The sequence below is a fragment of the Rhipicephalus sanguineus genome, chromosome 5, assembly GCF_013339695.2.
Source record: "Rhipicephalus sanguineus isolate Rsan-2018 chromosome 5, BIME_Rsan_1.4, whole genome shotgun sequence".
Lineage (NCBI taxonomy): Eukaryota > Metazoa > Arthropoda > Arachnida > Ixodida > Ixodidae > Rhipicephalus > Rhipicephalus sanguineus.
Window position 1 is genome coordinate 161962878 of NC_051180.1, and position 72089 is coordinate 162034966.

The window sequence follows — 72089 nt, forward strand, 5'->3', positions numbered from 1 at the left end:
TAACAAGCCATGACCAGCTGCTGGTGCTCACTGATCACGGTGATGATGCCCTTGTTCAAGAACTGTCAAGAATTTCTTGCACAAATGCACACGGGTTCGTGAAACGTGCGTGCGTTCTCGTGACACGTATAAGCACTACATATCAGCTTACCGCTTCTGGTGTTGGTAATACCCACGTTGCCATTGGCAGCGTTACTCAACCGTAAACAACTGGTTATATAACACATATGCGGCTCTTCGCTCCCGAGAACTCATGCAGCGTGACAATATGTATGTGTGCGTATAAAATTTATACAAACCTTGAGCGTCATCTTGTAACGTGTCGCTCAGTAAAAAAGTTACGTCACAGTCACCTACCCGCCGCATGCTTCGCATAACATTGACTCCCACGGTACGTGGGTTCTGCCGAATTTTTAATAAACGCGTTACTGTCTCAACGTTAAACGCATACCATCAAGGTCTTTAAAATTGCGTATCTATGTATTTTCTATTAAAGGAACACATCGCCCAATACTTACCTAATGATGTTACGCCTCAGATATGCGTAATATTTACTTTTTGATCGACAACATTCACAAGTATGAACAGCCGTACCAGTTCAAGATGGGTGGACGGTAAGCAAGTGGTTCAACTTTGGCCGGTTGGCTGAATCGGGTGACGTGCCGACAAACAGAAAGACAGACAGACAGAAAGACAGACCAAAATTTCTGCGTTTAAGTTCCCCAAGAAAGAGTATCGTCTTTAAAAACTTTAATCGAAGATAAATTATTCCCTTGGGGAAAGCTCTGTTGATCAGCCATTGTTGGTCACATGTTTCCATGTCACAGTGGGAAAGTCGCGCCTCCCAGTGCTCCGTCGTCTTTATCCCCTTCAGACACGACTTATGATGCACTGTCTGCAAATGCGTCAAATTCACGTGGCATGATTTCAAGACGCTCACTATTGAATTCCAAGAAAGAAAACGACGGAATGTGTTGTGTTGTGTGAGTTTCAGTAATTAATGTTATTTAGCGTGTAACTAATTATCTAATTATTCTGCCATCAGTCAGCTTCAATACTTGCGTAAAAAGAATCAACTATTAGGCCCGAAAAGCATGCACACTTGTTTTTTTTGGTTGTACTCGTGTCGAGCGGAGAAAAAAAAAATACTCTTGACGTTAGTCCTGGAACGCGGCACGTCGAACGATCGTCTAACATGGTAGTGTCTCCAGCAAAGTGATCATCTGCAGCAACACGCAGAACAATGAAGTAAAATGGCCGATAGTTGTCCAATCAAGAAGCGCGCACGAATATGCACACTGAGTTTCAGGCCATTTGAAGAAACACGCGGCGTCGGACGCGCCTCCGAAGTTCGCGTCCCCAAATGAGGACGCCGTGTCGCAAAGGGTTATGGCCGTGGACTGTATGTTTTTCTGGTGCCCGGGCTATGTCAAGTAGTCCCCGGTAATGTGGTAAACCGCATGGACTTCTTCCGGGGCAGGAGCCCCGGAAGTACATCACCAGCATGATGTGTAATCTTTTTAAATGCGAAGCATTTAATTCTTAGCGAACCACAGGCACTTGACCCTACCTACCTACCGACCTATCTACTACCCACCTACATACCTACCTACTACCTACCTACCTACCTACCTCTCCACCCACAAACCCACCGCCCCACCCGCCCACCCACCAACCCACCGGCTCCTATCTATCTATCTATCTACTATCTATCTATCTATCTATCTATCTATCTATCTATTCTATCTATCTATCTATCTATCTATCTATCTATCTATCTATCTATCTATCTATCTATCTATCTATCTATCTATCTATCTATCTATCTATCTATCTATCTATCTATCTATCTATCTATCTATCTATCTATATCTATCTATCTATCTATCTCGCCGCCTACGTAGTAGGGGGCTCTCCTGGTCGTCTTCTTAACTTTGGTGTGTACCAAAATGGACATACGAGGACGTCAATGTGTGATGAACACTATTCGCAGGTCATAACATTAATAACGTGACTGCCTTGTTGCGTACGTCATGACATCCTTTGAACCAGTCACGTGTGGCACATAGCCGCATATCGCTGCCCATGGTATGCAGGTGTGCGCCACCAAAACTGGAAATCTTAATGCGAAAGCCAAAAGGAGTCCGTGTCGCAGAAAATGCGGTGCTGACAGCTTTGTCGATTGGTGAAACATCCATAGAGAATTAAAGAACAAAAATTAAGGCTCAAGCCGGAATTGAACCCAAGCATTCTAAATTGCAGTCAAGTATTCCACCATAGAGCAACGCCAGTGCTTCAAATTGCTTGGAACAAATATCATGTGCAAGCTTCATTTCAGGAAAATGCCAACTGTGTTTGCAGTAGTAGTGGCTGTCTGCTTCTATATCAATGTAATAATTGCATTACATGTGTAGAGCTATGACTGCAAGGTATCAAACAAAGCTGCGCGAATACGCCTACGGCCGCTACTTATCGTATGAACATCATCATACCGTATCGTGCACGTCGTGGCGATTAAAACTGACCTCTATTCTCAAACGTGAGCGCCGACGTTACATTGGATCATGAGTTACCCTCATACCAGTGTTTTCGCCCTGCCTGAGAAGCGCACTATTGTGCACAAGTACTCAATCTGCACAAAAACGTCGATAGACCTCGTAACACTTGGCTCAAAGATGAAACTCTGCGTACGCTAGTACTCGCTGACTGCTTCGCATGAAGTTGATTGCCACAATGCGTGGGATATCTGCACATTTTTCATTGGGGATAGACCCGTGTTTGAAATTTTCTCCAAATTATGGCCTTATAAGCTGTTGGATTTTTGTTGGGAGGGTTGAAAAGTTTTCAAGTAAAATGCTGGTGGCGAGTGGGTCCCTTGCGATTGTAGTGGTGTTATTATTTTGACGAAGGATTGTGATTTTGAAGTCACCTAAGGTGGTCAGTATCGCTGCCCGGAAAGTTAGTGCGTGAGCGGTGTTGTCTGCCCTCTTGTTTTATTTCTTAATAGACAGAATACCTGCGTTGCCTCGAAGGCAGTATCGCAGCGGAGGCAGTTAAAGTACAACGCTTTATATTTATGCCGCAATAAGACAACATATGTATCAAGCTAAACAAGGTGAAACAGAGCATAGGTTAACATTCTCAAAGGTAACAGCAAGTTTAAACAAAGCTAGGACAATAATATGTTATCATAAACACAGCCGGGAAAGAAAATCAGCATTACTTCAATTCCTCGTTGTTAACTCTCTGTTAGTTAGTGAAAATTTTGTTGCACACATTAGGGCGTTTTAGAACAGCGTACGCAAAGGTACCATTCGTTGCGGTCACCGCTCACTTAACGGGGGCCCGCAAGAGGATAGCGTACGACGCATGCGTAGTGGCAAATAACGCTAAAGCAAAGCTTAGAATACGCTATTTTAAAACTGCCTGTTGTTTCAGTCCTACGCTTCGTCTGCAAGACAAAGTCATGCCCACCAGGGGCGTAGCCAGAAATTTTTTTCGGGGGGGGGGGTTCAACCATACTTTATCTATGTTCGTGCGTGCGTTTGTATGTGTGCGTGTATATATACGCAAGCAAAACTGAAAAAATTCGGGGGCGGGGGGGGGGGGGGTTGAAACCCCCCCCCCCTGGCTACGCGCCTGATGCCCACATTGAGCGTAACAGAGAGAACGAAACGAAACACCTTGTATTAGTTAGCCCTAGATTGTTGGCATTGCAATTGTCTGGGACTGACGCGCGTCTTCACTGATTCTCTCTTTGTAACTACGCGTACAAAAGCAACGTGACCTCGTTTGAAGCTGTAAAGTGCTTCTCTTTTATGTGCCATCAAATGCTTCCCACTTGACTACTTCTATGCCCTTTCGGTAGTTATTTACAGGCCGGTTTACTTCCACCGATGTTATAACAAAGCTTCTGCGCCTACTTGACCAAAGATACAGCGTACAGCGTACCGTTGCCTGTATTGCCTCAACATTGCGCTTAACGCTCGATTCGCAGCATGCTTGCGCTGCCTCACGGAGAAAGTCACGACTAGAAGCGCTTAAACGCCGACCTCGGAGATCTGTGTGCGCTGGACACCATGAGAGCCCCGTTCGATTGGCTTGATCCATCTGAGTTAGTTTGTTTCAGTGCTGCATCAATCGTCCAGCACCGGCGTATCAACTATTTTACAAGAAGGCAATATCATAAAAAGTACAATGCACTTTAAATAGCCTATTCTGCGGCATAAATTTCATGATGATGATGAAACAAACTTTTAATTTGCCGACACAGTGAACTGGAGAATTATGTTTGTGAATTGGGTAATAAACACACACTCACTGCCCCCCCCCCCCCCCCCAAAAAAAAAATAATATCCGAAAGTGAATACTAACCCGAACATGCTGTGCTAACTGCCTTTTTTTCCAGGAGTCTATTTCGTATATCGCTGAATGATATAACAACACTAACATGGAATATCTATTTACGCTGAATTGCGTTTGACAATGAACGTAGCATTTGTTTTCCGTATTTAGTTCGACCCTTTGTTAATTGACATTCTGCACACTGGCGCTGGTGTGTAATTAGTTTATCGTAAGTATAAACGCGGGTTGCAGTGAGAATGTTAATCAATGTAGGGCGATCACAAGCGACTTCGCACAGAATACAAATCGCTTGAGATAGATTATCGTATGGTCGACCTGGTCATTCAATATATCATTCGGCTTTATTATGGTGCCATCTATACTACGTCACTTACCTTAGCAGGCGTGATCTCAGCAGTGATGTTTCATCGTCGAAATAATACATTCATAGTCTTAATATCATTGATGTTTAAGCGGTTTTGATTAAGCCAATAAATTAGCCTAGACATTACGTGATTAGCCCCTTATTTTCATCAAGTCCCTACCCGAATTACACTAAAATGGACGTTGATGCGGATAGACCCTAGATTCAGACTTGCTATCAATGTTTGGGATGTCGCTAATGTAAACCATTAAGAAAAAATGTCGGTTCCATGTCGGGTGCCCCACTTGATCGTTTTTTTATGGATATGGGCATACACCCGCAGATATCGCAATCAGTTTTCGATGTTGCAATTACGACAAGTTTAAAGATATGTAATGCATCTGATGCCATGAAATTGGAACTCCCTTAAAAATTTGTGGTTCACAAGGTCAAAGGCTTTGAAGTAGTAAAAAATTCAGACGACCAGTATTTTCTGCTTTTCAGAGTTTTATATAAAAACATCAGCATGAACACCTACTTTATCGATTTTGTCTTTACGAAAACTACAGTGAACGGCATGAATAAATTGTAAGCATGAACGAATATATGTTCCTAACGTGATATATTGTTCATCTACATTTTTACAGGGAAGGGGGTGCTCGGTTGAGAGCAAGTGTCGTCATCCTCCTAAAAGTCCTACCCCTTCCCCACAACTTCTGGTAAGTACGCCTAGACAAGCGACACAATTCCATACTTGCTTTGACGGTGCGGACGGGTATAACATTCAACTGGTAACCTCTGTTTCCATTCCATACAAACCGAAAGGTGTTAGTGACTGGCAGAAAACTACTGGGTCGTTCCCACAGCGTTTCTGTGTAACTCACTGCAACGAAAGGTGTGAAAGCCTGCCGTCGTGTAATGACTCATGTTGTACGATTTCTTGGAGCATAAGATAAATTATTTCCGAAAGTACATGATTTTAGTTTCTGGCCCTTCGCTGTAGGTCAGAAATTTTCAGTCTGAGGTTAAATCGTCTGCCTGCCTCATGATGTCACAAAACCGCGAATATTCACGGAGTCAAAATGAGATGTACGCACGTACTAAACAGCACTTCACTAATGATGCGTCGAGTAACACCAAAACTATTTTCGGAATAGCCAGACAGCTGCCCGTTTCTCCCGATAAAAAAAAAAAGATCCCTCTGCGTTGAACAATTTGGCTGTGGCTACTGATAGCCGCTGCCAGAAGTGGACAGTTTTCAGTACAGGAAATTCATTTCGTGCAGTGGGAGAAGGCTGTCGGGCCGTTTTGGTGCTTATGTGTGTGAGAAAAAAAAAAAAAAAACGTTTATTAGAAACAAGTAGAAGTGCTTCCGCTTAGAGGAGGAACAGTATTCTTAGTAGAGGAAGCTGCAGATCATGGCCATCTCCATCGCCCAGACCATAAGGTTCCGGTGGTCTTCCCGGAACGAGCTCAGAAGTTGGGTTTCTGAATGTTTTAATGGCACTTTTAGCCTTTCTGTCTACGTATCTACGTATCTGCGTATCGTTAGTCGTTTTATGTTTTTGCGAGACACAAGAGACCCGTTTCTACGTGTAGTTATTCAGCTGAGGCTTGGAAGAGTTTTACCTTCACTCGTTGTCAGCTTGGACTATGTGCATGGGGCGCTTTATGCTTATCTAAAAGAAGTAGTTGGTGCATGCAATTTTTTATTGGCACGTTTCTCTAGCGAATATCTAGCGGGAGTAAAACGAAAAAGGTTGTATAGAGACCTTCTCGACATTATTTTACCGGTACCACTTTACAGGAGTTTGTACCCTGCTGGACGTGGCGAAAATGTACTGGCCCGAGTAAAAAAAAATGGCTGTCCCATCTAGTTCAAAATCATTTTTCTTTAAAGGGGTCATGAAGCACCCCTTGGGCTGATTGAAAAAACACATCCTGCGGAAAGCTGACACGGCTATGAACTGCTCTGCCAAATATTACAGTCGTGCGCGCCGCGTAATGGCCACAAGCGGAGCGCGAAGTTACCGTTTCCCCAGGCACCCTCTTTTCAAACAGAGGCCGGTTCTCACTCTCGTCGGTGGGCGGGGCGTCTGTCCGCTGTACGTCGCAAAGACATAGCATGCTTATTGGCCGATAGCCGACGTAAATCGAGAGCGGCGTTCGATCAGATGCGCTTCTTGCCGCGGAATGCCGCCACTTGCCGGCGCCGCACTCGCGCAAGCGAATCACAGCGGGAGAGCGATCGCGTTTCATGACGCGCGCTGGCGTAACTTCTTTCCCCCATGCCATCCCTCCCTGTCTAGCTTCCAGTGCGCTCGTCGGCACGAGAAAAGAGAGAAAGCGCTGGGAGCGTGCGCCAAACCCCCATAACTCCGCTGATTCTTGACGGATTCGAGAAATTTTTGCGGCAATCGATTCGGGAGGCAGTACACTCCGATACTGAGGCCATTAGATCATTACTTGGAAAAGTGGTTCATGACCCCTTTAAGCTCCATACAGGGACTCTAGAAGTTAAAACGTGGATGCATGAAAGGGGACTGTTTGTACCGTGGGGAACGCACTGTTTTCTCTGTTGTAAACCTGAAACCATCGAACATGTCTTTCTGGATTGTTGGGAAGGGGTGTTCTTCTGGGACATACTGCAGAGAACTATAAAAAAAGATTTACCGATTGATGCCTACGGGATCAGGTTTTTACCAGTTAATGAAGAAGGCGATGGAGCACCTTATGATACTGTTATGTTGCTCGGCCTTCACAGTATTTGGAAAAAGTACATGGCGGTCCGCCATGCCGACATCAATACACTGCCCATTCGTGAATATTTCCGCCAAATGATCACGAAGTTTATTGAAGAGTGTAAAACTAAAGACCCAATTCCAGAGTGGCTCGAACAACTTGAGCCACTTAACCGTATAAAGGAATTCTAGTCACTATGTAACCATTCCGGTCTTTACCTCTGTATGTACAGTTTATGCACTGTAATATTATTGTATGATGTGCAAAAGTAAGTAATAAAGAAAAAAAATCTGTCTAGCCGCCTACGTCTGGGTGCTCTCATGAACGCCTCCTTAACTTGGTGTAGACCAAAATTTGCATGGCAGGGTAAGAGGATTTGACAAATATGACTGCCGGGTCATGACATGAATAACGTTAAAATCTTGTCGCGTACGTCGTCAAACCCTTTCCACTAGACACGTGTGGCACATACCCGTTTACCACGGGCCGCGGTGTACGGGTACGCGCCACAGGTTGGTTGGTAACAACATTATTGATGGTCCGGTAGAGCTTTCGCCGACTGGGCTTAGGTCTCCCACGTGGGGACGTCGAGGCCTTGCCTCACCACCGCCTCGCGGGCCTGCTGGACAGTTTATATCTACCCAGGAACGGCGAGAACAGACATTGTTAACTTAAATGCTAGAGCGTTATGGAAAATCAACATCGGCAGCGTTGACGCAAGAAATGGAAAGAATGAAAATTAGCATCCCAGCAGGAATCGAACCCAAGCATTCTGCGTGGCAATCAGGTATTCTACCACTGAGCCACGCCAGGTCCATAAATTGGTTTGAAAAACAACCTACGCAGGCGTAATAACGGTGCAACGCCAGTTGTGGTTGTGGTGCTGGCTATCTAATTTTACAAGAAGGCAATAGCGCTACATGATACTCCTACGATGTCTACGCCTACGATACAGGCGTCATATCAGATTAACGTCTGTATTTCTAGTGTTAGCTCCGCTTTTATAGCAGTCTAATAAATATTACCTTTGTATTCGTATGATTCATAAGCTATATTTAAGCATTGCTAGACCCCGGAGGAATACATTATTGAACGTTACATATGATATCCACATCACCGCGCCGTAAAATACTTAGTCCGCCAGAACGAGGCCGTGTCCTCTTCATTTCTTACGAGGCTGGGCGATGGCCTCATGCTGACCGAGGATGATGCCAGATTGATTGACAGCCGCTTTGTAGACTAGGCTACGTAGGCCACATACGCCCAGGTAGTCTACAAATACGAGAAACACCATCGACTGACGTTGGTCTACGTAGCACTATCCAGGCCTACGAGCCTCGAAGGCCTATACCTCACCAACGCGAAGGGTGGCTTCAGGTTCAGACATGTCGCCGGCTCTGTCGACAGACAATTTGTCGACGGAATGACCGAGGCATCCACGAATTCCAACAGATCTACTATACCACATACTTCACTACACATGGACCCCTCGTCACCACGACCATCGGCGAAGCCTATATAAACATAATGGAAGAAATCTACAGCGGATGCACAGCCACTATAGTCCTCCATAAAGAAAGCGACAGAATCCCAATAAAGAAGGGCGTACGTCAGGGAGACACCATCTCTCCAATGCTATTCGCCGCGTGTTTACAGGAGGTTTTCAGGGCTCTAGATTGGGAAGAATTAGGGAGAAGAGTTAATGGAGAGTATCTCAGTAACCTGCGATTCGCTGATGACATTGCATTGATGAGTAACGCGGGAGACGAATTACAGCTCATGATTACTGAACTGGATACGGAAAGTAGAAGAGTAGGTCTGAAAATTAATATGCATAAAACTAAATTAATGTGGAACAATGTTGGCAACAATCATGGTGCCAGCTAACAACAGTTGACAGTTGGTACCAGTCCTCTCATTTAGTTTCCTCGTTTCGTTGTCCCTCCAAATTTTTCCCAAAGCGCTATCCTGGACAGTCGAGAAATATACTACAGAGCCACACCGATGCTGGAAACTTTCTCGCAAAAGGACCCTATACAGCCGTCAATGCGGGCGAGGAATCGCGTCAACCGATGTAATATTTCGTGACAGAAGAGCGAAATTACACGAGCCGTAACACAATGTGAACTGCGTAAACAGTGGGTGGTTTAAAGCTCCGCACACATTAAAAAGGGATCAGCCTCATTTCTTCATAATCATCAGCCACAGCGTCAACAAAGTGTGCTTCTACGTAGCTGCGCATATAGCCTTACAGACGCGTAGTCGGTACCTCGCTACTTCGAAAAATGAAGAATTATAGTGTAGTGGGTATCTCGCAACGGTACTTGCAGTATCTATAAAGGGCTCTAGAAATGACGCTCCTCAAGCTTACGTTGTGACTGTGCCACGTGTTCGCTCGGGACTGGCGTGTGTGTACAGCGAATCTCTCTGTGGCTAAGATCTGCAAAAATGTGTCCGAGATGTTGACAAAAACAAAGCATCCACGCTAAAGCCCCTGTATCTTTTAAATGTAGCGAAACGCTTTGATTCTTTTGCCGAGCCGTGCGATAGGTCGGTTGGCGACACGCGACCTTTTCTCCTTCGCACCCTGCCCGAAGTGTCCAGCAATTGATCGCTGTGCCAGCTGTACGTAAGGTTGTCTTGCGCTTTCACGCGTGGAGTTAGACAATTTGGTAAGCCAGAAAGTACTTAACGCTTCTCTGGTGCATTGTATTCGTAACCTCGAAATGCTGATTTGCGGTCGAAATGCGGTTGTGTTGCCTGTGTGGCATGTTATTTCTGATGTTTTAGTAAATTCACTATCTTCCTACTACGTCTCCTGACTTCTACGACGCCCGAAGACAACATATATGTTAAGAACTTCAGCTACCGCAATGGTTAAATCATGACCATGGGCGTTAGTCATCGGTACGGAGATATGCCATCAGGCGTCAACGCGAGTGCGTCCACATCAAGCGGTGCTATATGTGCCCAACAACAGAAGACATTGTACAAACTCTTATATACCAATGCACTGTAAACAGTAAACTACTTCACTGACGACAGCTTTCACTTTCGTGTTATACCGATTCCCATGACCGATGAATCAGCCATCTTCTTGTTACTTCGGAGGTGCCCTTTCTTTTATATGACACCTGATTTTACAACATTTCGTCATACAGATGCAGTTTTATTAACAGAACTAAATGCTGATATTGACTACGATTAATTATCAGGGCAAGCACATACGTACCTGTTTTTAATATATGTGTTTATCATGTGTAGAATAACAGTGTAGGCTGCACGGACAATTCAGTTATATGCTTTACAGGCATGTGTGTGCGGATGAATATGGGAGGCTCTTCCATGTTTTTAAGGTTGTATCTCATAATCGTGTGTACTGATGGTAATGTTCCTTCCTACAACACTTTGTCTGCCATAAAGTCTGCTGCACAATTTCCGTGACAAGATAACAACGAGAGGTCAGTTACATATTAAAGGCACACCAGATGCATGTGCAGTCAGATAGCAAAGGATGTTTTATGTTTTTTTTCGGTTACATTTCATAACTGTGTGCACTGTTGGCGATATTGCTTTCTACACAGCTTTGCACTCAGCTTTGCCTACAACAGAAGCTGCTTGAGAAAACGAAAGTGACGAGACAGCAATGACAAGTTAGTTACCGTTTAAGGGCATACATATATACTAATAGTGCTGTTACGTGTGCCCTACCATGGTTTTAACGTTTTCCACAGATCAGCTCATAGATGAAGCAGCCATATGATTTCAAAATAATGCCAAAGCAAAGGATGGAAGTGCATGAAATTTAATCAGTGCAGCGACGTTTAGAACACTGTAAGGTGAGGATTAGTCAGTTATTTCTGTCTGAAGTTTGTACAGCTGTGTCCCCAAACAAGATGGAGGCTGAAGTCAGCTCCTTGTCCGCTCGAGTGCACGAAAATATGTGTAAGTTTCTAGTAGTAATAAAAAATTTCGCTATTCTAGTACCACTATTTCACAGCTCGTTCAGCACGCAAGCTGAAGCGAAATAATTTTTAAGGTTTAACGTCCAAAAACCAAGATATGACCATGAGAGATGCCGTAGTGGAGGGCTCCGGAAATTTCGACGACCTGTGGTTCTTTAACGTGCACCTAAATCTAAGTACACGGGCCTCAAACATTTTTGCCTCCACTTTTGCTACTTCAGTTGCACACATTTGTTATATGCAGAGGTACGTCTCCTAACGTCCTTTTTTCTCCAGTGTCAGTTCCGCATGCAGTCTTGCTGAACTGGATCAGGCAACTGGAAGCCGTACTTCAATCCACCACGCGTAAGCTCAAGTTCGCACAGAAACAATGACACAAAACGCTTGATGTAAACTGTCGACATGTCGTTGGCTTAAAGAAGTACTAGAATGAAAACTAAGTAAGGTTTCTGCATAAAGTGAACATGAGAGGAACAAAGTGAAGCAGAGAGTCTGATACAGAGATTCAAAATGAAACTCCAGCGGTGCTTGAGGCTACGAAGTTTTTAAAAACTTGGCCAGCTTTTGCCTACGAAACGCACATTGCAACGTCACTAGCAAAGCTACAACTTTGAATCTAGGTTGCTCTATCCCATCATGGAATCTATTGGATTGAAGGTGCGTGTGAACGCATTTCAGTACATAGCATTTTGATGGCGCTCATCCATACAAGTGTAATAGCTTTCGTCAGCCTGCGTATAATATGTACTCCCTGCTGAAGCTCATGTTACCGGAGCAACACCATGCTACTTTAGTGGCGGACGAAATTCAGCTTACACCGGATCTTGCCTACGATACGTCATTCAGTACAGTGCTAGGAGCTCCAGCCATTCCTCTAGCAGATGGGACACCTCCTGCTCAGTGGTTGGCCACCCACGGGCTTGTGTTAGGTGGCGTAAGCACTCGTTGGAAACAAAAATATCGCATACCATTTGACTGTCGAATCATTTGATGCAAATACACTCAATGGTTGTATAATTTTGATTGTGAACGCATGTGCAGACGTGTTAAAAGCTTACGTTGTCGTCACTGACATTTGCAGCGGTTGCAGTGATGCATGGACGTTTTTGGAATAGTATGCAATAGACATAGCGGGCCGTAAACCTTGTCTCCTCACCCATGCGATGCATTTAGTAAGCGCTCCTTTTATCCCGATGTGCATCTTATTTTGAGGAATTTGCAGAACCAGATTACTAAAGGTCACAAAATATAACTTCTTGGTGCGGGATCGAATCCAGGCCGCGACGGCCGCGTTTTCGATGGAGGCGAAAATGTTGGAGGCCCGTGTGCTTAGATTAAGGTGCACCTCAAAGAACAACATGTGCTGGAAATTTTTACGGTTTTACCGATGATCTCCCCCTTTCGAGCTTCGCCCACTTATCACCATTCATTCCGTGGATATGGCGTGATTTTTTTGGACTTTAAACCCTAACAATTATTGTTATTATGATCATATTAGCGCAACTGTGAAAAATCACGGCCTTCCCTGCAGCGAGGTATATATGGAGCTTGTTAAAATGCTGATTAAACTTAACAGCAATGCGGAGCTTAAGCTCGCACCCCACCCAAAACCATCTTGCGTGGAACCTGGTTACTACGATGCGATAAAAGTAGGGCCGGCGTACAGCCTCCTTATGAATCACACGGGTGCTGCCCTTCGTATACTATTGGTAAATGGCACACTAGATAAATTGGCATTAACCACTGTGTGGTTTGTGGATACTATATTCAAGTGATTCAAGCTGATAACTTAACGACCACCAAACTGACCTTCAGCCACTTCGATGATGTGTAGCCTGATAATGCAGTTGCATTTCTAAACGATGTAATTGAGCTGTTCGAGAACATTTGCATTCGCAGTGCAATAAAACAGAACTGTACGGAAACCAGTCAAAATGGAGGTTATTCTCGCAACTGCAGGGGCCCTGGAACTTCTGGCACTCTTTCTCGAGTACTATCAGTTCATATTTACGCTGTTAAATCATTTCAGTCAAGACGCCTTGGAAAATCGGTTTTCAACCTTGAGAAGCCAGTCCCCTGGGTTCTTGAATTCAGATCTACTCTTCGCGTCCCTACAATAGTACAGTTCTTGCGCTCAAGCAGAGAGGGAAGCTTTGCCAAGGAGGGATGCTTGATTCTCACAAGAATGCAATAAGGAGCTGCAGACACATGACAAAAAGTAGCGGGTCCTGATGACTTCGGTTACATTGAGAACACTGAGCAAGAGTCGCTGGAATACTTGGCTCGCTATGTAGAAGCACAAGTGAAAACGACTAACCTATGTGAAGCCTGTCGAGAGGCAATTAGAAACAACTTGCAGGGGAGCAAGCTGACTGTTCTGAAAGCATACAACAAAAAGAAGCTAGCCTTAGCAGTTTCATCACCTGCCGTACTTCAGCTCGTAGAAACCGCCGAGAGCTACCTGGGCAGCAACCGGCAGATTCTACTTGATAACACGGTCTCCACAAAAGACCAGCAAGCTGAAATACAGGAACGGTGGTTTCTGGGGAGCTGCTTTCCAGCATGCCACAAAGCCAGCAGTGACGTCTTGGGAATTTTCTTGTGTGCGAGAGTCTGCATTCTTGTCAGAAGAGAAAACTGCGAGCTTGTACATCATGTTCAGGGCCCCCACAACTAGAAGTGCCGCCATGAGGAAAGCAGCGAAGATCATTAGGTAACATACAATGTTTGTCTTTGCAAGTATATTGATATGCAACGCTACTGAGCATAAATATAAATATATTTGTCTTCAGCATTGAATATTATAGCTGCTGCTTTTACCTTTCTTTGGACATGCTGTCTCAATTCGGATGTAGTGCTTCTTTCTTGTACCCTGAAGCTATATATTGGTTCTCTATCAATCAAGTGCGAGGTACTATTTTTCGTGATTGTGTAAGGGAGATTAAGATTTATTGTTAGTTTCATATATGCGGTCCTCATAATCAACTGTTCTCATTGAATGAGAGGTGCTTCGTGTTATTCATTGTATTAATGCCGTGATCTACTCTAGTCAAAATGAACATTTGCTGAACATTGAGCATGAAAACTGAACATGAACATTTTGGAGCTCAGGAAAAAATGAACACTGCGTCGAAGGAAGTCGGAAACCTCCGGGTTGAATAAGTTTCGCGCTATTGCTACCGCTGAGAGTAAGCTTGCGAACGATTAAGTGTTTATTTTTCACAGCACTGTGTTGCTCGTACAGATATGACCTCTTTATTGAACATTCACTCGCGTACTGTAAACTAAACATGGCAAGCCTCCAGAAAGTTCACTGGAATATGCTAATTGCAGCGTCATCCCACAATCACAGTTTTTCGTTCCTGGCTTACGAAGTAATTCTGTATGGTGCAGCATACTTAAAATATAAGGCAGGGATACAAGATATTTCGGCATTGACTGGATTTGTTCTTTAAAGATGTCAGTTTCTTTGTAACGCTTTGAGGGACGGAGCTTTGCAAATACATTTATGCACCGTCAGTGCAAGTCAACTGTTGCTCAGTGAGATCCTTGAGCGGTTGGTCCTTAAGAGCTTCCGGCGTTTTGCAATTTGCATTGAGCCAGCTGGGTGGGTATTGCAATGCGAATGCCAGCTTGCAGTCACAGTGCAGGGGATTTCCTGTAAAGAGGACAGAGGAAACAAACTGAGTAAGTAAAATGTCCTAAAAATAAAGAAGTGAATTTGGACCACAAATGTTTTCTCTATGACCTGCTCAGCTCGACTTATACAGAAACACAGAAAGGCATTCACGAAGCCTTGGTCGTTAATGCTTCCCTCTGAATGTGTATTAGTTGGTTTAGTATTAGTTTACTATAATAATGCAAGAAAACATTTCGGGATTAGGACTGACCACCAACGTGTCTCTTAATGTTCACATAAATATAATGGCAATTTACAAGCACAATGAAATCTCCGACAGTCCGCTGGTTCAACCGTGATTACACATGTTTACAAATCCTACAAAAGATTATTATATTTGGATGTTTCGTAATATGTTATAAATTAAAACGAACGAGCCTTATCAAAACACCTAAAAATGTGTTACGCAGGAAAAAGTGATTGCTACATTGTTTTGGACAAAAAGAGATGAGAAGAGAAAGCTGTGGCATTTTTATTTTCGATTATGCTGAAACTTTTTTGCTGGAAATGGAAATAGGAAATGTAACAAAAAAAACCTTAGAAGATAACATTTGAATTTTTAACCGAATACATTTAATTGAATGATTAGTCGCAGGTTACAAAGAAGACACGCCCTTTGTTCGCTAGCGCAGCCAACATGTACACAAACACTAATGTGGCATTGTTGCATTTTTTTGAGTGAACATACCTGCTGTATAAATAGATACGTTACTCTCACGTCAAGAAGTAAATGCCGTCAGACAGATATATGTCACGCATTTAACACGTCATAATGCTATACATGTAAAGAAAGGCGAGGGAAAAAATTCTTTTGTCATTGAGTTCTCGGGTGATAACCAATACTTTGCAAGCGTCCGCGCTGCCCTTGAATAGATCTTTCTGCGTTTATTGTACTACAACGCTTGTATAGAAAATAACGAAGAACCCACAAGATGTCAAGCCACCTTGCGAGTGATTTAGCTATATTATTCTTCCCTCCATTGCTTAGTTTTTTTTTGCTCACCGATGAAACGAACTCTGTTAGCCTCGTTGAGAGTGAGAGGAGCAAACGTGTCCGGGTGGAATGTTGTGATCTGATTGTGCTCGACGGTGACCGATCGTAGAAGCGGCATGTCAGCACTGAAGTCTCTAGGAAGGGAGGTCAAGTTGTTCTTGCTGAAACAAACGCAAAGAAAATTGAGTCTGAAGCAATTCACAACACTTCGTTCTTTCGAAGCTCAAGGTATCACAGTCGGCGAACTATTGAACCCATGTCCGGAATAATATTATTGCGATAGCGTTTATATGGACACGCTCGGCTGATTTTTGCCGTCGACGTCATGTCCCGGATATATATATATATATATATATATATATATATATATATATATATATATATATATATATATATATATATATCCAGGACATGACGTCGACGGCAAAAATCAGCCGAGCGTGTCCATGAGGCGATGCAAAGCCGGAGCACTTGCACGATCGCGTTCCGTTGGCGTTCGTTCGGCATGCTACCGACCACGCGTCGTGTCTTCCCTGTAGCCTGGCCGTTATTTCTCACAGCGGGGAACACGGCCGACAGGCGCGCGAGAAGGAGGGGAGAAGGAGAGGAGTAGAGCATGAGAGGTGGAGGAGTAGGAGAGGAGAGAGAGGGAGAGGGGACACGCAATGCGCTGGCGCTCACCGCGGCGTTGCGCAGGAGGGAATGAGGCGCGTGAGAGGGGGGGGAGAGGGCGTAGGAGAGCAGAGGAGGGGGAGCAGGATGCGCATGCGCAGTAAGGGTGGTCACGCCGCACACCACCACCGGATTGAACTCGACCATAAGACGCTTCGCATCTAAAATTTCGAAGCACCGTACCGGGGATTGGAACCATGGACCCCTCGCTCTCCAGCGCGCTGCGTTAGACTACTCAACCATGCGCCATGCATGCGCCGGCGAAGTAACGGCGAGCTATTCATATATACGATATACCGCGGGCAATAAGCAAATCTAGGAGGAGCTTGAGTGTGTTACATATCACGCAACACTCCTACATTTTCTTTCAACTTGAAAACTGCCCTTAGACGCGCACGACAAAGTGGTCGTGCGCGACCCTTTCTGTACCCACTCGTAATCTAGAAGGAAGAAAAAACAAACAAAGAACACAGGGTTCACCTTGCGTCAGACGCCCGGTGTGGCAGGAGACGCAGAGGGGTCACTCTATGCGCCGCAGTTTAAAAGGAAAAGAAATATGTAAGAGCATCTGGTTCTCCTTTGTCGACACTTGCAGCGCGTTGCTCAAGCACAAAGATGTAAGAACTGTGCCAGTTGTTAGTTCACGCCTGTCCCGTGTATTCCTGTGCGTTCTTTTCGGGCGTCCTTCTTTGTGCTTCAGCGGCGTGCTGCAAGTATCTAGCTGCTTCTCGTTATTCGTGTGACATTCCAATTTCTTGCTATCGCATTCATTACTTCACCCTTGCGGCGAAACTGTGACTTTTCTCACAAACATATTTACCTACAAGTGACGTGTTTGGATTATAAATCTTTGTGAATATAAAGTTCATGAAGAAGAGAACAACCTGCTGAGCAGATTCCGCTAATTTTGTTTAGCAGGCGAGTAAGTAGGTATTTTAGACCTCTTGCACACTGTTGTGGTGATTAGGAAACAAAAGCAGATACCGCTAAGAAGTATCCTTCTTGATATAAAAGAGCCAGCTTGGTATTGTTTGTGCATGGTCATAGCTAAGCCACTTCGCACTTATTTTCCGCCTAGTGAAGTGACAATATTTTTAGGCAGAAACACCATTCATCACCGTAGCTCTATTAGAGTCTTGAACTGGCTGGTTGGTATATATTGATTTCGAACGAAGAAACAGCGCTAGAACAAGACGAATATGAGAGGACATAAACACGGCACCATAGCTTTCTATGCTTTTACAGGGATGCTCTACAGCTCTTTGTTCCATTGGACCTATGACCTTCGTAGGCGAACAGATCGAGGGTGGAGGGGGGCGCATGCACAGCTCGGTTCGTTGCAGCACCGCCGAATGGCACTCGCCTTCGCGCATCCGGGGCAGTGGCAGCGCCGCTCATTCAGAGGAAAGGAAAAAAAAAAGTCACAGTTTCTCCGCAAGGGCGAAGCAAAGAAAGTGGGATGCCACACGAAGAATGACAAACAGCGGGATACTTGCAGTGTGACACTAAAGCACAAAGGAGGCCCGAAAAGAACGCCCAGGTGTACACATGACAAGCGCAAACTGTCACAATTGTTACGTCTTTGTGCTTGAGCAACGTGCTGCAAGTGTTGACAATGGAGAATCGTACGCTCTTAGATATTTCTTTCTCTTTTAGAGTGCGCTTCGTGGAGTAGCCCCTCTGCGTCTCCTACCACGCAGGGGCGTCTGATGCAAGGTTTGTCCGGTGTTTGTTTTTCTTTCTGCGTACAGAAAGGGGCCACCTTGTCGGGCGCGTATCAAGGGCAGTTTTCAAATTGAAAGAAAATGTAGGAGAGTTGCGAGATAGAAAACACGCCCAAGATCCTCTTAGATATGCGTACCACCAGCGGTAAAAGGTGCATGTAAATATCTCGCCGTTACTTAGCCGGCGCATGCATGTCGTGTGGTTGAATTGTCTAACCCAGCGGGCTGGGGAGCGATCGCTGGTTGGAATCCGCGGTCGGGTGCGTCAGATTTGTTTCTTATGCTTTATGTTTATTTGGACCTTATATAGATAGATATATATATATATATATATATATATATATATATATATATATATATATATATATATATATATATATATATATATATATAGGTCCAAATAAACATAACGCATAAGAAACAAATCTGAATTTTATATATATATATATATATATGTGTGTGTGTGTCGCCGTCGCCGTCGACATCCGGCACATGATGTCGACGGCGACGGTAAAAATCCGCCGAGAGTTTCAATGTAATTGCTATCGCTATAAAAACAGCCACCCAGATCGCCTTCACGCGTAGCGTTGGATCAAAGCGTTGCCCACTAAGTATTACGTTTGAATAAGCTCAACTTGCCGGTAAGCATCAAAGAAGCGGGATGTGAGTGAGCGCACTATAATATACGCACAAGAAAAACCCACTTAACAAATGCTTTCTGCTGTGGCTGTGCTATTTCAGAGCCACGTGTTCACAGTAATCATGGATGGATGGAAAGAACTTTATTTGCGTCCCGTTCAGGGTGTTGCCACCTGCCTGGTTAATACAAGGTTGGGACCTGGAGGTCATTGCTCCTAGCCCTGTCATGGGCGTACTGGACAGCCAGGACTTGGGGCATATATGCTCTGGGAGTGTGGGTCGCTTGGTCTTGGCATTTCCCGGGAACGGCTCACAGTGATCATAAAACAGTGTTGAATATTCTCGTCAAGCAGTAAAGAGCGTGCTTAACCCCTTGAGGGTTCTCGCCGTACATGTACAGCCGAAGCTTCCCGGTACCAAGTCGTTTTCGTCGTACCTGTACGGCATACCGTTTATTTTTAAACTGCGCGCATTTTCCGGTCATTTCTTTTGCTTGGTCTGTGCTGCCACACTTCGGGAATACGTGGAATTTTTTTCATGCGCCAATGTCTCTCCGTTGTATTTTCTTTTTGCTTCCCAAAACGGTGCGCCGGCTATCGCTTGCCCATCTGAGCGTGTTCGCGGTGCAGCTGGTTTAAAGTGCGCGTCTCTTCTTTGTCCACGTCTTTCAAGCGCATCCACTTCATCGACAGTTTCCAACATCAGTCAGAACTGTGCTCACAGGCAAGGATACTGTGACATAGAATTATAAATTTGTCACAACACGCTGAAAAGCGACAAGCGTATGTGATGCGGTCGCATTAAACAAATGCTTTTTCGCACCGCCACGCAAAGAAGTCGAATGACTTTACGAACTTCCATCACAAAAAAAATCACAGCATATCCACGGAGTGAATGATGATGAGTGGGCGAAGCTGCGGAGGTTCATCGGTAAACCGTGAATCTTCCGTGAATTCTGCCCAGTACATCATCACCGATGTGAGATCGGGCGCGTTTATACTAAAGGTTCGATGAGTTATGACGACTTGCAGCTGACTTTATTTTACATGTACGCTGTGAATTTTCATTGTTTAGAAAACCATTGCTTTAGAAAACATCTGGCGTCTTTCGTTAAGCAGCTGGCGTCTTTTCGTTTTGCTTTAGAAACATCTGGCGTTCTTTCGTTTTGCTTTTACAAAACATCTGGCGTCTTTCGTTGGTTTATTTCATCAATCAACGGCGTTTTGAACAAAATTTTTATTGTTTAATCACGCACATGAGAAATCTCACCAGGCACTACCTTGGAGGTAAACAATGGCTGCTAATGGGAATGAGAGACAGAAGTCGGCTTTTAGCTAACACTTACACTTCTACTTCTACTAACGTTTCCTACTGGAACATGCCAATGGCTGCTAATGGGGAATGAGAGACAGAAGTATTCGGCTTTTAGTTAACGCGCACGCTGCGAATTTTTTATTGTTCAACAACGCACAGGAAAAATCTCCCACCGGCACCACCTTGGAGGTCAAAGCGTAAGACTGGTTACGCACTACGACTACGACTACGAGGGACGAACGGGTGCCGCCTTAAGGAGCTTCGCCCTTAAAAAAGGAAACAATGAGTTTACTCAACGTCGACGAAATCGTCCCCGCCAACATCTAGCCTGAACTCTCGAACAACGAACAGAACACACACTATACTGCTGGAGCGGTGACAGGCCACCGGCATCCACACCTTGGGGCTTTTTCCGTCCACCGCTAGGTGCCGGTTCTGTTCGTTCTCAGCGCCTATACGTACAGTACTCACGCACTGACACAAGGCAATCTGGGGCTAAGTAACGTACATTCTTTCGTTTCCACTGTCTGCAGTTGGGGTCTTATCGGCGCAATTTTCGACTCGAACGTGTAGTTGAGAGGCAAAATTATATTTTTTAGAGACCTTATTCGTCTCGAGATGGCGGGGTTATCTCGAGGAATTGCGCATACTAGTGGTTACACTAAAAAAATTGATGTCGCGCTTTCAATCCATGAGTACTGCGCATGCGTGTATCATTCAACTTCCCTGCCTCAGTATATCGCGAAATGAATACAACTAAAATAGACTGTACGTGCTAGGCTGATTCACCACAAACCGAGCTTCTCCTATTTGAAGGTAAATGCGGGAGTACACAGTGTAAATTGCTGACTTCTTCACTACCTGAAGTCGGTGGTACTCTTGAGGTCATATAAAGATCAATGGCTATAAATGACATATGACACGTGATACTCACTAGAGGTCAATTCTCCACAATTTCGGCGCTGGTCTAGGAAGCATGGTTCGGTAGAACACCTGGAGATTACAATGACGAATGCCGACAACCTCTAGGTTCACGAGATTTGACACCCAGTCCTCGTCAACCGATGCGATATCCGAGAAGGCGATGTTGATGACCTTCATACTCTGTGGCAATTCGTTGAAGCTTCTAGGAAAGCACGACATTTTTTGCTTCGGAAATTCGGAGCGCCTTCAGCTGTTCGAGAGAAGAAAATTGCGTCCACGAAGTCGGCATTGTCGTGCCATGGCTCAGGATAAGCTTTCTGAGAGAACTCTCCAGTCCTGCGAAAGGATTCTCTCCTGGCAGGACGAAATTGTCGAGATGAACATTGTAGAGCTCGAGAACGCTGGCGTTTATCTGTGCGAATGCACCAGCAGGCAGATGACTCAAGCTACTGTCCTTGAGAACGAATGTCAAGTCTTGGCGAAGTTGGGGACGAACGAGGTGAGTAGAGAAGTCTTCGGGGCTACTGAAGTTGAAGCAGCGGTAGTATTCGTAGTCTGACTCGCTGGGGTCTGTGCATGATGGCTGGTTTGCGAGAGCTGCACTCTCTGCTGCAGCAATGGCGAACACCAAAATAGCCAAGTGACCGCGGTGCATCTTCTCCGTTTTTGCGAGTGCTAACACGTTCACGTACGCAGCCGGCCGAAATCTTTATAAGACTGTCAGTCCCTTGCGGACAAGGATGGGTGCAAAAACGTTGAGCTGCCAAGACTCGGAAAAAACGGACCGAGATAAATGACGATCGAGTGTCGCGACGCGGCTTTCGCTGAAAGCGAAGATAACTCTTAGTGCAGTTCGTATTGCAACTCAAGCTTTTTGCTTTGAAGCGGCGATCCTGGAAGGCGCTTTCGAATAATAGCCCGTCGGCGGCAGATACGGGACGCCTTGAACATATCTCAAGGTCTGCGGTGGCGTGCCAAACTTCAGGCGAAAGATTCGTGGAATCACACGCAGGAATCTTGAATTTTGACGCGCGTATGGTGGCGCTGGCGAGAGGCCATTGCACGCGACGCACCGTGAAGTTCATGAGCTGTTGACAGTAAAAGGAGCAACAACGTGTCATAGTTTGAGAAAACCGGTCTAGTTTCAAGAGCCTTTCCAACTGACGTGGGAAATATATATGCGGTATATAAATATCAGGCTTCTATGCGAAACTACAGGTTTTGAATTCGAACGCTGCAGAAGTAGCCAGCATCTAAAGAGAAACCTATTTTTTGTTTGAGCAACATGCTCGGGATTGGTACCTTTCTCTCCAAATATGTGAGAATGGCGAGCAAAGTACTTGGTGAATGAAATTTACCACTCACCACTGCCACGTTGCCAATAGTAACAAGCCTACGCGTAATTTATATTATTTGTTGGTTCTGCTTACTTTTCTTTATAGCTTTAGCTTAGCCGCACTCTTTTGACGCTCATTATTGCTGTATGTTGAAGAAGTGCTGACCCAATAACCTTGTAGCTTGTTTCTTCTTTTGAAAAATGTAGCTAATGACCCACGCATTCCGGCTGGCAATCTAGTTTACTTGAGTGCGCAACAGTTCATCATTTGAAGAGGTTCTCAACGTGTCAAGTTGCACTTTCGGTTCCAGCTAGCTCCGAGAGAGACGGTAGCAGAGTGGTTTTTTTTTTTGTAAACGCAGTTGGCCACGTGACGACACGAAACAGTGACACCGCGCGCGGTGCGCGTGCACGTGAGCAGTGTGTGCAGAACTCCGGACAGAAACACACGAGGAGGATGACAGCCAACACAAATTTGTAACGTAAGTGTTCATAGGCCGTTTACATGTAAACCAAGTTGGTGACATCGCGAAGTGCTCGGTTTCGGGTTCACTTGCGCGGCGCCCACTTCAAAAACCATTTTAAATATATGCTTGGCTCTGTGGCATGGTTGATATATTGTAGATCGTGTGTCTACATACAGTAATCTTACAAATAATCTAGCTTTCGAAAGTTTGTGTCAATACTCCTTTTTAGGCATGTCTGAGTAGTGCAAGGATTTATCAATGCCATCGAATTTGTCTTGACGCTGCCTACAGACTTCTGATGTAGAAACAGAAGTCCCAATTTTCACGCAAACAGCTTCTGTGGCACTTCACGGATGAGCGAACATCAGTGTTATTATTAAATTTTAAATTTAAAGCCAACCTAGAATAGCGTTTATATCGGTAAACCAATGCCTGAACCCGGATATATATAAAAGAGTTCTCGATATTTATATATAACGATCTAAGGATAAAACGTTATAAAACCATTCGTACGAAAGCATTCAGTGCACTCGAATGCAAAATCTGTGAAGCTGACTTAGACAGTATAATAATATTTCCTGGCATGGGGTGGGGGCGCTGCGGCATTTTATATGTAACAGTAAGGACCATTTACAGCCCATAACCAACCAAGAAGACGTAGGTACAACCGTTCTTCAATGTTAACTGCGACCGCCACGGCCGACTTCTGCTTCATACCTTAAAGACCTCAGGAGGGGGAGGAGGTAAATGATTACATAAGGAGTGGTTCCGCGATAAATAATTACATATATGAAAATGTTCTTTATACACTAGAATAAATTTATTATAAAGTATGGTTAGGGTCGCAGAAACGAGACGACACGATCGAGACAAACTGCGTTCAATGCGAACGATAAAAAAGATTATTCTTTTTCTTTATTTGCTCATTAATGCGCGCGCTCTTCCGTGCCCGCTGTCTTCTTCTTCTCCTTGTCTTCGGCGAGTTTCTATAGGTTCCGGCCCGCATGAAGTTTTCTTCTCGTCATTCGAAACAACGTTCAAGTTATATAATAACTTGAACGTTGTTTCGAAACCAACGGAAAACTCATTCGGAGACCTATACAACATATATAATATGGTGTATAGGTCTCCGAATGAGTTTTCCGTTGGTTTTCAAGAGACAGGAGCGCGTCTTCCCGTCGACTCCTGAATAAACTTCTGTGACTTTAGCCAGGTTCCAGAGTGATTTAGGAGTGCGTTAACCGAGCAGTACGATATCTCCTCGGTTCACTCTCGTTGCTTGTTTACTTGCGTTAGCTTGCTCTCTCAGTTCTTTCAGATATTCTTTGTTCCATCTTTTCCACCAGTCTTTCGTGACCTTTTGTCGATTTCTCAAGATTTCTTCTATGTTGGCTTCGTGTTGATCTTCGTTATTGCCTGTAAGCCTGTATTTTCCACCTATTATGCCAGCCGGCACAATAGGTAGCGGCTCATCCGGTTCGCTGTATACATAAGTCAACGGTTTGTTATTAAGCACGGTTTCAACTTCAGTGGTGATTGTTTCCATCTCTTCTCTGGTTAGCAGTCTCTTTCCGATGACTTTCCTCATTGATGATTTCATGCTTCGTATTATACTTTCATAGAAGCCTCCCCACTAAGGTGCTTGTTCGCCGATATACTTCCACTTTATTTGATCTCCTTGGCTAACTCTTGCAGAGACTTCTTGTAGTTCTTTGAGCATGCGATTGATTTCTCTGTTGGCCTTCTTGAACGTCCTTGCGTTGTCACTGTATAGTGTGCGACATAGGCCTCTTCTCGCGGTAAATCTTCTGAATGCATGTAGGAATGCGTCTGTCTTACAGCTGTCCACAAGTTCGAGATGTACAGCTCTCGTTGTCGCGCACACGAATACTGTAATGTACAGTTTTCTCGTGCCTTTCAATGCGTCCTTTAGAAGCATCGGGCCTGCAAAATCCACACCAGTCACTTCAAATGGTTGTCGCTCGTTGACTCTATTGGCAGGAAGGGGTGCTGTTTCTTGCTGAATCGGTTTGGCGTCAAATCGTTGACACTTTAAACATCCGTGAATTACATTCTTCACCAGCTGCCTTCCTTGGATTATCCAATACTTGGTTCTAAGCTGCGAAAGCGTTGCGCTTACTCCTCCGTGCAACGCGAGTTGATGAACACGTCGTACTAGCAGCTTCGTACCGGCCGTCCACTTTGGTAGCACAATTGGGTGTTTTTCGTTGTAGGTTAATACGCTTTGAGACAGGAGACCCATGTGTCTTATCAGCCCTTGATCATCTTCGAAGACTTCCCTGCCGTAAAGAAACATCCTTGTTGTCTTAGTATTGTTGCTCTTGTTCAGTGTGATATGTTCCCGTATTTGTCGTTGCTCTATTTTTATTGTCGTCGACTCTGCATTCTTCAGTTCCTCATACTCAGACCTCCAATTATCGGTTTCTTCTTTCTTATAATCTGTATGTATCTCAGAACCCAAGCTGTTACCCTGAGCAATCGGATGTACGTTCCATACTTCTACGCGTCGATCACTGCCGGAATCGGCATGCATGTGTTAGTCGCATGGCATTCGCTACTTTCGACGCTTTCTTCCGTCTCCGTCTTCACTGTAGTCCTGTTTTCCGTAACAAGCCACTTTGGACCATACCATCATGAGATCAGAGGGGTTCTCTTCACTTGCAATGTATTTCCACTCTGACAGCTTTCTTTTCTCCTTTATCTCCTTCACCCTATTTTCTACAAAGATGTCCATCTTTTTCTGTACATGTAACCAACTAAGAACAATGGTCGAGTCCGTCCAATATCTTGTTTCGTCTATCTTCCTTACAAAGCCACTTCTGATGTATTCCGAGAGACATGCCGACAACAATGCAGCTATTAGCTCGAGTCGCGGCAACGACATTTGTTTCATTGGCGCTATTTGTCCTTTTGCAATGAGTATATCAGCCTCTTTTTCATTCTCGTAGTCATTCACTAAGTAGGCTGCTGTTCCGTATGCATATGGTTTGCATAGGAAAACAAATGAAGTTCCGTGTGAATAGACTTCCTCCTCTGTTTCACATCAAGCCATCTTGGTACACTGAACTCTTGAATGGATTCAAGCTCTTGAATCCATTTCCTCCACAACTCCGTTTCGTCATCTGGCAATGAGTCATCCCAAGACGTTCCTTTCCTCCACATGTTTTGTATTTCTTGCTTGGCTGTTACCGTGAATGGAGTGAAGACTCCCAGTGGATCGTATATTCTCGCAGTGAGCTGTAACGTTTGCCTCTTCGTTAATGTACAACTTGTATTGATGTCTTTTATTTCAAACGATGGTACGTACAGTCTGTCTTCCTTGAAATTCCATCGGATGCTAAGCACCTTTATTTGGGTGGAAGTTCCGAATCTTGCATTTTCCTCTTCCTTCTTTATAGTTTGTTGTAATCGAGGCTCATTCGCACTGAACTTTCTCAGGGTCATTGACACTTCTCGGAAGATCTCTTTTGCCTCCCGGTAAAGTTTTTCGGCTTCTTCGGGTGATTCGGCTCCCATTATCACGTCGTCGACGTAGATGTTGCTCCTCAGATGCCTAAGGGTCTCCGGAAACGTATCCTCCAACTTGCTGAGGTGGTGTTGCACTGTTGCTGCCAGCAGGAACGTACTCGGAGCTGTGCCAAACGTTACTCTTGACATTCGCCAAGTTACAACTCATGCATTGCTTCCACTCGGAAGTCTGTCCCACCAAAGAAAGCGCAGTGCGTCTCTGTCTTCCGCATGTACCAAAATTTGTAAGAATGCCTTTTCAATATCATCTGTCATTGCAATGCGATGGTGTCGGAAGTTCATCAGCATGTGCACAAGATCGCAATTAAGATTCGGTCCAGTTTCGAGGTTGTCATTTAAAGATAACCCTTTTGTGGACGATGAGGACGCATCAGATACTATTCTTATCTTTGTAGTTTGACGATCTTCCCTGATTACGGCTTGATGCGGCATATAGTAGCAGTGTGTCAGTGGTGCATTTTGGTCCTCGGCCACTTCTGCCACTCCACTATTCAAATGTTCTCTGATGGCACTGTCGTAACGCCGCATTATACTTTCGTCCTTCCGTAACCTTCGAGTGAGCTGTTTCAGTCTGCTCATTGCCACACTCTTGTTTTCATCAAGCTCCACGTTGTCTTTCCATGGAAGTCGCACCGAGTATCGCTTCTCTTCATACTTCAAGTGCCTGTTGAAGTACTCCATCACATCTTCTTCTCTCTTTGCATCTTACTCTGTGCCCTTTATGCCGATTGTTTCAATATCTCAGAAATGCCTTAGTTCTGCCTGTATGTCAGATTTGTCCACTTCAACGTGAAGTACCATAACGGTTTACCTTTTCATTAATGTTGCAGCTAACTTGGATTTGCCCTTCACCGTCCAACCGAATATGGTCTCTGCTGCTGTCAACTTCTCTTCCAGTTTTCGAATGCCTCCGGTCATTATTTGCCAATACTGGTCTGATCCAACAAGGATTCCGATTTCTCTGCAGTCTGTGCTAGTATAAAGGACGTCAGCCAGCTTTAATCCGTCGTCCTCGTACTTGTTCTTCAGTGAGACTGGCAGGAATGGTATTCTTTCTCTTGATATTACATCAACTTCCAATGCTTCCAACGGAACTTCTTCGCCATTGTATGCACTTCTAAGTTTAACTTCAACCGAATTCATAGTCCTTTCATCTTGCCCGCCTCCGAATGAGCCTATCGTCAGCCTTTCTTTTCCTTTGACCGGACAACCAAGTTTCTCCGATAAACGTTTAAGAATGAACGTCCTTTGGCTTTCGGTATCTAACAGAACCCGACCATAGCATGGCTTGTTTCTAGCTTCTGCTAGTGCCACTGCAGTCTGCAGAAAAATACTTGATGATATGTTCATATATTGGCAGGTAGACTCTAGCTCTTCCTTATTTTCATTTGCACCTTGCATGGTCGCTGTACATTGAGCTGTAAGTTCTCTTCTCCGACACATGGACGTTGCATGCCATTTCCCACATATTTTACACCTTATGTTTGCCTTGCATATTTTGGCGGCATAACGAGGCCTAGTGCAATGGAAACATCTATTTGACGCTTTTAGCTTCATTTTCTTCTCTTCATGCGTCATAGTTTTCCTACAGGCATCCGTATAGTGGGTGTTGGTCTCACAAAATATGCAATACTTTGCGGCTGTACTCTGAAAATAACTGTTCTTTTCTGTTGTCTACCGTCAGATTTGTTGCCGTAGCTTTCATTCCATTCGCCCAATTCCTCTCTGCACTCTACTTGATCTTCGATATATCTCATCAAACACCTCAGAGTGTCTTCGTGATGTTTAGCTGCATTCTGGTCTTGCGTTGAAGGTTTGCCGGCCAATTCTCTTTGTCTCAGCTGGAACCCCATGTGCATCTCCGCAGGTAAAGATCTTTTCAATACCGGCAGGAGCATTGACGCATATGATTCGATTTTCACGCCTAAGGATTCCAGCCCACGTGTGTGCACTTGTACCTTGTCTGACAGTCTTCTTAAGCCTTCATAGTCGCTGCAGCTTGCTACTGTACTCAGGTTAGTTAGCTCTTTCATGTGCATTTCTACAAGCGCTTCGTCTTTTCCATAACGCTACTTGAGCAGATCGATAGCTTTCATGTAGTTGCTGTCTGAAAATTGAAATCCCTCCACGGTAGCTGCCGCTCTCCCGGTTAGTGATGACAGAAGGCAGGTGAACTCTTGGTTCTCGTTTAAATCAGTTCTCTCGTGAACAGCTGACTCAAACTGATGCCAAAACCTCTGCCACTTCCTCTTGTCGCCATCAAACTTCATTAATTCTACCTTTGGGAGCTTTACGGCCGTTGCTTGCAGCATGACAATGCCTAGCACTGTCATTAGAGGTGCCTTGCGCCCCCCCCCCTGTCTCGCGCTGTTCTTGTCGGCAAAGGTACGCATTGATGTTGTGCAGAACGCTAATAACCTTCAGCTCGTACTCGGTTGTTTTCGCAAACTCCGATTCGGCTGTTTCCGGCGTTACAAACTCTTCCATCTGCTCGTCCACTTTCTTTATTATTTCTGCGATGCCTTTGATCTGGCTGGCTAGCAGCGATATCGCGGTGGGATCTTGATTTTCCTGAAGCTTCTTTTCTGCTTCGCTTGCTAGGTTTGTTATTTGCGTCCTCAGCGTTTTTCTTTTCTTTGAAATCACGTCTCGGTTCATATTGGATAACTTAGGAACTGCTGGTCGCTTACAGATTTCAGCGGCGAGTCTTCATCCGTGTGTGTGTCGTCCTCCGTGTATGTGCCGCTCTCAGCTGTCGATATCCCTTCTCGCAGCCGTCGGTTCGCACTGGGTCCTCCTCTTCTTCCGTCTTCTGTGGCCAGTCCTTCGTCCTGGTATCCTGTGGCCACTCGGAAGAGGAGCAGCCGCAAATCCTGGTCACGGCACCATGTCGCAGAAACGAGACGAGACGATCGAGACAAACTGCGTTCGATGCGAACGATAAACAAGATTCTTCTTCTTCTTCATTTGCTCAATAATGCGCGCGCACTTCCGTGCCCGCTGTCTTGTTCTTCTTCTCCTTGTCTTCGGCGAGTTTCTATAGTTAGTACACAACTGTAAGCTTTATTACACATTGTTAGCTTCAAGATGTTCTGTCAGACGTCTCAAAATAGAAGATGAGCTGGTGGGGGCAACGATTTTCTTACGAAGGCCGTTCCACTCTGTGGAAGTTAGAAAAATGAATCAAAATGAAAAAGCAGTGGTCCGCGCGAGTTGACACGTGACTTGGTGCGAACGACCTGTGCCGCGAGATATGCGCGCTGCGGGTGTAACTTAAGGTGGTTGATTAAGAACGCTGAAAAAGAATTTGTGGTAGAGCGACAGCCTAGCGAGGCGGCGACGATGGGCAGTACTTGAAAGACCACATTGCTATTTTAGTGGCGTAACGCTGATGTCATAGGAATGCACAAGAATGAAATAACAGGATCTCTTATGCATTCACCTAAGACAGCTGGAAGAGGAAAACCATATTCTTTTTCTTCTCAGTCGATGCGTTGATGCTGCACCTAAAGCGGTTTGGCACAGCTTCCAGGATCGGATGCACATCGGTTAGGTTTGCGCTGCCTCCGTAGTCGGCCCACCTTTGACCAAGCAAGGATGTTGTGTGATGACGTCACCATGTGACACCATGATGACGTCTTATGATGACGTCATCATGTGAAGATGACTTTTTGCACAACTCGTGTTGACGCCACCGACGGTGGACGCCGGTCAATTTTTGCGTTGGATGAGGCATCTAAGGCTCTCGCCTTAATCAATCTGGGCGCGCGATTTCGCACCGACTGTAATACTTCGGTGAGGTCCGCCTGATATGGGTACCAGACAGATGATGTGTATTCGCGTTTTGGTAGAACGAGTGACTGATATGCGCGTTGTGGGGCATGGCGAAGGTTACGTTGTCAGAAACCTAGTGCTTCGTTAGAAGCTGATATGATGTTGGTGATCTGGGTGCACCAGGATAGGTGATTGCATTTAGTGACAGCCAAGTATTTATATGATGGTAGTAATTCGAGGGGTGTACTGGTAATTTTGCATAGTAATGCTTGGGCAATAAGGCTTCGAGAAAATGACATTATTTTATATTTTAGGGGCGAAGCTCCTTAAGCCGTGGGTCTGTCCTTCCTCTGTGACCGGTTTGTAACCACTCGTCAACGTCATCTTCTTCTACTGCATACAAGAACGCGCGCTTCTCATGAGCTAGTATGCAGTTCTGGTATGCAGTAGCAGAAGAAGACGACGTTGACGAGTGACTCTCGTGCGTGTTCGCCTGGCATTCTTTCTTCTTTACTGCGCGCGTTCTTGTATGCAGTAGAAGAAGAAGACGACGTTGACGAGTGACACTCGCGTTCGCAGCGAGCCACCGGATGAGCAGGTGGCTATAGACAGTAGACGAACAAAATAAAAGAATAAAATAAAAGTTGATTTGTGTATACGCGCACAGTCTCACGTATATCTTAATGACGTAATGGGCGAACTTTCACGTGAGGGTTACGGTTTTACTGATGATTTCCCCCTCTGGAGCTTCGCCCACTTATGATCATTCATTCCGTGGATATGGCGTGTTTTTTTTTTTGCAATTAGGATCCATTAACCTGGTGTCACACCATTTTAATATGTTCGGCACGTCTTCCTGGAGAGTTTTTATCAGATATAATTCGTTCACTGGAATAAATAGCGCAGTCATCTGCAAACACATAAAGATAGCCAGAAGTATGCGGTGGTAGGTCATGAATATATATTAAGAATGAACGCATTCCCAGAACAGAACCATATGGATGCCTGACTTTACAGGGACAGTGTTTGACAGCTTATTATTTACAATGAAAATACGTGAGTGGTTATTCACAAATTCCGTTACTCATTGTCCAGCACCACAGGTGAAAATAAAGTTTAGATATTTTAAGTAGCAGTCGCTTGTGAGGCACCTTGTCGAGAGCTTTAGCAAAGGCTTGAAAAATGGTGCCACGCGGTATGTTAATGGCACGATTAACATGCCTATTATGTAGAAGCATTGCTAGCTGTGTGTAACATGAGATCCCCTTTCGAGAGCCATGCTGTAAGGATGAAGGGAATTATTAGAATCAATGAAATCCCTCATATCAGATTACATGAGGAGTTCCATGATTTTAGAGCTAATACTGGTTAGTGAGATGAGATGATATTATCATGGAGAGTTTTTATTACCAGACTTGCGCACTGGATTGACCCAACCCCTTCCCAGCCACCTGGAATAGCTCCTTTCGAAAAGAATTGCGAAGTAATTGTAGTAAAAAATTCGTCAGATCCCACGTACCGTGGGAGTCGATGTTATGCGAAGCATGCGGCGGGTAGGTGACTGTGGCGTAAATTTTTACTTAGCGACACGTTACAAAATGACGCTAAATATTTGTATAAATTTTATACGCACACATATATATGTGTTGAAGAGCCGCATATGTGTTATATAACCAGTTGTTTACGGTTGGGTAACGCTGCCAATGGCAACGTGGGTATTACCAATACCAGAAGCGGTAAGCTGATATGTAGTGCTTATACGTGTCCCCAGAACACACGCACGTTTCACGAACCCGTGTGCATCTGTGCAAGACGTTCTTGACAGTTCTTGAACAAGGGCATCATCACCGTGATCAGTGAGCACAAACAGGGTCATGACTTGTTATCGGGTCCGGTCGCGATCGCGGTGACGAGAGGTCCATGTGTAGTGAAGTATGAGGTATAGTACGTGCGTTGGAAATCGTGGATGCCTCGGCCATTTCGTCGACAAATTGTCTGTCGATAGAGCCGGCGACATGTCGGAACCTGAAGTCACCGTTCGCGTTGGTGAGTTATAGGCCGTCAAGGCTGGTAAGCCTAGATAGGGCTACGTAGACCAACGTCAGTGGATGCCGCTTGTCGTATTCGTCGACTACATGGGCGTATGCGACCTACCTAGCCTAGTCTAAAAGGGAGCTGTCAATCAATCTGCCATCATTCTCGGTCAGCATGATGACATCGCCCAGCCCTGCAGGAAATGAAGCGGACAGTGGGTTGTTCTGGCGGACTAAGTGCACTTTACGGTGCGATGATGTGAATATTATACGTAACGTTCGGTAATGTATTCCTCCGGGGTCGTGCATTGCTTCAATATAGCTTGCTGAATCATAGGAATACTAACGTAGTGTTTATTAGACTGCTATAAAAGCGGAGCCAACACTGGAACTACAGACGTTAATCTGATATGGCGCCTGTATTGTAGGAGTAGACATCGTAGGAGTATCATGTAGTGTTCATTGTTTTCTTGTAAAATTAGACAGCCAGCACCACAAACACAATTGACGTTGCACCGATATTACGCTGCGTAGCCTGTTTTTCCAAACCAATTTATAGACCTGGCGCGGCTCAGTGGTAGAATATCTGATTGCCACGCAGAATGCTTGGGTTCGATTCCTGCTGGGATCCTAACTTTCATTCTTTCTCTTCGTCGGGTCAACGCTGCCGATTTCGGTTTTTCTTAACGCTATCGCATTTAAGTTACCAATGTCTGTTCTCGCTGTTCTTGGGTAGATACAAACTGTCAATCACCTGTGGCGCATACCCGTACACCGCGGCCCGTGGTAACGGGTATGTGCCACACGTGTCTAGGGGAAAGGGTTCGACACGTACGCGACAGGATTTTAACGTTATTCATGTCATGACCCAGCAATCATATTCGCCAAATCCTCTGACCCTCCCATGCAAATTTTGGTCTGCACCAAGTTAAGGAGGCGGTAATGAGAGCACCCAGACGTAGGCGGCTAGATAGATAGATAGATAGATAGATAGATAGATAGATAGATAGATACGTAGATAGAAACGCTCAAAGTGCCAGAGGTTCGCTAAGAAATGCTTCGCATTTAATAACAAACATGTAACCCTACGTGTGGTGTCTTCCAACACTTCTGTATTTATTTTCAGGTGATGAGGAAGGCTTAAGGTTATTGATTATGCATGAAATCCCATTTACGGTAAAGTTGAAGATAGGCATGAAAGAGGTTATTATTCCTGGGGGTAAAGAAAGTGATACGTCTAGCTCCAGTGTGAAAACGGCAGAAATAGCAGAGTTGAACAGTGGTGCAGACTGTGCCGGAGAATGTTTTACCCTAATGACTAGTAATGACAAGATACCGAGTCTCATTAGGGTTCACCACCCACCAGAACTGCTTTGCAATATTGATAAGCATGTTAGGTAGATAAATCTGATAAAAAGAGGTTTTAGCATGATGCAGTGAGGTTACGTGGGCGTTGCATAATCGATGTAATCTTTTCGTTCGTGGCTACCGAAAGTATTTGTCGCTTGCCCCTCTCATGCGGCTAATCTTACAGTCAAACTAGGCCAATTTGCATGTAAAGTCAACATGGCCGCTCTCTTCCGTCGTTGCTCGGCCGGCTCGGAGCGCGTTTCGCGACGTGTCACACGAGAACGGTCCCGAAGATTAGACGTAACAGCGGGGTTCCCAATGCATTGGGTCCTATGGGAGCTATGCCGGGACCAGCGGAAAACGACGTAACAGCCAGGAAAACGCAACAGAGAGGAATGTAACACCGGGGCTCTACTGTACTTCCCAGGCACGCTGGAATTCCCCCTATCTGGAAACGGGGTAAAAACGCTTTTCTGTATTTTATTCGATTTGGAGTAATTGTAAACCAAAGTTTGCGCCTGTTAGCGCGGCATCGAGCTCTGGAATGATTTGATCTGTTATTTTATTTAGCTTCCCTTTAAAGCGTCTCCAGTTGGTGTTAACAAAATGACTGCGAAACGTTGTCAAGTACGGGAAAGAAAAAGGGCTCTGTTGGTGTTCACTGGTCCGGTCGTCCACCGTCTTTCACTGTGGTAGAGGTTCCTCAAGATCACGACGTCCTCCTGCGTTCGTATCCCACCTGGAACTACGTTCCGGTCGCCGGACCCTGCTGACAGCGGTGCGGAACTATGCGATCACGGAGCACAAGTGCCTGGCTATTGTCTGGTCGAATCAGAAATTTTGCTCGTACCTCTACGGTGGGCGTTTCACCATCGTCACCGTCCATCACGCACTGTGTTGGCTGTCATCAATGACGAACACGTCGGGACATCTAGGGCGCTGGATACTACGCTTTCAAGAATACGACTTTAACATCACGTACAAGTCTGGCTACTATCATCATGGTGCCGACGCGCTGTCCTGATGCCCACTTTCGCCCTCTTTTGTCAAAACCTCCTCTGCATCTCATTCGAGTGGCCCCGACGTTCCGCCTGCCTCACACCAGCTCGCGATCACCTCAGTGGATTAAGTTTAACTTTGTTCGCGCTTCGATTGCCGTTCACTTCAGCGGGCAGACTCCTCCTGTCGAACTTTTATTCATGTCATTCACGGCACCACTAAACCACCCAACAGCCGCTTGCGACTCCAGCTTAGAGAATTTCGCCTACAAGATGGGGTGCTCCATCGCTATATTTATCACCCCACGGGTAACAAGTGGGTACCAGTCCTTCCCCGGTGCCTTCGTCTTCGTGTTTTCGAAGCATTTCACGATGACATTGCTGTCAGTCACCTAGGCTTCCGCAAGACCTACGACCGCATCATGACCCGCTGCTTCTGGCCTGACTTATCTACAACGGTATCCAAATACGTGGGCTCGTGCGCGTCGTCTAAGCACCGTAAACGACCCACGTCCCCTTTAGCCGATTTTCTAAAGTCTCTCCCCTGTGCGACTGCACCTTGGTATTTGTCGGAATTGACTTGTATAGTCCTTTGCCGTTGACGCTTTCTGGTCACCGTTGTATCGCCACTGCAGACGACCATTAAACAAGACTGCGCCTCTTCGTTCTGGTACAGCTACAGAAATCGCCGACCTTTTCTTGCAGTCCATCATTTTGCGCCACGGAGCTCACCACGTTCGTTTGAATGACCACGGCAAAGCCTTAATTTCCCTGGTCCCCGACGAAGTCCTCCGGGGGAGTAATACGAAGCATAAACCCACTTCTACACACCACCCGCAGACGAACGGCCTTGGCGAGCGCTTCCACCAAACGCTGTCTGACATGATTTTCATGTACTTACGTCCTGACCGCAGAAACTGGGATAACATTTTGCTATTCATCATATTCGCTTACGATACTGCGATACAACGATCTACTGGAAACAGTCCTTTCTTCCTCATGTATGAACGATCTGCCTCCTCCGTCTTCCACACGACATTCTTTTTGTCCCTGCTCCGTGCAGTACTTCCCTACCAGAAGAGTTCGCAGCTCGAGTCGCGCATTGCCGTGAAATTGCTCGTCTAAACGCAGAAGCTACTCAAGGGGAACGAAAACGTCGCTGTGAGAATAAACGACGCGGCGTAGCCTTTTATCCCGGAGATAAGGTTTTAGTATGCACCCTTGTTCGAACGTCTGGAGTTTGCGAGAAATTTCTTCACCGGTACATTGGCACCTACCGTTCTAGGACAAACTTCCCCAGTGAACTATCCCATCACCCCGCTTCACTCCGTCACTGACCTAGGACAAACGTCCCCAGTGAACTATCCCATCACACCGCTTCACTCCGTCACTGACCACAATCGCTGTAACACGGAAATTGTGCACATCTCCCGAACAAAGCCTTTCATTACTCGCTCAGCCAATCTTTGAGTTGCGGCCAGGCTGCCCGCTTCGAAGAGGGGGCAACTTAGTGTAAGTCCATTTAACGTACTTCGTCGTTCTTACTTGTACATAGCCATCATCATCCCTTTTATTCTTCTTGGTGCTGTGTGCCGAACCAGACACCGCGGAATGAACGGTTGTGCTGGCGTTCTCTCGTCCGGTCCTCGAGCGTCTTTTAATATTTTTATAGTCGCCCTTATCATATATTCGCACAGATTTCTTGTAGGTATCGCGTTTCGGCAAGGTGTTTGTCTAAAAATGGCAAGGATAACTTCATGACAACCAGTTTGTGGAAGGTACTGGAACAATGATAGGCTATTAGCTTTAGTTGAGAGTATGAAATTGAGGATGTTGCAAGATTCCTGTGTTATGCGACGTGGTTCGGTCGCTAGGTCCATCAAATTAGGGTAAAGAAACAAATTAACGAAATGACGCGCTACTACATCACCCGACAACCCATCGGAGTTGAGATTATTCCAACCTATGTGGGCAAAGATAAGCTTCCCGAATAGAAGTAAGTCCGTTTTGCGGGGCACTACTAGGAGGTTATTTGTGTCGTATTACATCTGTTACAGACAAAAATTTCGACAGCTCCCACGCGTTGTCGGAATCGATTTCATGCGAAGCAGTCAGCGAGTACTTCTATGCTGTATTTTATCGCTTTAATTTAAGCGTTGCGCGGTGGATCGACGTGTTTTTGCAAGTGTAGCAGCTGTGTGCACTTTGTGGCCTTACCAGGCACGTCGATCACACTGGTGTTTAAAGGGTAAGTTATGGTGCGACGTAACGTCAGCCTTCACGTTAGAGTACATACGTCAGTATTATCGAAACTAAGTGCACTTCATTGTGCAATCATGTCAATATCATACGTAACTTTCGTTAATGTATTCCTCCAGGGTCAAGCAATGCTTCAATATAGCTTGCTGAATCATAGGAATACAAATATAATGTTTATTAGACTGCTATAAAAGCTAAGCCAACACTGCTACCAAAGACGGTAATCGTACGATTAACGCATCTATCGTAGGAGTACATATGTACAGTGGCGTACCAACTCGTTCGCGAGTGGGGGGGGGGGGGGGGGCGTCGCTCACTATGTCCGCCGTGTGTGTGTCTGTGTGCGTGCGTGCGTGTATATTTGAGGTGATTTTTTATATTCATAGAGCTGATTACATGACTTGCTTTTCAAAATTGTTTGTTTTAGATCAAGGAGGAATCTGCACAAACAGATTGTGTAGGCTGGGCCGCCCCATACTGCGACAACACAGCAATGTTTAATAACATTTTGGAAATATAACAGTGAAGTTTAAAAAGTACACCCAAATTTAACCTGATCATCTGAGCATTGCATCAGCAAATTTCCCAGTCTTAGTTTGGCGTTGTAGGTACGATGAGTTTGAAGAGAGAGAGAGAAGAAATGTAGGAAAGGTAGGGAGGTTAACTAGACTATGCGTCCAGTTTGTTACCCTACACATGGGAAGGGAACCTGCCATGACTCTGGTACCTTAAATTCCACTTATTAAACAAAACATGTTGCTCGCAAAGCAAGGTACTTCGCAGAAGTCTTTAGGATAAGCCGTGTGCCAATTTCTTTACTGATAGAGCCCTCTAATATAAAGTCTCTCTTAAGAAGACCAAGTTCAGTCGAATAATATTTTTGGAAACCACATTGAGCCGATTGTGTATACCATAAGATTTTAAATGACTGCGAATTTATATACTAGGTGTTGTTCCTTGCCCTCCTACATTTGCCAGCTTGGGTTGGGGGCGGGCGGACAAGCGGTAAAGCGGCCCTTTACTCTTCTCCTCCGGTTCCTCCAAGTAAATAGCCTACGTAAACAGTGTAAGCTCAAATTTTCCTTGAAAAATTGTGGGTGATTATAACGTTAAACTACCCCGCATTGTTTCCTTCCGTATCGGTCGTAAGCTGTTAACGACTGGTCGAAATTTTCTGGGTCATGCTCACAGAACTTGCTCGTAAAACGACGCAACAAATGACCAGTAAGTGATCCACCACGTAATTACCACGTACGCTTGACTGCATAAAAAAATAATAATGAACTATTTTCAATACGGCGTATTGCTTGTCATTGGTTCTTCGCTATTCGTCAAAATTTTCACCGTGCCATAAAATCACCTCCTTGTTACGCGACGTAACAAGTCTGCGAAAACTCGCGGCGTTGAAATGACGTGTGCACAATAAGCAGCGCATTACTGTGCTGAACAATAACTCATTTTTTTTTTTGCGGAATAGACAGACAGGGTCTCTTTCTGAACGTAATTTAGGAAGGCTGCCCGCCAATCACATTGGCAGTGGCTGCTTATAGCAGAGGGCGAGATGGATTCATATATGTATGATAGATACTTTCAGTTGTAGTATCACGATGTTGAGCTGTTTTTGCGCGTGTACAACTCTCTGTGTACTCATCGTTGCTGACAAAGAGGTAGAGAGGGAAATAAACATTATTAGGAACAGACACAATCCTTTGCAGGTAGGCAGCCTTCTTAGTCCAGAAAACCGCGGACGGTGATCATCTCACTGGTGACGTAGATCAAGTAACAGGGCAAACTTGAAAGCTGGGCTTCTCAATATGCTCGACTCCACTTCCTTGTTACAACCCGCCACGATCGCTGCAGTCTACCATATCATAAGCCAAGTGAAGCAGGCTAATCGGAGACTAAAGTGGTAATCTATTTTAGCTGTCCTGGCAAGGCACAACTAACATACTGGACACTTCTGCACACTCATCAACTCACAGCAGCTTGAATGTGGAGCAGTGGCGATGCTAGTCGTTTTCATAGAAAGAAATTGAATTTCCTGAAAAAAGAGAGCGTTTGAGGGGCTATAAAACGTTTACCGGTTCCCGCCCATTTCTGCGTCTCGGATTACTCAAATTTCAGGCCAGGCAGAACAAAATAAAATCATGACAGATTGCTGTAATGTTATAGAGCGCCTGCAGAGCGATAGCCTCCTCTGCAATGCTTGAGCGCAGGACGCACAAGCGTGGAATAGGCAGCCCGCACTGCAGGTAGCCTAGAGTGCGTGGTCATGACACATGGGAGACAGTCGTCACAGCAGAATCGTAGGCCACATTTTATTATAAAATTACGTTATTGCTGCGTTCAAGTAAAACTCCGCCCCCCCCCCAACATTTCTCAGTGGGGGGGGGGGGGCTAGCGCCCCCCTTGCCCCCCGGTAGATACACCTATGCATATGTAGTGTTTATTGCATTCTTGTAAAATTAGATAGCCAGCACCACAACCATAATTGATGTTGCACCGACATTACGCCTGCAGAGGCTGTATTTCGAAACCACTTTACAGACCTGGTGAGGCTCTGTGGTAGAATACCTGATTGCCACGCAGAATGCTTCGCCTCGATTCCTGCTGGGATGCTAATTTATATTCTTTGCATTCGTCGGGTCAACGCTACCGATGTCGGTTTAAATGACGAGTGTCTGTTCTCGCCGTTCGGGGTCGATATAAACTGTCAATTAACTGTGGCGCATACCCATACACCGCGGCCCGTGATAAACGGGTATGTGCCAGACGTGTCTGGAGCAAAGGGTTTCACGATGTACGCGACATGATTTTCAAGTTATTCATGTCATGATCCGACAGTCATATTGTTCAAATCTTCTTGCCCTCTCATGCCAATTTTAGTCTACACGAAGTTATGCAGGCGATCATGAGAGCACCCAGACGTGGCCGGCTAGATGGATAGATACGTAGGTATAAACACTCAGTGCCAGAGGTTCGCAAAGAAATGCTGCGCATTTAAAATTCCAGCCCTGCAAGGAAAACGCAGCACAGTCACAGCGAAAGCTGGAAGAGTGGCATTTCTAGAGCTTTGTAAACTCTTTTGGGTCTACTAAGACAAGCACACTTGCAGTGCACCCACTACGCCGTAAATCATAATTTTTGTGAAGTTGGGAAGCGCCCACTACACCATTATTCCTCTTTTTGCGGAGGAGCGAGGTACTCGCTACACATCTGTAACGCATTAAGTACATATTGTTCATGCGACGGCTGATGACTATGAAGACTTACGGTTCAGCCCTTTTTAATGTGTTGGAAGCTCTAAAAGACGGACTAGTTACCTAATTCGCATAGTTGTACTGCCGGCGTTTATTTCACTCTCCTACCACGCTATATAACATATGTTAACGTGTGAAGAGAGACAAGGAAATGACTTTATTGAGGCCCTGAGCAAATGAGTTAAGGGGACCTTGCGGGCTTTCTTGGCAGCTAATACAAATACACTAGCGAGGTACCCACTACGCCATGAATCATCATAATTTTTGTGAAGTAGGCAAGCAGCCACTATGCCATTTTTCCTAATTCTGCGGAGAACAGTGGTACCCGCAACACATATGAAGGCATTATGTGCACTTTGTTGATGATGTGCCTGATGACGATGTAGAATTATGGCTGAGCGCTTTCTAATGGTTTGGAAGCATTCGACGACCCACTCGTTGCGCACTTCGCATTGTGTGACGCCTGGTTACAGAATTCGCGTTGTGTGATGCCCGGTTGTTGTTTTGCTCTTCTGCAACGTTATTACATATGTTAATGTGGTTGCTCCCCGACATGAAGCTTGTATAGGATCTTTTTGCAACGGAGGTTCAAGCACCGACATGGCTCTTTGGTAGAATACTGGGGTACCACGCAGAGCGCGCAGGTTCGAACCCCGTTGCGTCCTGGATATTTTCTTCCTTATCTCGTTTTGTTTTTATTTCGCGCGATAGCGGCCACGGACATCGGCAGCGGTGGCAACGGCGGATAACTAATGCGACAAAAGCGGCCGTTGTTGTGTTCCTATAACCGCTTCCGCGATAAAAGGAATGTTGTGTGGAGATGCGTGGACAACGAGCCATAACATTCCCATAACGGATGGCATATCGAGTACTATGCACGGCAATTGTCGATCAGTTATTCGGAGTACACCACCAGGGGGCATATCCACTCAGTTTTACAGGGAAAGCTGTTATGAAATCACAACAACCGTTTTTGCAGCCGTAGTTTTCCACCGCCGCTGCCGCCGGGGTCCCTAACCACTATCGCGCAAAATTAGAAAAAAAAAATAAATGAAATAAGGCAAAATATTTAGGATGTAACGGGGTGCGAACATGCACACTCTGCACGAGAACCCAGTATTCCACCAAAGAGCCATGCCAGTGCTACAAACTGCGTTGCAGAAAGACTCTATACGGGCTTCATTTCGGGAAGGAACCACATTAACGTATGTATTACAGCGTGGTAGAGGAGCGAAATAGGCACCAGGCGTCACACAACACGAATTCTGAACCAGGCGTCACACAATGCGAATTGCGCAACGGGTTTGGTCGTGGAGTGCTTCCAACCCACTAAAAAGAGCTCAGCTATTATTCTTCATCGTCATAAGGCACAGCACCAAGGAAGTTCACATAATGCCGTATAGACGTGTAGCGGGTAGAACGCTTCTCCGCAGAATGACGAAAAATGGCATAGTGGCTGCTTCCCTACTTCACAAAAATTGCATACTGGAGCAGGTAGCGCAATAAACAGACACAACCTAAAAACAGAGACACGAGACGAGCCCTAACTTCAAACGAGCTCTAACTTCAAACTGAGTTTGAAGTTAGAGCAATTTCAAATTAGCGCTCGTCTCTTGCGTTTGTTTCTTTGATTGTGCCTGTTTATTGCGCTACCTGCTCCAGCATTCCTGCAACGCCGTAGTGTCATTACAGCAGGAGGGTGCTCATACGAATTAGATATAGTTTAGTGATATTCCTGTAATTGGACACGGAAACAGAATGCGCAATATAATAATAACAACATATAGGAACACCAACGTACCCCAAAAATTTTAGTAGAATATAGAAATAGCAAAGAGATATAAAATGTGGAATACACATGTCAGAAGTCACAACGTTGAGAAAAAAGAACAGTGTTGTCAATTAAGCCTACTATATCTTCAGGAAGTGGATTGCATTCTGTAATACTTTTTAAAAAGGAGTTGGCAAAACTAGTGGATCTGGAGGAGTACTCTTGTATTTTATGCGTGTGCTGACATCTTTTCGAACGAAATCTTGGTGCTAGTAAGTATTCCGCTTTATCAATTCCTGTTTGAAAATATATTTTATGTAAAATGTTAGTGGAACTTTCCGTCTACTAGATTATAGTGCAGATAGCGTGGATTCGATTTCTTGTTGTAGTGAGGGGCTTTTATTTGATTTGCCACAGCGAGATAGTTCCGATAGAACGCAGCATACGGTATTTTAGGATTCAGCAAAGGTTTATCGCTCTGATTCAACGAATGGACTCATAAATTGAAGGGAGCATGGAACTTTTTTTCTCGTACGAGAGCAGAAGCATCGTAGCGCTACGAACCAGAAGAGAGAGGGCTTCCCAACATTGTAATTACTGCTTTTAAGTTTTAGACCATATGAAAGAATCGTTGTCGTGGTTTCGTGAGATGAAAATTTTACAAATACGGCACCACAATGCTGCTGGGTAGGAAGCTATAGACGACGAGCCCGTTCTATTTCCGTTGAGTACATGTTTATCGGTTGCTTGTTGCGGCAAACTTCAATGAATAATTGTTCAGACTTGGCGAATGTTTTCGAGCCCAATATGACCAAAATACCTTAAAGGGGCCCCGCAATGGTTTGCCAAGTCATGGAATTACATCATTAAAGATGATTATTTCCACACGAATCGACCACCGCAAAACATTTTAGAATCCGTGCAGTACGAGCGGAGTTACATGTGCGACAAGTCTTTGCAAAGACTTGTCGCACGCTGTAGTCGCTTTCTCTATTCTCTCGTCATGACGAAAGCGCTGGAAGCTAAGCAGGGAGGGGTGGCACGGGACAAGAACGTGCGTCAAGCGCGCTTCGTGACCTTGAGCACTTTTTTTTTATTCGAATGCGCGTGCAAGTGACGGCCTCCCGCGGCGGCTTCTGTAACTACCGAGTGCGCCATGTTCAAATCTGCCAATGGCGTGGAACTTGTGCCAGTGACGCCGTAAGCACCATTCTTGTCGAGAGAACAGGAAGCGATTTTTATGAGACTGAGAATTTATTGCAAATCTCAGGCCGCGTGCTTTTAGCTCTCGTGTTCTAGGGAGCCTCGACTACCGATCGGTAGCGTTTGTTGACCATGCTGAAAAAGTGTTGCAGAGTCCCTTTAAAAAATCAGATTATGGCGACGGCTCTGACTTTCTTCATCATCGACACGAGTTTATAACCCGACAATGTGCAGCATGATATGCATTTATTCCACTTCATTTCGTGAGAAAAGCAGTGCATCATTGTGGCTGTTTAGGTTAGCTAAGCGCGTACCTAGATCCGTCATTGTTTTGTCAGTTACGACTAGCTGGGCTTTCACATTCCTTGCTTCTGCGAACATTTCTGCTTGGCTAACCGACAGGGTGACTGTTCAAAAAGAAGCCTTTCAGAGGTGACATGAGTAGGGTTACTTTCGAGCTGCCATATAGTATTAGTGCACGAATTATATTAACACATTTTGTAGCAATCAGAATACAGCAGTGTTGGCGCGGCAACCACACCAGACAATAATTGCTCGACGTTTTTCAAGGTGGCGGTTCTACGATCGCCATCTTACGGGTAGTTCTATCCGAGCCGCCAGAAGACGCCACTCAGTCAGGACCACGAGGACACTGCTTGGGGGGTAGGGGGGGCAGAAACTTTCAGACTTTTGCCGGCGCGCGACACTGGATGATGAGGGGGCGAGAAGCTTGCTCTCGCGGTTCGAGAAAATGACGCCCTGAGAAGTCGATTTTTTTTTTCGCCCGTTCAACGACATCTCTCTCTCTCTCTCCTTCTCTGATGCCCCTCGCGAACTTATCTCTGCACCCTGCTGTGCGATGCTCTTGAAGCACCACGGGAGAAACAAACTGCGTTGAAACCCGCACGCGCAGGCTCTCGGCCGTGAGCGCCGGTACGTTTAGTGCGTGGCAACTTGCTCGAGAAGTCTTGACTCACTGGCCAGCTGCTTTCCGTGACATACTGTGCTAAAATGTGGGGCTGGCACAGTATCGCAGAGGTCACATCCCAATCGAACCATGAGTAATTTCATCCTTTTGTGTAAATATGTAAATAATCCCCCTCTGTCGCTGTCGTTTACGCCTACCTCATTCACTGATGACCACTATTCAGTTGTCAGTTGCTTGAGCAGAAGAGCGGTCCTTTTAAAATAAACTCTCACTTTCCTTTTCTCTACATTCATATACTTTTAAAGTAAACAACCACTTACCCCTACTACCCTGTACCGTTACACATTGTGCCACAGGCAATTTAAGCACCAAAGATCTTATTTCTTTTGATAAAGAACTGAGCGCGAAATTCTGTCGCTCGAACGCTAGCTGCCTTGTGAATACCACCTAATAGCTGGAGCTTGGTCAGCAGGGGCAAATAATTATGGTGAAAATAGGGCTTCCATTCACACTTTCTGAGTTATTAGCAAACGCTTAGGAAAATTCCGTTCTCGTGGTGTTGTCGGCTCCAAGCAACCACGTATGAAGCAAGAAATGTTTCAAATGATATAAGCAGACAGGCCGCGTCTGTGCTAGAAGCACAGTAGACCACTAATTACTTAGCGTGGTCACAACTATATTGCTCACTGCCATATGAAATCTTGTCATGCATACCCGTTGCGGACACAGCCTCGCATGTGCGATTTCGTCTGCTGTCTACGACCTGGTCATTATCCAGCACCTGAAGGAAGTTGTAAGGCCGAAACGCGCATACTTGTAAAGACTTCTTTGAAAAGTATGTCCGTATCTCACTTGGTATCTCATTTATCTTTTTTTACTCCAAAGAACGTGTTTCTTTGTTCGGCATTTGTAACGCCTCTATAATGCCGGAACTCTGTTTCTTTCAGAGGTAACATCGAGTATCGAAGAAAACGATTGAATAAAGCATAGTAGAAGGATATGTAATAGTGCTGTGTCACGCTTTGTGAGGAATGCATGATATATATATATATATATATATATATATATATATATATATATATATATAGACCGCGCCACATAAAAACGTGAACGAGACGTTAACATTTCATGTGGGGTTTCCGGCTAGTCAATAGTAATATGATTGCGGAGTGAATGAGCGGGGAGTTACGGCAGGGGCGTAGCAAGAAATTTTTTTTGGGGGATGTTCAGCCATACTTGTAGGAATATATATATATATTTATATATTTTTCTTTATACATGAAAAGTTAAAAAAAATTGGGTGTATATATATCCCGAAAGGTATACGTGAGGTATATGTACGTAATTCAGGAGGACTGTCTCAAGATTTATTGCGCTAGTGTGTAGCAACCGTTGCACTTCACCGTAGGGTAAGAAATGCACCTGTCCTCGTATGCGTTGTGTCTCATCTGCGCCCGTTCTTATCGTTGAGCAGCGACTAAGTATGTCATCAAGGGCGGAAACTGCTTTGCAATAGCCCCTCTAGTGCAGAAACAATAAAGAGAGAAAACATTAGAAAGGGGCGAATCAACCTTGAGCGAAATTTGCGTTGCATTTAGCGTCGTAATCAGAAACATTGCGCCGTTTTTTTTTCGAGACAGTGTTCTCTGCAATACATAAGCCACCAAAGCAGCATCGGCCATTAGATGCTATTTGGGCAGGTGGACTTCCTGCATTCGCGTGATTTATTTTATAGTGACGAAGGCTATCGTATATCCCGTTTACTTGACCCTCTTCGCTGCATACAGCAAACGAATCATAAAAGGAAAAAAAATGCGTCAGGCTACTGACATGTAAATGTTTCATAAAAAAACATACGTAACCTAGATATTTTAGGGGCGAAGCTCCTTATAGCATCACCTGGTCGGTCGTCGCTCCATGTGGCGTGTGTCCGCCGTCGCGTCTCCCGTATCATTCAATAGATGGCGCTGTCCATAGAGATGCATGCAAGCTGCAGTTGGGTGACGATATACAAGATGGCGCTGTCCCATAGAGATGTGTGCAATATGTGTGCAAAAAAAAAGACAAAAAAGAAGAAAGAAGAAGAAAAGCGGCGGCAATCTTCACGCTAGATGGCGTGCAGTAATCAAAGCGGCGTATCGCTTTGCTTACTGCTGGGCGAAACCACTAAACATTTCACGGTGTAACCATGATTGCTTGAGGAGCTTCGCCCAAGCTCTTCATCATTCACCCGTGGATATGCTGTAATTTTTTCTTTAAGGTATGGCACATCTCTAATAATAATTGCTGGGGTTTAATGCCCCAAAACTACGATATGCTTGTGAGGGATGTTGAAGTGGAGGGCTCCCGAAATTTTGACCACGTGGGGTTCTTTAACATGCACCTAAATCTAAGTACACGGGCCTCAAGCATTTTCACCTCCGTCGAAAATGCGGCTGCCGCGACCGGGATTCGATCCCGTGACATTCGAGTCAGCAGTCGAGTACCATCACTACTAGAACGGCACATCTGTACGCTTAGTTGGGGGGAAACGCCAGTACAAATTTTTCTCATCCTCCTTCTCCCGTTTGTGGCTAGAGGAAATACGTTTCTCTAATTCGTTATCCTTTACACCGAAGCATTACTTGCGCGGCGTAAAAGGGAGTTGAAGTACAGCGGTAACGAAGCTGCTGAAGGGGAACAATACTCTGGGGTACATATCTGTGGTAGAGAGTATTTTCAAGCTTTGAAATCAGTTGAGTAGCGTTTCTATTTTCGCAAGGTTTGGACGTGTCTTTCTCTTTCCTCCTGTGTGCCTTCTATACGCCTAGTGCACCGCGACGAAAGCGTCACAGGTGGCGAGCTTGCTCAATACTCTCTGGAAAGTAAGCAGACGGCCTCCGTAGTCACCTACATCGTTGTACGCGCTCAATAAGACTTGCAACACGGGAGCGCGTGGCCTCACGAATTTAAAGATTGCGCATGGCTTCAACTTGCCTCATTTCCGTAACTAAATATTGTTTTGTTATTTGGGGACATCCTTCTGTGAGAGAACAGCGGTTAGCTGTAGTAATAAGGGCTAGTGGAAAGAATGCGCAATCTTTAAACTCATGAGGCCATGCGCTCCCGTGTTGCAAGTCATATTGAGCGCGACTGTACGTGTGTTGACGCGTTGTTCACGTTTCTGTAGTGAAATAAGCAACGTTCGTCGTATCCGTGGTGGCCTAAACTTAAAGAGAAGTCGAGTAACAATAAAGTCTTAGCAAGGTACGGAAATAGGGTGCGAAAATACGGCAAGGTTCCTTTCCCTATGTGCGTTCGGCATCTGCGTACCCTACGTCTTAGCTAGTTTTAGCTACGGCAGTTTCTCGATGCGTACGTTAACGCGATGATGATGATAGTAGACAATACAGGTTTGCAGGGTACAATAGTTACGTGCCGCCCACGAAAAAGTCGCGGTATTTTACATCGCAGCAATGAGAGCATATGTCTTTAATGGAAACCAACCCAGCCAAGCCAAATTCGAGCGATCACTGGCAAAATGGCGGCTAGCACTATCGCCAAGCCTCGCTGATTGAGATCTGTTTGATAAACTTCTTTGTGGGCGCAGCTTACAGCGTGGCAAACGACGTGCTGTTATTGGAGACGCTGTCATGCGCCGAGATCGACGACATGCTTGTGCTCCAAAGTGCGCTAGCGTTACGTCGCAACTTAATGGACCGCAGTTTGCTAGATTTGGAGGTGATGGACAGCGATCTGTTATATCGCTTGTTCCCATTAAGAAAGATTAACCTCTCTGACCTCTTGTCAGCTCTGGTGATACCCAAACAGTTCGTCAGTGCCCAGCGTGTCCGGGTGCAGGCAACGAAGCACTCTGCATGACACTTCGCCGACTGTCGTATCCGAACCGCTTGTGTGTGCTCGAGCTCATGTTCAACCGGCACTAGTCTGAACTCTGTCATATCCAGAGTGGTATGCACATTGATGGCACACGTGGAGTACCACTTCACCCATCTGCTGACAGACCTGACAAAATACCGGTGGTTGAACTTGATTGCCCTTGAGAACTTCTCGGAGGTGAGTTGTACTCGTAGGACGATAAACACGATAAATGTGCCATATGTGGGCAACTTCATTGAAATGCACTCGACACTCCGTAAGAGTGTCGAGCGCATTTCAGTCGGATTGAAGTTTGCGAATATACGCAGGCTTGTGTACGTATGCCTATTCCCAAATTAAGTTGCTATGAATAGCAACAAGAGGTGCACGGCCTTGTAAATGTACTACTGTGTAGACTAGAACATGAAGGGCAAATGCATACTTTTTGGTGTTCAGTTGTCTCCTTTAGCCAATTAGTGAACTTGGAAGCACTAAGTTTGCAGTTTAGATCTTCATTTGTTTTTTATACCTCCTTGAGCACTCAATTCTCAGCTGTTTTTTGCCTCTTCTCAGGCCGTCCATTCAGAGGGTGCCCCGCTCCAGAATTGCTGGGGTTTCATCGATGGCACAACACGTCAAATTTGTCGGCCGTCCGTGGATCAAAAGGAGAGCTATTCAGGGCACAAGAGGCGCCATGCGCAAAAGTACCAGGCTGTGTTGTGCCAGATGGCATGATTCGCCAACTGGATGACCCTTTCTCAGGGCGACGTCACGATGCTGGTAAGTGCTTCCATAATAAGAAAACTCGAAGAACTATGCACTCGTACTTGCAAAGGCAAGAAACTTCTTTAAATTAGTTATAGCATGCGTTGAGACATAGGTACCAAAAAATAGAGAGAACTCTTTATTGAAATGCAAAGAATTTAGCTGGCGTGTGTAAATTCGCTGACTTGCTACTCTGCGTGGGGAAGGGGATTGGGGACTGAAAGACAAAAAGAGAGAGAGAGAGATAAAAAAATATAAAAAGTTAAATAGAAGAAAAAGGTACCAAACTCGCCAACGTTTTCTTACTTTACTGTACAGTGCATACCCTTGTTGACACTAGCAGCACAGAAGTAAGGGTTTCAGCATTAGTGAACATTCTTTTCTTTTTTACAGTTTGTGCGCTATTTACTCTACAAAGCAGACAAGCAATAATCTGCCCAAAGCCAGGCAAAAATGGGCATTCGTCTTTTTTGTGTTATGTATTTTATTCCCCTTGAGCACCATGCACCAACTCACCCAGCGATTCTCGTATGCAACTTGACTTTTTGGCCATCCAGTACAAAATGAAAGCAAAGGCAGGCACTGTTGAGCTGCACATTAAAAAAAACATGTTTGCTGTTGCACTAGCAAGGGTTCGTACAGGTCCTTCAAAACCTTGAAAACCCTTGGCTTTTGAAACTAGTGCAGTAGAAAGTACACAGCGCATGCAACCTTCTTTTTGTTATAGATCAGCGTCGACGCGGGAAACTTTCCATTTCAGAAAAAAATACAACGTGCGAGTTTGCATGTGTTCTGTTTCTTCGTGCCTTGTCTTATCGTTCATTTCACTCCTCACCCGTTAGTTCATTTTGTCTCGCTTTCTCTCTCTCTATTTACATATATTTATCTCCTTACGACTTCACTCTTGCCTCCTGCATTTATGATACTTTTATTCCTGCCAAGCCAGCGGTGCATGGGGTTAGTGCATTGTAACAATGTCAAGCCTTGCTAATACTAGAGAAGTATCAGCACCTGTCCTGAACATTTGCTGTGTGTTGGGAACTACATTATAATAATAAAGGCTAGAATTTTCTACATTATAACGATACAGTTAAAACTCTATCTAACAAACCAGATTCTACGCCGTCCCCGATCGAAGGAAGGAGTCGCGGGAAGATGGAAGCTTGTGATGCAAATTCGTGAACAGGGGTTGTGCTGAAGCCGACGTTTCGACAAGCGGACTTGTCTTCTTCAAGGATCTAAGGAAGACATTTGCATTCCCCGGCAGGTACTCATAAGGTTTAACGTTGTTGTCAACCTGAACTAACGAATGTAACTTGGAAACAAAACTAAAATTTAGTAAAAATAACTGCTAATTTCTTTCCATTTTTTACACAGATGGTGTTTTGCTTCAAGCGCGGGGACCAATGCTATTGCAATAAAACATCTGTCGCCCATAGTCACAAGCCTGGTTTTATTTTGACAAGGCTACACGCCACACACATGCATGAAACAGTGGACTCAACAGTCACACTGTTACGTACCAGATGGTATTATGGGCGGCGGTGGTTTATTCCCGTCTATTCTACCACAGGGACACTAGCGCGTGCTTTTGTTATTTCACGATTTATGCGACAGATGAAAGCTGATTCTTGCTGTGCCTGCTCACATAGTCACTGCATTACTTCCCCCCATTTTTCCATTTCGGCTTCATGTCATATTTCTCGTGACTGTCTACATGGCTTACATTGTCTGCACGACGTATGTAAGGCTCAATGTTCGGTACGCCTGAACAGACGTTTCACACGAGCACGCGTGGTTTAGCGGCAAAAAGAGGCTGTGCTACATCATGGGTGTCTCTGTGTAACAATTTGAGGTATTAGCGTACTGAAGACTTTCTTGATTTTGCAAGCTTCCCAATTTAACCAAGTAATTTGAGAGTGGTGATGACTTTGTTAAATTGAGCTTCAACTGTACACGTGTAAGTGCGATAAATTTAGTGAGAATTTCAAGCATTGTAGTGGTAAAAAACCCTCATTTGGATGCCATTTTATAATCCTTGAAAGATGTGTGACAGGCCCTTGAAATCCTTGAATATCCTTGTATTTTCTCCCTTTAACCCCGTGCAAACCCTTACTAGAGTACTCTGGCAACCCTTGATACAAGACGTGGAATGAACACAAATAGAGGGCTACATCATTGCATTGTGAAAAATTGGCCTCTTCAAAACTGCGCGTCTGCAAGCATCTCTGGTGCATTGGCTGTACCAATTTTGCCATCTTATGGGAGCAAACTTGCCGACTGATCAATTCATCGCTAAAATGATCCAGGCACCTGTAGCCACATAACCCCTAAAATCCAATATGACGGCATGAAGTTTTTCACAGCATTTCGATGGCAAAAGAAGTCGTTGCAGCACCTGGTGGCTGCATGGTATGTGGCTATGAAGCGGATGGCCATCAAAATTACTCTTCAAACAGAGGTTTCCCTGTGCAGCATGCTGTGAACACTATCGCACCAACTTTGAGCAAATACAAGAAACCGCACCAGGGAGCCTCGGCGTGCACTAGTGTGATTTGTTGAAAATGTCCTTACATTTCCTGTCTTGCGCTTACTGGAAATATAAAACATCTGTACTATATAGAAACATTTGCAGTAGATATTTATGCACAAGATGTTAAAGCAATGCTGTGGCATTGGGTGAATGCATTGTAGCGGCACCGGGTGAATCCATGCTTCCCAAGTTAGTTCACGTCGACATGTCTGGCCAATAATTGCTTGGAGTTGCAGTTGTATTATCTATTTTGGGTCATTTCTTTGGCTTGCTAAATTGGAGCTATGCGGGCTTAGATGACCAATGGTTTTAGATGACCAATATGACCAAGTGGTGTAAGTGTCGGCTACATTCTACAACATTGCTTCTGTTTTAATGTTACTGCCTTGATGTACCATTTAAATACAAGATACTGCATTTCAAGGGAGCAAATCTCTAACAAAACCTTGAAACACTCAGGACGGGCAGAACCACTGTCCTGCAACCTCACGAAGCATATTTAACAAGAGCATGAGCAGCGTTCGGCAGGCCGTGGAGGGGGGATTCTGGAAGGTAGCTTCAGAATTTGCCTTTGTGGACTTCGACGGAAACAAAAAGATGTCGCGCCAGAGAATTGGTAGGATGTATCTATGGCAAGAGCTCTTGCAAACTGCCACATGTGTCGCTATGGCAGTTTGGTGTGCGACTATTTTGATGTTGATCCTCCATCACTTGTTGTATACCTGCTGCCGCTTCCCACATAAGGTGCAGTGACTGCACAAGCCATGGGGGCTGTTGTATGTAAGGCCAATATTCGCAAAAAACCTTTCACCAGGGAATTAGTTTCTGTCAAAAGCACAAAAAACGGCTGTTCTTGCAATGTCGTCACAAACTATTCCACTACCTAGCCAAACATGGCTTGGCTGATCTCATCATTCTAGAAACATTGTCACTGGTACTGATATTTGTGTCTGGTTAAATAAACAGTGTATGTCTACTGTGTGAACCCATAAGAAATGTTTTTTAACTCTGAACTTAGAGTTTTGATTGATAAATGCGTATTAAAGGGCCTCGGACGGCCAATTTTTCGCTTGTGACTATTTCGCTTTAAATTAGAGTTTTACGTCTGATAATCCCAAAATTGAATCGGAAATGTTGTAACGTATCTAATGTATCATAGAATTAATGCTAGCATTGTTCGTTAGCGTCCGTTTTTGGCTTAACTTCAAAACACCTGCCTAAAATTACAAGATGCTAACATCCCACTATGGTGGAACACAATAATTTAGTACACTCAAGCTGTGGCGTTAAGAGTGCGCTTTTTAAATGAAGCAAGATTGAAAGTTGGGCGAGTTTCAAATAAAGGTCCCGCATGCTGGGTAAGAATAAAGCGCTGCGATATCAGTTAGCGACGAACAAGGCACATTATCGTGCTGCAGTTGCTTGCACAGCAACCATTAGACTATCAATATTGTGTTCTCTGAGAAAAAAAGACATTTCTTGCTGGCACTTTAATCGCCACTGGCGTGAGCAGACAGAACCACCTTGAGAGAAGCCTGACACCAAAGTAAAGAGGGAAAGGACAATAGCCCCTATCAGGCACCAGTCGTGCTATTTTTTGCACCCATAAACGTGCTCGTGATGTCAATACTCACTTTACTCGCTTGATGTCCAAAGGGGTTCCCTATCTCAGTCATATACCAGCAATTTTGCAAGGTGCTGCAAACTCAGGTGAGGACTCGCACTTTACAAACTAAAGTATCTTAAAGGCAGCATTCACCACACCTAATCGGTGGCTTGCAATTTTCATTGTTGGCGGTGCTTAAAAATTAATCTGTTACTACACTCAGTGAGGCGGCAGCCAGCACATGTTTGTTTGCAATCGCCAAACCTGCTCCTTTTGAGAAAACAAATTCATGTCTTTACAAAGCAATGTTAAAAAGGCCTCACATTACACTGACATGTTCCTGAATAGCAGTGTTTCCGGCGCATACTAATATTGATTTTGACTGCACAAAACAGACATGCATAACTATTGCTATCACAGCTATACTTGTTCGTTGCTCAATATCAACTCATTAGGACCACAGACTGCTAGCATAAACGTAGGTGACGTAAAGATGGATGAGCGAGTGCGCCGCTTCGTGGCAGCTCTCGTAATATTAAATGTTGATGCTTTTTGTCCCAAAATCATTTTACCATTATGGGAGATGCCTTAGTGGAGGACTCCGCAAATTTCAACCACCTGGGGTTCGTTAACATGCTCCTAAGACTCAGTACATGGGTCTATAGCATTTTCGCCTCCATCGAAAAAGCAGCCACTACGTGCGGCACTCAATCCCGCGACCTGCGGGTAAGCAGTGAAGCAACGTAATCGCTAGACCTCCGTGGCGGGTGGTAGGGCTCGTAAACATAACAATAGAGTTCCTCAGTGGCTCAATGTTTGGACGTAAACACATTTTGTTATTGTGCAGAGCGTTACCAAAACTATGTGTACTCATGCAATCTCAATACGTGATGTCGCAGTTTAAGGTGCATTCTCTTTTCTGAAGTGCTCACGTTTCAATGAAACAACAGAGTAGTGTTTTGACCACGCAGGGAATGGCTGCATACTGATGTGAGACAGCACTGTAGAACGGGACAATGAAAATAACACTATAATAGAATGCTCTTTAACAGCCTGTAGTTATATCATGCGCACGACAGGCCCTACTGCTGACCCGACAGGACTTCGGGTCAGCGGTTGGGCCCCATAACCACTAGACCATCATGGCGGGTTGAGAATTTCAGCTGTTACCGGCCGGAAGGATGAACTGACTTTGACAGGGTTGCCAATGGTGGCTACTTTTCGCCAAATTGGCGAGTTTGAGAGGCCCGTGGCGACCTAAAATTATGAATGGCGACATGGCGAATTTTTTGGCGATTTTCGGCTTAGGTCTCCACCGAGTTTTGAATCCTAAGCTCAGAGTCTTCCCAACGAATGAGACTGTTTTGGAATAGCCAAGAGAGGCGGATACGCGGCTATTTCTGCAATAAAAATTATTTATTGAGGCATTTTTCACTGTTCTCGGTGAGCATGTGCAATAAAAACAATTCCTGCATAACATTTTACATTGTTATACAGCAATAACGCATCGGATTGACCCGTGTAGATATAAGTAACTATATGAAAGGGTCGGTGATGTCCGGTATCATATCAGTTCACACTGAAAAGGTGTAAGACTCACTAATGATCGGTTCCTGTAAGAATTCTGTCGTGTTACCTTCAATAAACCTTTTATTTCTTTTAATTCATATAAGGGTATGTAAAGCTGTCTACAAATAATGCTTTCACGGTTTTCGCCCATGGTTTATACCACGCTTTTAGCTTTGAAACGAGAGAACAGGGATGGAAGGATATCATGAGTGTTTCGTTCATTCACCCTTGCGCCACCACGCACATCTTGCGGCTAGTCGGAGAAGCAGCGCCAAGCTCTCCCATGGTGAAGCGGGCGATACGACTGGCATCGAGAAACGTCCATTTAATTTAGAGGTCTTGGATGGTGCTGTATTCTACGGGGCTATACGTGAGTGGAAATTTTTATTACTGGGTATGCCGCACATATCTAGAATGGCTACTTTTTTGGCGAAATTTGTAAAAAAATGGCGACTTTTGGCGACTTTTTGCTCGTCGTTTGGCGACATTTACTCGAAAGTCAGTGGCAACCCTGCACTTTGACTACATTTTTCCTTTAGGGTCGTGTCTAAACAGTAATCTTGAAGGAATGAAGAGTGGACCAGTTTTCACATGTGCAATGTTCTCTTATGTACCTTCGTTAATCATAGTAATTGCTCGGGTTTTACGAGGTAAACCACGACATGGTTGTGAAGAAGGCCGTAATGTGGAACTCCTCATTGATTTCAATCCCCATGGGGTTCTTTAAATTGCGCCTAAATACAACCATGCGGATCTGCTTGGTATTTTTCTTCCATCCAAATTATGCACTTTTTTATTTCCAGTAACGGCTTCATTTTATTATGCAGAAGAGTCCCGTTCTCGTTGTTCGCCTTGCCCCTTTCCACGTACCATTCAAATTTATTATTGTAACAGCAGTTATCTTTGAGGCGAGAATGAATACGAGGCATTGCATTTATTGTGTCATGTTAGGGTACAATTCTTCCATCACGTGTCACCTTCATTGGAAGCAGTGATTGCCACACTATGCGCAGAGCCTCCGTGGATCTTGCCAGTGAAGTTTAGGTCGATCTGTGACTTCCTCAAAATTGCGTCAGAGGGCACCAGTTCAGTGCAGGCAATCAATCACAGAGGAAGTGCTGGAGTGCTCGGGTGCTCCTCAGACTCCTGCAATATCAATGAAACATTACAACAGGGCAGAGTTGATTGTATACGTTCTTTGAAGTACAGCCACACATAGGCCTGTACTGATAAAAAGAAAGAAAAAGATAAATAATGCAAATTTACAATCAAATTTTGAAATGTGAACGGGTTATGTATTGTTAATATGTTTCATCGCGTTTAATGTTTTGTAGGTCGAAGAGCTCGTGTAAGTAACAAGAATCTCTAAATGCTCCATGGCCATGAACCACTGGCCATGAATTGTGTTCGGAGCTACATTTTTTTCATAAAAAAAAACGTGGCAGCGTGGCACTGGTACTGATAGGCCGGCAAAATAAATGGTGCTCACTCAGGCTGAGTAAAGAAATATAATTGTCGCTTGAGATTCATTCAGGCATACATTCACCCAACGTTTCTTCAACCGTACCCACTAGGTAACGAAATTTCATACAAGTCCCAGCTGTACAACAGCTTTTCACTTATATGGTTATGTCGACACCATCAGGAGGAGGAGGAAACTTTATTCAGAAAAAAAAATAATAAAATAAAATGCAGGCAGTTTGGTCGGGCCCTCAGTCCAGGGCTCCGCTGGCACGAGCGGCTCGCTGTACCTGGTCAAGCAAAGCTATTTGGCTCTGCTTGTCCTCGTGCGCAAGCCATGCCTCCCACTGCCTGTGAAACATGTGTGGTTGCTTAGTGATGTGTGGGCTGTCGATGTGTTTGGGCCTCTGGGTGCACTCCCATGTTATGTGGCTGAGTGTTGGTGCTTGTGAACACCACGGACAGGTATCTTTAAATCTTGAGGGATACATTCTACTTAGATGGTACAAATTGGGAAAGCTATTGGTTTGTATGCGTCTCCAATCCCTGCTTTGTTGGCTATCTAAGTCTTTATGTGGAAGCCCGTATTCCCTTCTTTGCTTCCTTTGTTGGAGAAGGATATCACGCGAATTGGAAAGAGGTTCAACGTCATGGCCTGCCGTCGCTCGGTTGGTGATGCCTCGAGCTATACGGTCTGCCATGACGTTCCCCTCCAATCCTTCGTGAGCAGGACACCATATAACGTGATGATCTCCTGTTATGGGTTTATTTAAAAATTTGTACGCTATTTTAGGTAGCGTTCCTCGGAGAAACATTCGGCATGCCGCCTGTGAATCGGAGAGCACAACCACTGATTCTCCCCTGATTTCTGCGTTGGATATGGCTATGGCTATTGCCGCCGCCTCTGCCACTCGTGTGTAACACGTTTTTACCGACGCCATTGTGGTGTGATTTTGTGCTACAATTGCCACTACATGTGTCCCTCTGCTCGCTTTACTTACGTCTGTAAAGACGGCTTCTGGGCTATTTTGAAATGCTTTGCGTAAGGAGTCTGCTCTTGCTTTCCTCCTACCTGCGTGATACGTCGGATGCATATTTCTGGGAATAGGTGCCACAGTTAAATGTGTGCGTTTTTCCGCATCTATTAGCACCGTTTCCTCGTCACAATATAGCGGCCGCAATGTGTATCCCATCTTTTCCAGAATTCTTCTCCCATGATAGCTTGAATTGAGCCTTTCCTTTTGAGATAAAAGCACCGCATTCGCATACTCCTCAAAGGTATTGTATATGCCCAATTTCTCTACCCTCTCGGTTTTGGCATTTTCCGGAATCCCCAATGCTGCTTTGAATGCTTTCCTTATGATTGTGTTTATTTGCTTTGTCTCCTGGTTTGTCATTGTCTGGTACGGCAGCGCGTACGTAACTCGGCTGATAACAAATGCATGAACGAGTGCAATGGTTTCTTTCTCCTCTAGTCCCGTTTTGCTATTTGCTATCCGCCTGATCATCCGGGCCACATTCGCCGTGGTTCCCCGCAGCCTTTGCAGTGTGTGTGTCGTGCCCGAATTTCCTTGTATCCACATTCCAAGCACGCGTATTACTTCTGCCTCCCTGATTTGTCTCCCATCCAGCAGTATTTTTATCGGTATTAAGTCCTTTTTCTTTGCATATCTTGCCCTAATTCTAACCATTTCAGTCTTTTCCGGCGAGCATTGCATTCCTGCAGCTGTCACGAAAGCTTGAATTTTATCTACTGCCTCCTGGAGGGCGTTTTCTTTGTCCGCATAAGACCCCCCCTTTGTCCATAAGGTGACATCGTCTGCGTAAAGAGCTGCTCCTAGACCTTTTACATTTTCCAGCTCACATGCTAGCTTTCTCAGGCCAATATTAAATAGTATTGGGGATAGCATGGCTCCCTGGGGGGTGCCTCTATTTGGGTAGTCGAAGGTTTCAGATGTAACCGAGCCTAAAGATATGGTAGCTTTCCTGCTTGTTAGAAATGACCGGACATACTCATATATTCGTTGGCCGCAGTTAATCGATTCGAGGCCCTCCATTATCACCTTGTGTGATATCGTATCGAATGCTTTCTTGATATCTAACGCTAGTACAAATTCGTCGCTCGATCCTCGGTTTGGGTTCATGACGTCATTTTGCAACATCAGGAAAACATCCTGGGCTGATACATGTGGCCGGAAACCGAACATATTCACCGGTAGCAGACCCTCTCTCTCTACATAGTCTGTCAATCTAGTCAATATTGTTTTTTCAAAAAGCTTACCCAAGCATGATGTAAGAGAGATTGGTCGGAGGTTCTTAATATCTCTTGGTTTTCCTGGTTTAGGTATTAACATGATGTTTGAGTCCTTCCATTCTACTGGAAGGTCTCCTCCATCTACCCATACTTTTTCATTAAAGAAATCCGTGATTCGTCGGAGGGCCACGTCACTCAAATTTCTAAGCATAGAGTTTGTTATTTTGTCTCGTCCTGGGGCGGTATTCTTTCTGAAAGACTGGGCTGCCGCATAAACCTCTTCAAATGTTATGGGAGCGTCTAACTCTGGTTGTTCTTTTCCTGCATATTTGTCATGCACCACTTCGCATGTGTCCTGTCCGACATATAATTTCTTGACTTCGTAGATAAGTACGTCATCGTTACCTTCAAATTCATTCTCCAGAATTCTTAAAGCCCTGTTCGTCATTGTTTTTGTTGCCCCTGGATCGATCATACTCCTCAGGATGTGCCACGTCTTTTTGGTTCCTAACGTCCCTCTAAGTGAGTCACTAAATTGCCTCCAGTTACTGTTATTTAGTTGACGTGCGTAGTCATTGGCTTCCTGTGACAACTGAGCTATCCTTATCTTCAATTTGCGATTAAGCTTTTGCTTCCTCCATCTCTTTGTGAGGCTTCTCCGCGCGTCCCACAAATGTAGCAGGTGCTTGTCGACTGCTGGGATTTCCACGCTTGTTTCTATTTCCTTTGTCACTTTCCTGTGTGCCTCCTTTATCTGTGTTACCCAGTCACCTAAATCTATTATTTCCCCTTGGTCTCCTATGTTCTCCCTAAATTTGTTCCAGTCAGATATTGTCGCTTTTCCAATTCTTCTTGTCGTGGCGGCATTAATAGTTATTCCGAGAACGTAATGGTCGCTTCCCAAGTTTTCTCCGAGGTGTGCCCATGAGACGTTTCCTTCAGAATTTGTAAATGTTAAGTCCGGTGACGTGTCTTTTGTTAAGCTATTTCCGACCCGTGTCGGTAGGTCTGGTTGTGTAAGTTGGCAGAGATCATACCGTTCAACAAGGTCGACAAGGAGTTTGCCCTTAGGGCTGTCCTGCTTATATCCCCAATTTCTGTGTGGCGCATTAAAATCCCCCATGATAACTAACCTATCTTTCTCTTTCAATAAACCCATCGCATGCGCTATAATGTTCTCAAAGTCGGCTCGTCTCTCCTTAGGTGGGCTATATATATTGACCGCCACTGTTTTTGGTCCTCCACGTTTTTTGGGCCACACTGTTATTATCTGGTGTTGCACTGCCTCATTACTCACGTAGCTGATACTCAATGCTATATCTTTCTTGGTAAATGTCGCCACTTGTGGGTACTTTGGGTTAATATGTCTCATGTACCCTCTCAGATTTATCTGAAATTTGCCTACTTCCTGAAGGCAGATTATATCAGGAGGGATTGGAGATGCTCCAATAAATTGTTTGAAATTTTCAAGTTTTGTTCTCAATGAGCAGCAGTTCCACTGCCATATTTCCATTTGCTCGGTCTTTTTATTATTACGGTGTCTAGCCATGATTGGTATTCTCGGAATCTGTTATTCCAATTTCTTTAGGTTGTCTGGTGGGGGAACCCGGGCTCTGACAAGATCTCTTGCGAGGATTCTGCGCCTGACTCATGTCGCTTATGGTGCGTTCCATCTGGCCTAGTTTGGCAAAAACAAGTTGAATTTGTTGAACTAGGAACGCTATCGGTGGTGTTTGTGGTTGTTGCGTAGCCAAGGGCTGCGCGACGGGCTGCGAGACAACAGGTGGGTTAGGCGGGCTTTGCGTGCTACTCGACTGGTTTAGTAGTGACTCTAGGCGCGCCATTCTAGACTTAACCTCCTGTAGTTCTGTTCTAAGTTGTCTGTTCTCAGCTACTACTCTCTTGTATTCTGGGTGTTCTGTGATCGGTGGTGTAACAGGTTTATGTTTGGTAGTGGGAGATGCGGCTTGCGCATAGCTTACCGCGTCCGCCTGTGGGTTGCTATGTGCAGGGCATGCCCCCGGTGGCTTGCTTCTCGGAAGGGCTTGCGCGTTCATATTGTCCTGGCAGATTGCTTTCGGTGTCGACGTCGACTTTGGATGCCGCTGTCCTGGTTGTCCTGTCTCCGTGGCACGGTTTTTCGACGGTGTGCGGGTCCTGGAACGGCTCTTTGGGGCCCCGCCTCGTCCGTACTCCCATTCTGATTCCTCTTCCTCCGACTGGAACCAGCGAGGGGCTGGCTTGTGTGGTTTCTTGGGTGGTTTCGCCGATTGCTTGCGAATAGGCTTGAGGCGTTTCAGACAACTGCGGTCTCCAGTGATATGGTTTCCCGTGCAAATTGCGCATGTCGGAGTGCAGTCATGGTTTACTTCTGCGTTGCGCATGCCGCAGGTACGGCACGCGGGTGAGTCTGGCTGCGGACACACGTCGGTGCGGTGGCCAACCTCCCCGCACGCTCGGCAGAATTGGACGGTGTTACGAAAAGGAATACACTCCTTCTCACCTCCTCTGTAGTAAACATATCTCGGTAGAATGTCCCCGAAGAAAGTCAAGACGGCACTCTGAGAGTCTCCCAACATCCGAGCGTCGACCAGCGTTACGCTCTGGGTGCGAAAACGGATGCTCGCTTTGATGGTCTCAGACGGGGTGTGCGGCTCTATACCGTGAATAACACCTTTTCTGGTTCCTTCACCTGCCGTAACGTAGACGTTGACCGGGTGTGGTCTTCCGTTGATATTTAAAGACGCGACGCCTCTCATCGCCATCGCGACGGTCGTGTCTGGAGTCGACGCTAGTGCAATGTTGGACCCCGGTCGGATGCGGAGAATAAATTGATCCCACCTGACTTTTCCTTGACAAGCCTCCACTATAGCGTCGGAGAACGCTTGGGTGGTCACATTCTTCAGAGGCAGTCCCTGGTGAGGTCGGAAGACTACTTTCAGATCGTCCTTGGGTAGTGCTGGGGGCCTCCGTCTTGTAGGTCGACCCCGGCGCTTTGGCTGGTTGTCCGTCGTAGGTGTGCTGTCTGCGGAGAAGTCCCCTGCTTGTTGAAATTTCCGCTCCTTCGCCTGTTTCTTCTTCGCTCTGAGCGATTGGGATATTTGCCATCCCTCCTCTGTGTGGTCAGTCTCCGTTGGGGCGGAAAAATCTGCGTCGGCGTGCGCGGACGCCGCGTTGCAGTTCCCAGGTAGTGCTGCTTCATCCCGGTTTTGCGCGGCAAAGTCCATGACTTCTTCACCCAAACCCGGTTCGGATTGTCGTACGGACGCTGTTTGCGACTCCCCAGTCGAGTCCATTGCCGTCAGCAACCGCGGCAACGCCGTGGTTGTCCTCTTCGGGCGAGCGTCTCCCGGCGTCGCCGCCGCCGCTCCTCTACTGGACGCTAGAGGCAGCGAAGGCTCCACATGGGCGAACGAAGAAGTGGCCGTAAAAGCAAGAAAAATGGTCCAATTTCAGTGAAGCTGGAGTCCACCGACACCGGAGCACCTCCCCTACACGCTGGTGGCAAATTCTGGACGATTCAAGGGGTTGGACCGTACAGAAAATACGAGAACATACGGAGCTCGATGTGCATGCGTCTGCACTCATCGGCATCCCAGCAGCGTCTTCGACACCATCAAGAACAAAGAGAAAACTGTAGGTACCAAAATAACAAACATTTAGGCGGGGTTCATCGACCACATAAATAAAACAACTTATGCTGAACCTCTTTGTAAGCGTCCTTGACAGCCAGTCATCCGCAAAAGCACGAGCAAATGAAACACAGCTGCTAAAAATTAGTTTCTTTTATCCGGTTTCGCGGATAAAGCGTCTGATCGCATATGGGAGACACACTGACGACAAAATGGGTGTTGTGCATTATTCCCGGATTTTTCTTTTGCATCAATGAACTGATGGCTTTATTTAAAGAGCTACTCAGCAACGAGTTGTCTCGACAGCTTGTCGGTGATGCCGTTGACACTGCCTCTACCATCTCTTTAGTATTTGTTTGCATGGCTTCTAATTATTGACATGAAATTCGTGCACAATGACCCTTGCTACTGTTAAAGACCCGCTATATGATCGCACTCATATGAAGTGGCGAATTTTTAGGAGCTCTATGTTTTCGTATCACGCTTCGATCCGAGCAGCAGAATAATGCCTGGGAAATACGAAGCTGACTGGGTCAAACAAACAGTCGTGGAGTAGTCCGTTGTGGCTGAGAAAATGTTGCATTTTTGCAGCCATGGCTAATGCCAGAAATTGTCGCCATTGGGTATTCGCGGCCATTTCACATTCCACGACAAAAAAGGGCACTGCAGAAATTTTTTATTTCTTTAAGGCATTATCTGCTACGCTAGGAATAGACAGTTCTTACCCTTTACGCACCAGGTACCCCCGCATGGCTTAGGACAGCATTCCAGGCCTTGGGCGGCGCACTGCTCGTCTGTACACGCTTCAGCCATGCAGTCGGAGACACCTCCTTTCTCTGGGCAGCGGGCTTCGCTGATTGTAGCTAGTGAGACTGAGGCCGCAAGCAGAGCGATGAGAAAGAGGGCTTTCATTTCGCGGATAACGAGCGTCCAAGTTAAGAAAATGCTTCCCTGTTACAGCCTTGCAGTCTGCTTTATACCGTGCCTGTGTCGCCGCAACCCCGCAATAGAAACAGGAAACGCGTGCAGCTCTTTGTGTTTTGGTGCATGGCGACACGTGTCGACTAACAAAAAGAGTCTGTGTCAGTCACTCGCTCAGAATTCAGCAGAACTGTTTTAGCGTATACAGAAATAGTGCGTTTGTTATACTCAGTAGCCTGCTGCTCAGAACCTGCCGGATATCTAGTTCCAGTGCATTCGCTTTTTTCGATGACAAGGACAAGAGGAAATGACGTCACGAGTAGCTTGTTTATTCAACTATTTATTCAACAACGCAGGGTGGTGAAGATGGCGCTAGTCGAGCAAGAACCAAAAGCGATGTCGTCTTCCTCCTCTTTCATGCAGCGGCACTGCGGCGGCTGTTCTGGATCCATCGTCTTGTGGGAGAAGAGCGTAGTCCTTACAGTTTTCTCGATTCTGAAAATATTTATGTTCAACATAATTACGACCACCTGGCCTTCTTTAACGCGCACTGAAATCGCAGAGTGCAGGGGTATCCGTTTTAGTGTTTGATCAAACTGCAGTTTTGTTAGAAACTGTGGCAGGCGTATAATAAAGTACATCTGGTACAGTTTCTTTATATTCCGTTCGCTGAGCCCTACGCCCAATCTGCTTGACCGCTAACGAAAGCACGTTTGGAAAGGAGAAGTTTTTATCGAAACGCTAGTTTAACCCTCTTCCTTTTATCCATAAATCCCTTTTCCTTCCTGAGATAACCAATAGCAGTGCCTGCTGCAACACGATGCATTATTTCATTGGTTGACGCGACTCGATAAGCGCGCAGAAGTGGTGAGGGTGTAGTTGATCTTCAGTGAGAGAGTCGAAACTTCATCGAAGACGTCCGGTTATGTTGAGCGCCGTGCAACCACAAGCATCCCGGCCTGTGCTTGTGGTTCGAGTCCTTAGACGCGGGCGGCAGCGTCGACGGTCCAGAATGGTACACAGTTCATCGGTGAGGCCGTGAATAAGCAGGGTCGCAGCGCATCGCACCACGCGGTTCGAGACTGCCATGTCTACCTTGAACGCAGGATACTCCTGCTTCTTGCTAACGGTGCACTTCCACAGCGTGTGCCGCTACGCCACTGTGGACTTTCAGAACTTTAAGCGCGGACTGGTTATTCTGGTGCCTCTCCTGCACTTCCCATTGTTTATCGAGCGGCGGCTTGCAACGATCGCGAAGGCTAGCAGCAAAACGTAAAGAAAGCACATCTTATGCAAGGAAGAGCTCGCTAAGCGTTGTTGTAAGGCACTGAGGCAGCTAAACGGTGTTTTAGTAATACTTAACATAATAGTTATGGGCACATCAATCGATTTTTCCAGCTGCGAGTAACGAATACGTGCTAATACGATCGACAGGTAGCCATCTTATATTCCGTTTAGAGCGGGCCACTAACAGACTATTCCTCGAATGTGTAGGTTTTGTTCGGCATATAAGTTGAGTGTTTGGTGCGTACAGGTCATTATGACGACTTTAGAGTTCTTGGCTTTGATACTTCGCGTGAACGGCAAGCGATTTCCGTTCAGATTAAACATTTTGATTGATTGCAAAACAGTAATACAAAGAAAGACGCATCATTAAGTAATTCATTCTTTTATGTCCTGGCACATGTGGAATAAACAGTCATTATGCGATGAGACGCTTCCGTGACGTTTGTTGCACCGCGTGCCACAGAAGCCCTGTTGGCACGGTGCGGACCATTTCGTGCAATCAGAAATAGCCGGCGAGAAGTGCGGAATACAGAATCGACCTAGGTTTTTTGTCCATTTCATATAAGCGTCTGTTTGTGAGAGGTGAACAAACAATTATTCTGCTGGGTCAGATAGACTAAGAAGAATAAGGACAGAATAATCCACCGTTTACCCTTGAAATGTGTCATGCACTTGACGCAAATATGACGCTGAACAGTAGTGTTCTGTTCTGCCATGGCATCATTCATTGTTTTTCTTCGCAGTGAAAAATTTCGGGATGGAACCTTTTAACTTTTTTCTGATTTACAATGATCAATTTTATTGTTGTCAAGGGTTACGCACATGAAATGTGGAACTTTCTGTGATTCACATGAAAGATCATTTTTGATGCTTTCACATTAAGGACCTCGTGTAAATGATGTACCTGATCGATACACCGATTTGCCAAAACATTTCTCCACCTTTACGAAGCTGGAAGTATACGTTCGCCGTTCGCGGGAACTCTGTGTTTCTTATTTATTACGCACTATTAGCGATGTTTACTCTTGGATGGGAATAGTGATAACTTGACACACGCCCATAAATTACCATTTCGTAGCGTTAGTGTAAAGCATCCATGTATAACTGCGACGGTCGTCTAGTGGTTATGAGGCTCGAAGGCTGACCCGAAGGTCGGGGAATCGAATCCTACCAGCGGCGGCCGCATTTCGATGGAAGCAAATGCTAAGGTGCACGTTAAGAACCCCAAACGGCGGACATTTCCGGTGCCTTTCACTCCGGCGTCGCTCGTAATGATGTCGTGGGTTTGGGGCGTAAACTCCAACAATGAATTAAATGCAAGTATTTCTTCGCGAACAAAAGACGCTTGGAACGTTTCCGTCCGTCCGTCCGTCCGTGCGTCCGTCCGTCCGTCCATCCATCCATCCATCCATCCATCCATCCATCCGTCCGTCCGTCCGTCCGTCCTCCGTCCGTCCATCCATCCATCCATCCATCCATCCATCCATCCATCCATCCATCCATCATCCATCCATCCATCCATCCATCCATCCATCCATCCATCCATCCATCCATCCATCCATCCATCCATCCATCCATCCATCCATCCATCCATCCATCCCATCTATCTATCTATCTATCCGCCTACGTCTGGGTGCTCTCGTGATCGCCTACTTAACTCGGTGTAGACCACAATTGCTATGGGAGGCCAAGAGGGTTTGACGAATATGACTGCCCGCAGGGCTGGGCAAGGATACTTTGAAATTGTATCGCGATACTATACAAGATAATCGGGCATGATGTACTTGAGTTACAGACACATGATACTACCGGAGTAATTGTATTCGATACGATACTTCCTTATTGTATTTTAGGATACTTCGATACATTTGCAAATTTGTAATTATAGATGTATACAATGAAGCCGAAAATGCGTATGTGCGAAAATGTTTGCTTCAAGATTTCTTACCTGCGAACAACTTTGCTTATTTAAATAAAATCTCTGTTATTATCCCAAAAGTTCCGTCTGTCTTGCTGAAAGTATATTAGTTCCATTCCGAGAATACTTACTCGGGTTGCTTTGGCTGCTAACCATGGTAGCTACTTATACGCCGCGCTGTCAGTGGCTTTTGCTTGGGACAATTGATATTGATGGGTGTCGCTGCTCTACTACCGACCAGCCAGCGGATTCCCATCTGCTTACGGGAACGTCAAGAAGCCTTCGCACAATGGCGTAAATACCGCTGTGCAGTGTCGCCTTGTCCGTAAGCGTATTACCGTTTTCGGAATACCGGAACCCCTACATGTGTAGGACAGCAACAAAGCTTGCAGCGACATTTTTTGTGACGCATCGTCTTTACAATGAGGACATAAAACTGCAATTATTTTTCATGTTCTACTTATTTGCTGGCGTAAAGCGTTCGCTAGCAGCATATTCACTAACGTGCAATATTTTAACATTTATTCAGCGTGGGAAGTTGTAACACCCAGAAACGTCTCAGACGTATTGTAGTGGGACGAAGCATCGCAGGATACCACAGCTCTTCACACTACTGCAACTTACAGACCCGATTGAATAGTTTCATCACTGCCGCAGTGGTCACATGCTGCGGTGTTGGACATTCGTATGCGGTACGCGTACGCGTGCGTAAATGCGACACCCAACCATAGCCTGCACGGAAGGGTAGCGTCAGTTTGCAACGTGCACGATAAAGTGGACGACCGAACCCATTCGGGAGAAAGAATCCTACGCCATCGACTGGACCTAACGTCACAGAAGAAGGCTGTGCAGGCGCTACTGAACTTTCTGCGTTCAACCGGTCTCTCAAAGCGGCTGTGATTGGAACGTCCTGCGTGTGTGTGCATGTGTTTCTTTTCGTTTTCATTTTATCTCTCTCTCTCTGTCCAATTTACTACCCCTATTTCGCCACCCCTGTGCAGGGTAGCAATCCGGTCACTCGCACCAGGTTAACCTCCTTGCGTTTCCCTTTCATCTATTTGTCTCTCGAATAGCTCCGATTGCCTGGTGATTTCTAATATTAAGAAACATAAAACGAAAACATTTACGGTAACCTAAAAAAAGAAAAATATATCTTAGCAAAATAACAAGAGGATTCTGTATCAGACAATCATATTTCACGGAGAAGCATTCAGGGTGTTTAACGTTAATATATCCAGATATTAAACAAAAGTGGTCAGCCGCAATTGAGTGATACCAACGGCCTATTGTTTAATGTCATGTGGCGCTCGTTGTGGTATTTTAATATTGCACTTAAGTGGCCATTTAACTAAAGTCAAGTACCAAAAATTATTAATATTCACTTTAGGGTGAAGTGCGTTTCATCGCGCCGTAGAGGGCATTCCAACACGACTGATCCATTTTGTTTTTGTTTTGTGTGTGTGGCGACGAACTTGCTGCGTGTGGGATTTTTTCCGGCTTCTAAAAAAAGGCCCGTGAGATATGAAATAAAACCACGCGACTGCGCTCATGTGCTAGCGTGCTGCGAGCTCTGAAACATACTTCGAGCAAAACAACCGGCGCGCGGACCGTCAGCCTGTCGCTTCTCAGGGACGATGGCGCTTCCTTTCCGTGTGCTGCCGTCAAAAACGTTGAGCTGCTGGGAAGCCGATACCTAGACCCGCGGCCGCTCATTTCGCCCTGATCCATTGCTACTTATTGGGTGCCCCTTTCCAATCCTGTCGTCTTACACTGTTTTTCGTTACAATGCTTCAGATCCCCCTTGCCCGCCAACAAGCATTAACATGCTTAATATAATGATGTTTCCAGAATTCCCTTCCTCAGAAATTTAAGATATTTTCTTATAATTTCCATTGTTACCGTATTTATTCGAGTATAACAGAGGGGGGGGGGGGCGCCCGGCTTAGATTCGAGTACAATGATTAAGGTTCTTTTTTTCCGGCCTGGCGAATTTCGGGGGTCGGCTTAGAATCGGAGCCGGCCTAGCTTCGAGTAAATACGGTATAATGCAAACTCCATTTCATTCCATATCGCTCTTTTACCTAACCTTTTTGTCTTCAACGTTGCCTTGGCATAACAGTAAACTCAAATAGAATGCAAACACGTGTATAGTAGGGATGACGCAGACAGTTAAAAAAAAGGACGCAGGCAATGTATTTTAGCGGCAGTTTACAAGAGACATATTGCAGTAAACATAACAAAGTAGCTGACTTACACAGCCTCAGGAGTAATCAGTGAGGCTACGCAGATGACGTGAGAAAAGAACGGTTGCGTTAGCAAGCCTTCAGTTTTGCTATCTGACAGAGAGCTGGGTTTTTTTGGGATGCGGGGGTGGGCGCAGCCGGCTGCTGTGACTGTTAGTATTTTGCCTGGTTTCTATCTTTGCATTTTTCTAGTGCTGTTCTTTTTTTCCTGGTTTTAACTTTCGCGCAAGCACTTATGACGTGCTTTCTTGTTAAAAAAAATCACTTGGAAGTCAGGGCTAGTCCTGCGTGTTTCTTTTCCATGGCCGTCCGTTTATTGCGCTGATTATTTGAAGTATGCAGTAAACAGACGGGCATGAACTGTACAGAACCCTAGGTAATGTATGGGACGCAAACGGAGGAGAAGGAAGCAAACGCGCACGGTAATAAGCAAAGAAGGCACTTGTGCTAACACTAAAATTATGATTAAAAAACTCCCTGAATAATTTTGCAGAAAGAACAGAGATTCAGTACGCCCCCATATCTTCAGGTAATTAAATGCTTGTTCTATTGCATCTACAATCGGCACCAGTGGTGCGATAGCTGTTAGATTCTCCTTCGCATATAAGTCAACCTCATCGTATATGAGTCGTACTTGCATGTGCGAGGTCTTTCAGATCGCTGCTGTATTAAAGCCTCGAGCAGCAAAGCAACCCCATTCTTGCATTGTTCAGACTCCATAACGAAGAACCACGCAAGAGAAACTTCGATAACGACCGTATAGCGGTGTCAGAATTTGTGCGAAAGACGCCGCACGTATTGTAGTATGATGCACCGCACAGTAGTTATGAGCAGGTGTCATGGCACTAACGCAACCAAAAAAAAAAAGATACCGAAAAAACAAATGGTCGGCTGCGTGTTCGGGGGCTTCTTTTTGTCGAGATACCGTTAGCGCCACCTCGTGACTCTACTCCACCCATAGGGACGCGCATACCTGATGGCCTGCCCTCGCTGGAGGACTCTGGGGCAAAGAAAATAATATCGCTGTCTTTAGTTTTATTCAGATGGCTTAGTGGCAGATGTATCAGCTTGAGAAGCGGAGTTGAGCCATCGTTCATTGTTTCGCATGGTGGTGTTGCGATAGTGGTATCTTGTATCATAATATACACGATACATTATTGAATGTATCAGAAATACAGATAGAGATTCTCGTCTTGCAAGACGTATCGCGACACAGGTACAGTGTACTCAAAGAGTATTTAAGACAGATGCATCTTCGATACCGGCCATCACTGACTGCCCGGGATGACAGAGCTGAGCTAGTTGCTAGGTATTCATAGTATAGAGCGAGCGCGTCCAAACACGAACACAAGAGATAAGTCAGGGCATCACAAACGCCGACTGACAATTGAGACTAACATGCCGTATACTGCCATACCCGTATACAACGGGCCGTGGTATAGGGGTATGCGCCACAGATTGACTGAGATTTTATATCTACCCAGGAACTGGCAAGAACAGACATTGGTATCTAAAATGCGGGAGGTTAACAAAAACCCACATCGGCAGCGTTGACCCGACGAATGCAAAGAATAATAACAATCCCAGCAGGAGTCTAACCCAAGAATTCTGAGTGGCAGTCAGGCATTCTACCACAGAGCCACGCCAGGTCTAGAAGTTCCTGTGGAAAAACACCTTGTACAGGGGTACTGTCGGGGCAACATCAATTGTAGTTGTGATTCTGGCTATCTATGTTTATAACAAAACAATAAACACTAAAATGCACTCCTACTATACATGCGCCATGTTAGATTACCTTCCTTGGTTCCAGTGTTGGCTCCGCTTTTCGTGCAATATAATGCACGTTACTTTTGTATTCCTATGATTCAACAAGCTATGTTCAAGCGTTGTTCCACCCCAGAGGAATACGTTAACGAAGATTACGTATGATATTCGCATCATCTAACCGTAAAGTGCGCTTCGTTTCTTTAATACTGACGGCTGTGCTCTAATGTGAGTGCTGTCACCTCAGACCTTAAGTTACCCTAACACCAGCGTAGTCGACGTTCATGGTAAGCCCACGATGTGCACAGAACTACTGCACTTACAAGAATACGTCAATCCACATCGTTGCGCGAAGCTCCGGAGGAAATCATCGGTAAACCCTGAATGCTCCGAGTAATTCGCCCAGTAAGTGAACACGTGAGAAACATCGTGTATATATTAAACATAAAACTTTTATTGTACTGTTGGTTTACGTGGTCCCTTCAATACAACGGTCCCCTTAGCGTACGTCGCCGCACTAAATCGAACGATTGCCTTGCACCAATGACACGCGCCATATGTGAACCTTCCGTGAATTCTGCCCAGTACATCATCAACGACGTGAGATCGGGCGCGTTTATACTAAAGGGTCGATGAGAGTAATGGACGACTTGCAGCTCAATTTAATTTTACATGTACGCTGTGAATTTGTATTGTTTTATCACGCACAGGAGAAATCTCACACAGGCACTACCTTGGAGGTCAAAATCCAGTGCCTATATATACGGGGTGGTCAGTGAACGGTTGTGCAGCGCGAGTAGTCGGTTTTTTCAATCAAGAAACTCGCTAGCAGACACTGCCTGCGTCGGTCTCGCGAGGATAGAGGAGGGGGGGGGACTAGAGCACGCATCTGCAGCGCAGCGAGCTCCTCCGCGCCATCTAGGGATCTTTCTGAGAACTAGAGGTGGCTACGACAGCGCCATGTAGTGAACACTCCAAGAACTATAGGTGGCTACCTACTGCTACTACTGCTACTACTAAATACTACAGAGGAGGTACAGGCCCACACCCAAGGGAGCTTTGCTCCTAAAAATACAGCGTAGATAATTACCCGCCGACCGCTTCACGTGAAATCCGATACTCACAGGGCGTGGGATCTCCCAAACCTTTAGATGCGAAGCAGCTTTTGCACGGGGCTGTGTCCGGCGGTGGCGTCCGCGCTCCACTGCGCATGCGTCGCCTTCTCTCCTCTTTCTCTCCTCTCCCGCGTTGCATCCGCGGCACAGCCTCTCCATCCACATGATGCAGCCGCGCCGCTGTGAGTGTAGCATAGCCATCTTAGCGCGCGCTCGCGCCAAGGAGAAGTCTTCTTCCTCTTGTTCTTCGACCGCCTTGACAATGACACGTGCAGAGCACTTTAGGGCCCTGTGCTGCCATATGCTGTCCTAGCTTGGTGTAACGCAGACACACCCATGTGCGCTGGCACGCGCCACTGCATTCGGGCCTGTGTAAGGGGCTGGGTAAAACGCTGTGGCCATTCCCCCTTACACTGTCTCAGCAACAACAGCTACAGTGAATTCATGGCATGGAGGAAGGAATACTAAGGAGAGGCCCTGACGTCACATTCGTGAAGCCTCCACATCGCAAACGCCCGCATCACCTCCTAGCGAAGGCGCAGCGAAACATTTCGCGATTTCCGTCGTGACGTTTGCAAGCGCATGCGCGCATCGCGAAACTTTGCAGCCTTTTTCTTTTTTTGTTTGTTTTTCGACGTGCAAGCGGTGTAGTCGATTCATGAATGCTGCTCTTTGTGTGTGTTCTTTAGGAAAGCTACGCAATGCCCAGCTGTTGCGTATACCCGGTGCAAATCGCGTGCACTGCGGACAGTACCGGGCGTCAATTTTCATGTGTACGTATACGTTCGCTTCATTGCTGATCACTACGGCATGGTATTTGCGTGCGAAGCTCTCGGATGTGCGCTCTGTTGCTTGTTACTCATTCTGTCAACGC

General features: G+C 45.4%; 1 pseudogene; it reads right to left on the reverse strand.

The window, feature by feature from the left end:
• Positions 1-14915: 14915 nt before the first annotated feature.
• LOC119394393 (carboxypeptidase N subunit 2-like) lies at positions 14916-22061 on the reverse strand (annotated as a pseudogene).
• Positions 22062-72089: the final 50028 nt, after the last annotated feature.